General features: G+C 36.8%; 7 protein-coding genes across 12 annotated transcripts in view; 2 read left to right on the forward strand and 5 right to left on the reverse strand.

Annotated features, from left to right (window-relative positions):
* Positions 1-14,201: 14,201 nt before the first annotated feature.
* On the reverse strand, positions 14,202-14,877 carry LOC138892045 (uncharacterized mitochondrial protein AtMg00820-like). The gene is made up of 2 exons (XM_070175737.1): positions 14,809-14,877; positions 14,202-14,717 (listed from the first exon to the last, which is right to left on the reverse strand). Exons 1-2 carry the CDS (start codon positions 14,875-14,877, stop codon positions 14,202-14,204), a joined length of 585 nt encoding a protein of 194 aa, XP_070031838.1.
* An 18-nt stretch (positions 14,878-14,895) lies between these two features.
* LOC138892046 (uncharacterized mitochondrial protein AtMg00300-like) lies at positions 14,896-15,279 on the reverse strand. Its single transcript, XM_070175738.1, has one exon. It carries the CDS (start codon positions 15,277-15,279, stop codon positions 14,896-14,898), a length of 384 nt encoding a protein of 127 aa, XP_070031839.1.
* A 3,998-nt stretch (positions 15,280-19,277) lies between these two features.
* Positions 19,278-25,907, reverse strand: LOC104100689 (uncharacterized). 4 transcript variants are annotated; one of them, XM_070202090.1, is made up of 10 exons: positions 25,634-25,907; positions 23,765-23,841; positions 22,960-23,001; positions 22,571-22,642; positions 22,370-22,453; positions 21,068-21,155; positions 19,847-19,871; positions 19,681-19,816; positions 19,565-19,592; positions 19,278-19,468 (listed from the first exon to the last, which is right to left on the reverse strand). In XM_070202090.1, the coding sequence occupies exons 1-9, from the start codon at positions 25,809-25,811 to the stop codon at positions 19,572-19,574; spliced, it is 723 nt and encodes a 240-aa protein (XP_070058191.1). In that variant the 5' UTR covers positions 25,812-25,907; the 3' UTR covers positions 19,278-19,468; positions 19,565-19,571. The 4 variants fall into 4 exon arrangements, with proteins under 4 accessions (XP_070058191.1, XP_070058192.1, XP_070058193.1 ...); XM_070202091.1 differs by having other exon boundaries at positions 22,601-22,642; positions 25,634-25,902; XM_070202092.1 differs by lacking the exon at positions 19,847-19,871 and having other exon boundaries at positions 19,681-19,778; positions 25,634-25,900.
* A 3,772-nt stretch (positions 25,908-29,679) lies between these two features.
* Positions 29,680-32,930, forward strand: LOC104100676 (uncharacterized). Of its 2 annotated transcripts, XM_070202095.1 has the most exons (3): positions 29,680-29,819; positions 31,827-32,527; positions 32,594-32,820. In XM_070202095.1, the coding sequence occupies exon 2, from the start codon at positions 31,855-31,857 to the stop codon at positions 32,476-32,478; it is 624 nt and encodes a 207-aa protein (XP_070058196.1). In that variant the 5' UTR covers positions 29,680-29,819; positions 31,827-31,854; the 3' UTR covers positions 32,479-32,527; positions 32,594-32,820. The 2 variants fall into 2 exon arrangements, with proteins under 2 accessions (XP_070058196.1, XP_070058195.1); XM_070202094.1 differs by having other exon boundaries at positions 31,827-32,930.
* Positions 32,931-33,759: 829 nt separating this feature from the next.
* Positions 33,760-38,886, reverse strand: LOC104100669 (protein FLOWERING LOCUS D). The gene is made up of 5 exons (XM_009607949.4): positions 37,078-38,886; positions 35,461-36,222; positions 35,115-35,160; positions 34,528-34,986; positions 33,760-34,279 (listed from the first exon to the last, which is right to left on the reverse strand). The coding sequence occupies exons 1-4, from the start codon at positions 38,753-38,755 to the stop codon at positions 34,584-34,586; spliced, it is 2,889 nt and encodes a 962-aa protein (XP_009606244.1). The 5' UTR covers positions 38,756-38,886; the 3' UTR covers positions 33,760-34,279; positions 34,528-34,583.
* Positions 38,887-61,267: 22,381 nt separating this feature from the next.
* LOC138892047 (uncharacterized) lies at positions 61,268-61,777 on the reverse strand. Its single transcript, XM_070175739.1, has one exon. It carries the CDS (start codon positions 61,775-61,777, stop codon positions 61,268-61,270), a length of 510 nt encoding a protein of 169 aa, XP_070031840.1.
* Positions 61,778-67,277: 5,500 nt separating this feature from the next.
* The window catches only part of LOC104115977 (vacuolar protein-sorting-associated protein 33 homolog), an 8,786-nt gene continuing 4,914 nt past the window's right edge, over positions 67,278-71,149 (forward strand). Inside the window, exons 1-10 of one of the 2 annotated variants that reach the window (XM_009626723.4) lie at positions 67,278-67,423; positions 67,508-67,547; positions 67,659-67,739; positions 69,074-69,268; positions 69,362-69,472; positions 69,563-69,628; positions 69,748-69,855; positions 69,956-70,000; positions 70,799-70,855; positions 70,993-71,087. In XM_009626723.4, coding sequence (XP_009625018.1) covers positions 67,371-67,423; positions 67,508-67,547; positions 67,659-67,739; positions 69,074-69,268; positions 69,362-69,472; positions 69,563-69,628; positions 69,748-69,855; positions 69,956-70,000; positions 70,799-70,855; positions 70,993-71,087 — 851 coding nt within the window. In that variant the 5' untranslated portion in view covers positions 67,278-67,370. The remainder of the gene's footprint in view (positions 67,424-67,507; positions 67,548-67,658; positions 67,740-69,073; positions 69,269-69,361; positions 69,473-69,562; positions 69,629-69,747; positions 69,856-69,955; positions 70,001-70,798; positions 70,856-70,992; positions 71,088-71,149) is intronic. The other variant, XM_018777603.3, reaches the window with a different exon arrangement.

Here is a 71,149-nt window from a genome sequence, read left to right on the forward strand (position 1 = left end):
ATTGATCAGTGCCCGTAGTCCGGGAGTTCTCCGATGTTTTTCCTTCTAACCTTCCAAGCATGCCATCAGATCGTGATATTGGTTTCTGTAGTGATTTGGCTCCAGGTACCCAGCTTATATCTATCCTACCGTACTGTATGGCTCTAAAAGAGTTGAAGGAGTTGAAGGAACAGCTTGAGGAGTTGTTAGCAAAGGGGTTCGTCAGGCTGAGTGTGTCACCTTGGGGAGCACCAGTATTATTTGTGAAGAAGAAGGATTGGACTATGCGGATGTGTATTGATTATCGCAATTTGAACAAAGTTGCCATAAAGAACAAGTACACATTGCCAAGTATTGATGATTTGTTTGACCAGTTGCAGGGTGCTAGGGTGTTCTCTAAGATCGACTTGAGATCAGGGTACCATCAGTTGAAGATTCGGGATTCGGATGTTCCAAAAACTGCTTTCTGGACTAGGTATGGCTATTATGAGTTTCTGGTAATGTCCTTCGGTTTGACTAACGCCCGACGTTTATAGATTTCATGAACTGGGTGTTCAAGCCATATATTGATTCGCTTGTCATTGTCTTCATTGATGACATCTTGATCTACTCGCGTAGTATGGAGGAGCACAAGCAATATTTGAGAGTGGTGCTTCAGACCTTGCGGGAACAAAAATTATATGCTAAGTTCTCCAAGTGTGAATTTTGGCTAGACTCTGTAGAATTCTTGGGAAATATTGTATCGGGCGGGGGTATTAAAGTTGATTCCAAAAAGATCAAGGCAGTTTAGAATTGGCATCGTCCCACCTCGGCGACTGAGATCATGAGTTTTCTGGGGCTAGCGAGTTATTATCGTCGATTTGTGGAGGGTTTTTCATCTATTACAGCACCTTTGACCGAATTAACCTAGAAGGGTGCTCTATTGAGATGGTCCGATGATTGTGTTGTGAGCTTTCAGAAGCTCAAGACAACATTAACTTCAGCACCGATGTTAGTGTTGCCTTCCGATTCGGGGATGTATACAATGTATTGTGATGCTTCACGCATTGGCCTGGGTTGTGTATTGATGCAGGAGGAGCGATTTATTGCATATGCTTCGCTTCAGCTAAAGCCCCACGAGAAGAATTATTTGGTGCATGATTTGGAGTTGGCTGCAATTATTCACGCTCTAAATGTTTGGAGGCATTATCTTTATGGAGTGTCATGTGAGGTTTACACCGATCATCATAGCTTACAACATTTGTTCAAGCAAAGGGATCTAAATTTCAGGCAGCGCATATGGCTTGAGTTACTAAAAGATTATGATATTACTATCATTTATCATCCGGGAAAAGAAAATGTAGTTGCAGACGCCTTGAGCAGAAAGGCAGAGAGTATGGGTAGTTTGGCCTTCATTTCAGCAGAGGAGAAGCTATTAGCTTTGGACATTTAGTCCTTGGCTACCAGACTTGAAAGGCTGGATATTTCAGAGCTCAGGCGAGTTCTTGCATGTGTTGTTGCCCAGTCTTCACTATTTGAGCGGATCAAGGCTTGACAGTTTGATGATCCACACTTGTTGGTTCTTCGAGATACAGTACTACAGGGTGGTGCCAAGGAGGTTATTATCGGCGAAGATGGTGCTCTGCGACTCCAGGGTCGTCTATGTGTTCCTAATGTGGAAGGGCTGAGGGAAAATATCCTAGAAGAAGTACACGGTTTTTGGTATTCTATTCATCCAGGTGCTACGAAGATGTATCGCAACCTGAGACAACATTATTGGTGGCGGTGGATGAAAAAAGACATAGTTGAGTATGTAGCTAGGTGCCTAAACTGCCAGCAAGTTAAGTATGAGTACCAGAGGCCAGGTGACCTACTTTAGCAGATGACTATACCGGAGTGGAAATGGGAGCACATTAATATGGACTTCGTAGTTGGGCTGCCCCAGACTTTGCGAAAGTTTGATGCAGTTTGGGTCATTATCGATAGGTTGACCAAGTCGGCACACTTCATTCCGGTTGTGACTACCTATACTTCATAGAGGTTGGCCCAGATTTATATTAAGGAGATAGTTCGGTTGCATGGTGTGCTAATTTCTATCATATCAGATAGAGGCCCTCAGTTTACTTCACATTTTTGGAGAGCAGTACAGAGTGAGTTGGGGACCCGTGTAGAGATCAGCACAACTTTCCACCTGCAGACCGATGGGCAGTCCGAGCATATAGTTTAGATCTTGGAGGACATGCTCATAGCATGTGTGATTGACTTCGGAGGTCACTGGGATCGTTTCTTGCCTTTGGTCGAGTTTGCTTATAATAACAGTTACCAATCCAGCATCGAGATGTCGTTTCCCCATCGGATGGTTTGAGCTCGGCGCGGCTAAGTCGTATGGTACTGATTTGGTGAAGGATGCCTTGGACAAGGTAAAGTTGATTCAGGAACGACTTCGTACAGCACAGTCCAGACAAAAAGAGTTACGCGGATTAGAAAATGCGTGATTTATCATTTATGGTGGGTGAGAAAGTTCTCTTGAAGATTTCGCCGATGAAGGGAATCATAAGATTCGGGAAAAATAGCAAGTTGAGCCCAAGGTTTATAGGCCCATTTGAGGTGTTGAGACGAGTTGGGGAGGTTGCTTACGAGCTTGCCTTGACTTCCAGTCTATCGGGAGTTCATTCGATTTTCCATGTATCCATGCTCTGGAGGTATCATGCCGACCTGTCGCATGTGTTAGACTTCAGCACAATTCAGCTAGATGAGAGCCTAGGTTATGAAAAGGAACCAGTTGCCATTGTTGATAGGTAGGTTCGTCAGTTGAGGTCCAAAAAGATTTCTGCGGTAAAAGTTCAGTGGAGGGGCCAACCAGTCGAGAAAGTGACTTGGGAGACCGAGGAGGACATGCGAAGTAGATATTCACACTTATTCCGCACTCTATGTATGATTCTAAACTCATTCGAGGACGAACGTTTGTTTATGAGGTGGAGAATATAATGACCCAATCAGTTGTTTTGCGATCTAGAAACCCGTTCCCCTAAATAATACTCCCTGTATGTGCTTTTACTATTTTATGACTTGCGGGGATGGTTAGTTCAGGAATTGGAAGAGTTCGGGTTAAAATCGGAACACTTGGTTCCTTAGTTATCTTTAAAAGGGGTAAGTTTGACTTCGGTCGACATTTTGAGTAAACGACCTAGGATTCGGGATTTGACGGTTTCAATAGGTTCATATGATAATTTTAGTCTCGGACGTATATTCGGTTCGGATTTTGGATGACCCGGGTGGAGCATTTCGGCGCCTTATAGTGAAAGTTCGCTCTTTGAAGGTTTTAAAGTTCTTTAAATTTGGTTTGGAGTAGGTTTTGGAGTAATTGAGGTACGTTTGGAATTCGGAGCTTGTGAATAGTTCCGTATGGTAATTTAAGACTTGCACGCAAAATTTGGTGTCATTCCGAGTAGTCTAAGTATTATTCGGCGCATTCGGAGCAAATTGTTAACTTAAAGTTCATATTTTGATTCAATTCGGTTTTGGGGTGCGATTCTTGATTTTGTTGTTGATTTACGTATTTCGAGAGTTGGAGCACGTTCGTATTATGTTTACAGACTTGTTGGTGCATTTAGATGGGGTCCCGAGTGGCTCGGGTGAGTTTTGAACCACCCGGAGCTAAGTTGGAAAAACCAGAAATTCCAGTTCTGGTTTCCTTCTTCGCAAACGCGGAAGGTCTCTCGCATTCGTGATGAAGGAATTTGGGAGCTAGGCAATTACCCTCCGCATTTGCGTGAAGGGTGTCGCGTTCGCGAAGCTTGGGATCCTAGGCCTATGCGTTCGCGAAGGCCTTCTCGCATTCGCGTAGAAAGACGGGGACCAGTGTATTTCACCCTTCGCATTCGCGAAGGAGACCACGCGTTCACGAAGGCTAGGCCAGGCAAGACTTCGTGTTCGTGAGACCCCTGTCGTGCTCGCGAAGAGTATTTTTAGGGCTGGTGGAATTTTGCCTTCGCGAACGCGAGGCACGTACTGCATTCGCGAAGAAGGGGTCAGAATAGTTGGGCAGAATGTCTTTAAAATGGGGCTCAGCCATTTTCTAGCCCATGTTTCTTCATTCTTGGGCGATTTTGGAGCTTCTTGAGAGGGGTGTTCACCTAGAAACTTGGAAGTAAGTTAATTCGACCTATTGTGAGTTAAATACATAGATTATGGGTAGATTATTATATGTAAATTTTGGAAATCAAGGGTTTAGATGAAAAACCTAGGTTTTGATAAAAATGAGATTTTAACCACGAAAATGGTTATGGAATGGGATAAAAATTGTATATTTAAGTTCTTTAGGTTATGGGTAATAATTTCCTCCGAATATTTCTAGAATCCGGGCACGTGGGCCCGGGGTGAATTTTAGGGATTTTACCAATTTGGGTTGGGTAATTACTCTAATAGATAAATTATGAAATTTTGAGTATTTATTGATTAAATTATATAACATTTGGCTAGTTTCGGAGTTTTTGGCACCAATTGAGTCTTTAACGCGGAATTGTGATCGGGAAGTGAACTTTGAGATGAGGTAAGTCTCTTGTCTAACCTTGTAAGAGAAAATTTACCCCATAGGTGTTTTAAATAAATATTTGTTTCTAACTGTGGGGGCTACGTACGTACGAGGTGACGAGAGTCCATGTATAGCTACTATTATGCTATTGTCCGGGTAGTACTAGGACCCAATTCATGAACTATTTGGAATTTTTTACTATACTTGTTAAATTAAAATGCCTAAATTATATTAAAACTTGTTAGAGAAATTTTAAAAAGTAGTTATTAAAATTTGTATTACCTTGGATATAAATCATTAATATTGTTTAAGTCAAATGCTTATAAACTATCCTTCTCTTCTTGTGGAGCGGGTCGAATACCTCGGCAGTAGATAGATACATCTATGGATCGTGTCGCACATCCCTCGGCAGTGTACACGTCAATCTGGATCGGGTCGTACGACCTCGGCATAAATTGTGCTTAATAATAATAATTACACGATACTTTGACATTTTATTGCAGCTTGTGAAGATAAGCGATTTATTCGAAATTATTAAATTATGAAAGAATTATTTATTTTTGCTTGTTAAGGAAATTATTGGTATTCACATAAACCATGTTTATTTAAATATCTTTGTCTTTATATTATTGACCCATAGTAAGTATCGACGTCGACCTCTCGTCACTACTTCTTTTAGATTAGACTTGATACTTACTGGGTACACGTTGTTTACGTACTCATGCTATACTTGCTCTACTTTTTGTGCAAGATCTGAGACAGATGCTTCAGGTGGTCCTTCCGGCGCGTACTCCCGATATCCCGAGGCCTAGTGGTGATCTGCTTTCTGAGTCATTCTGCACCCCTAGAGTCTCTCTCTTTTTTGTATTTTTGTATTCTGTCAATTTCATATTCAGACAGTGGTTGAAAGTTTATATAATCTACTAGATGCTCATATAGTTGTGATACCAAGTCTTGGCACACACACTAGTAGAATTGTAGTTCGAAAGTATTACTTTGGTTTTAATTATTTAAACCTTTTATTTTCTTAAATCTTGCAAATAAGGGAAGTTTAAATTATTCGGAAACTTATTAAAAGAGGAATTTAATTTATTAGTTGATCGCCTAGCGGTGACGTTGGGTGCCATCACGGCCTATAGGTGAAATTAGATCGTGACAGGTCCTTCATTATGTTGTTCTTTATTCTTGAAGCCTCGAAATCACTTGCAATATGGAAATACACTTGAGAGAAGACTTGAGTAATTCTTGAATATGCAAGTGTGTATTTTCTTCATTGCTTCATGTTAATAATATCCAAGTGATGTCACTTGGATGATGCAAGCAATATCTGGTACAAGGTATGTCCCAGAAAGTGGCTGATGCACTGTTCACACTGTTACGTGTGTGCAAAGGAACAATTGCAACACCTTTATAGCTGTGAACAGTTGACAGGTAAAGTCATCAAGGGAACTGATGTCCATGTGTTCACTCTATCGTCTCTTTGACCCTGATTATTGGAACTTGTAGTCGACTTGAGACTTGTTGTTCTTGAGCTCTTTTGTAATGACCCGGCCAGTCGTTTTGGGAGAATTATCTCCAAGCCCCTATTTATTGCTTCCTCTATTTCATTTTGTGGTTATGTGTCTTGCAGGAGGATTTGTTCTTGGTTTCGGAGTGAAATAGGACACATAGTCCCTAAAATGGAAGTTTAAGTTCTAGGAATTGGTCGTAGTTTCAATTGTGTGAAGAAGACTCTGGAATTGAGTTTCGGGGGTTCCAATAGCTCCGTAGGATGATTTTGGTCATAGGAGCGTGTTCGGATTTTGAATTGGAGGTCTATATGTCATTTTAGCGTCAATTGCGAAAGTTGGAAAATTGGATGATTTTTGGTAAGTTTGACCGGAAGTGGACTTTCTGATATCGGGGTTGGATTCCGATTCTGGAAGTTGGAGTAGGTCCGTAATGTCAATTATGACTTGTGAGCAAAATTTGAGGTCAATCGGACTTGATTTAATAAGTTTCGGCATTGGATGTAGAAGTTTGAAGTTTTAAAGTTCTTTAGGCTTGAATCGATGTGCAATTCATGTTTTTAGCATTGTTTGATGTGATTTAAAGGCTCGACTAAGTCCGTATAATATTTTAGGACTTGTTGGTATATTTGGTTGAGGTCCCGGGAGCCTTAACCAAATATTCCGGATTGTTAACGGTTTAAATTTGGACTTGTGTGAATGGCTGAAGTGCACCAGTTCTGGTGCAATCGCACTTGCGCAAGATTTGACCGCAGGTGCGAGCTCGTAGAAGCGAGCATTTGGGCGCAGATGCAGGACTGGAGGAGATGGCCCATGGTCACAGGTGCGGCGTGAAGGCTGCATAAGCTAAGTCGCTTCTGCAGAAGAATGATCGCAGAAGCGGACGAGTGCTTGGGAGGCATGTCCGCATAAGCGGACGTGTTTGCGCATATATGCACCCGCAGAAGCGGCTTGGAGGTGAAATTTTGAGGGTTTTTCAGAGAAAACATTTAGGTAATGATTCTTGACTTGTTTTTAATTAATCTCCTCTAATATATAATTTATTCTTCATTCAATTAAGGATTTGGGTTGAGAAAATTGTGAAAAGGGTGAAAAAGTCCTTAGGCCAAATTTTGAGGTTTTGAAAGAGATTTTCGTATCGTATTTGAATAATTTTGGTATGGGTAAACTCGTTATCGAATGGGTATTCGTATTTTGTGACTTTTACCGGATTCTTAGGCGTGGGCTCGGGTTGACTTTTTGGGGGGATTTTTTGATTCTTTGCTAAAATCGTAGATTTATTATTTAAATTAGTTTCTTATGGTTGTATTTACTGTATGTAATTGTTTTGGCTAGATTCGAGCCGTTCGGAGTCATAAAATCGAGGAAAAGGTGTTCTTATCGGTTGATTGCGCGAGATTTGAGGTAAGTGATTTGTCTAACCTTGTGTGGGGGAAACTCCCCTTAGGTTTTGGTACTGTTTTGGTATTTGAAATACGTGAAGGCCATGTACGCGAGGTGACGAGTACGTACTCGGGTTAATCTTAAAAATATGGTTCTTGCTAAGTAGTTTTCTTTTCAATTCCTTAACTGAGTTACTCTAGCATGTGTAGTTATCATGTATAGCCTAATGTCGCATGTCTACGTGTCTTATCTCTTACTTGCAATTTGTACAACATGCTTAGTTGGATTACCTGCTTCCTTGATTTGTATTCAGTCTTTAACTGTAAGATTCTTTGCTGTAATTTAATTGTCCCCTTTGGTTATCTACTGCATATTTACTTTTGGGACTACGAGGCGGTGCCTCGGGACTTCCCTGTTGTGTATTTACTTTTGGGACTATGAGGCGGTACCTCGGGAGCTCCCTTGCTGTTGCATATTTACTTTTGGGACTACGAGGCGGTACCACGGGAACTCCTTTGTTGTTTACCTCTATTTGCTGTGTTGTTGTCTTTCTGTAAATTCTCATTGTTCACTTCTTAGTCATTTCATTATATTATTATATCTTCTGCCTTATTTCCTATTATTTCCAGTAGAGCCCTAACCTGACCTCGTCACTACTCTACCGAGGTTAGGCTTGGCACTTACTGGGTACTGTTGTGGTGTATTCATGCTACTCTTCTGCATATCATTTTGTGCAGATCCAGGTTCTTCCTATCAGGATAGATACCAGTGAGATAGCCTGTACGTGGAGACTTCAAGGTATATCTACCAGCGTTTGCAGACCTCGGAGTCCCTCTCTATCCTTATTATGTTGTTTTCCTTATTCTCTTTAGACTCTGATGTATAGAGACACTTAGTATTTCTCTTAGAAGCTTGTGACTTATTCCTACCGGGTTTTGAGAGTTGTAATTATTTGAATCGCGGTCTTTATTTATTTCAAATATTGATATTTGACTTTCAGCTTTATATTCTGTTGTTTCACAAATTGTTAGGCTTACCTAGTCTTTGAGACTAGGTGCATTACGACATCTTACGGAGGGAAATTGGGGTCATGACAACTTTGAGGATGTGTAATAGGTTCCGCATCTGGTTCTTATCATTAAGTTTGTTAGATCATCAAAACATACATAACATGGCACATAACCTATCAATTTTCCCCTTTTTGATGATGATAAACTTGTAATTGAAATTCCCCATGAGAACCAAAGTTCCATACAATATTCACAATATTCCCCCTGAACGTGTCCCCCCTCCCCCCCTGTTTTCTTCTTTTCCCCCTTTTGGCATCATAAAAAGAGTAGTCACAAACAATAAGCAAAAAGAAGTATAGCATAGTTAACTCATGTCACATGTGTGCATACAAACATGGCTAAGAACAGAGCAGAAGAGTAAAACATGCATAGTAAGAGGACAAGAAACTCATTAATGGTGAAATAAAAAAGGGAACAGAATTAGAAGTACCATTTGTTACACAACCATTCACAAAATAAAACATCTTAAAAGTACCAGCCACCAAAAACAACAAACAAAAAAGGACCAAGGCATAGGACAGACAACTTTGAACTGGACACTGGAAAGGGAAACTATTTTAAGGAGCACTAGAAGGGGGAGGCAGGGATGAAGAGGCAAGAGTTCTGAGGAGAATATCCATCCTGGCATTTGCAGATACTTTCTCATTGAGTAGCCGCTCCTTCAGGTCCTCAACCTGTTTCTTGAGATCTATATTGTTCTTAGACAAATGGGCAACCTCTATGCCTTGTGCACTGCTGGAACCAGGTGCCTTTTGAGCCTGACTAAGCTACCCTTCAAGAATGGAATTTCGTGCCTTCAGCCTCCTTATCTCTTCAGTTGCAACATTCTGAGCGTCAATTGATTGCGAGATAGTTGAATTGTTGCCAACCTCTCCTTTCTTATCAATGCACTTACACTCATGTAAGGTGATTTTGGAGAAGGTTTTCTTGAGAGTTCCCACTGTTGCTTTTCCCAAAGGGACTTTGAAAAAGTTAAACACCTTGGTGAATAAGAACCCGTAAGGTAACCCATGATTACCATCCTTAAAATCTGCCACTTTCTTCATGTGCTCTATCATGAGGCCAGGCAGATTGATAGTAGTGTAGGCATCCAATGCTTCCATGAGGAACAGGTCTGCTCTAGACGTAATGAAATGCCATTCTGCACGTGGAAGCAAGACCTTGTTCACCATCTCGAACATCAATTGATAAACTTGCAGGAGGGCCTTCTTGTGCACCCGTTCCCTTAGCTGCATAGCATTATCCTTCAGAATGGCACTTCTGAAATTGGAAAAACAAGTCCCCTCAATGGATGAAATCCCTTCAATAGGCACCTCCAGAATGTTCCCTAATGCAGCCTCGTCCATCACAAAGTCTACTCCATTCACCTTCAAACAGATATTATCATCTTCCACTTTGAACATGTCGACATAAGAGCTTCGCATTTCTTCCTCATACACCTTTGGGCTCTCATTGGTGAACAAGTGTGTTCACTTTTGAAACTCACAGATATCAACCAGTTAGCGCATCTCTGTCATGTCCAGAATGTTAGGGAAAATGTTCTACCCCACAGAACCCTCTGTTTTCTCAGGTTTGATTTGCTTTCATCCTTGGCCACACTTACTTTGGCCTTCTTGGAAGAACCAGGTCACTCGTTGTCACCACCCATCCTTTTCACAGACTTTCTCACACTTTTCTATTTCTTTTCAGACTTCTCAGACACTTTCTCACCAGACTTGTCTACCTCGACATTCTCAACTTCCACAGCTTTCACATATGGCTCTTTCCTGGGTTTTGGAACCACGGGTTGCGTAGAGGACTTACGAATTAAGGAAGCAGGTTCCGTATTCAACTCTTCATTGTCCACTAAAGGTGGGCATCGGTCGGTTCGGTCGGTTATTATGAAAGTACAGTTTGGTTTATCGATTTTTAGTTTTATAATTTTAATAACCAAATCAAACCAAAGTATTTACGGTTCGGTGCGATTTTTTTAAAGTTCGGTTCGGTTTTTTGCGGTTTAATTTTTCGGTTATTAATGGTTAAAGATTTTTATATCCAATGTAGACTACTTATGTAACTGAATATAATAGACGTTCCACTGATTCTAAGAATTGGTAGAGATTATAATAGACGTGCCATTGATTATAATAGATGTGCCACTGATTGATGTTTTTTAAAATCAAAAAATCAGAAATTTTCATTCCACTGGGGGCAATGTCCATTGATTCCATTCCAATTTTCATATGAAAATCAGAAAGCTATAACAGAGACTAATTATTCTAAGAATTGAAAGTTGTAACAGATGTCTCCTATTCCAGCCACCCCACCCAGCAACAAAGCAAAGCTATAAGCTATAAGCAGTCAATTTGACGTTTTAAATTTTGACTACTCCTAGTTGAAAAAAGTTAAGAGGTCAATAACTTTATTACTAGTGGTTCAAAATGGACTAATTTTTTTTTCCTTTTCAAAATCTAGAACTAGAAAGTGGTGTCGCAATAAATAAAAGCAGTAAAATAAACCAAAAAATAAGCTACAGTATACTTTGCTACCGCCATTAATAAATTTAAAAGGACACAAAAATGGAGAAGGAAAACTCATAAGAAGAATGTAACCACTAACCTGAGAAAGAAGGATGAGCGACCGGCGAAAACGACGAGCTGAGGAAAAAGGATGAGCGTCGGCACTCGGCAGCACAGCAGCAGTCGCATAGACTTAGAGTGACAGAGGAGGAAGTGACGAACCCTAATTTCTAATTTCTAATGAGTAAGGAAGGAAAAATGGGAAATGGAAAGTGAAAGTCTATAGTGTAGGCTAATTAGGCTTAGAGTTTGGGTAAATTGGGTGGGCTGCTATTGGGCCTTCAGAATTTCAGATGGGGTTGGCTTCAGAACATTAAGTTTAGTAGTTTACATTTTACAAAACTTTTGAGCATACCCAAAATTTCAATTTTTCGGTTTAACCGAAAACCAAAATACCAAAATCATAAACCGCACCGAAAAACCAAAATCTAATAATTTAAAAATCGCAAACCGATCGAATAACCAATTAAACCGAAACCGAAAAACTAAAATTCACAGTTCGGTCGGTATTATGCCCACCCCTATTGTCCACATTAACAAAAAGTACTGGAGGCACTTCTTCCTCATTCACTAGCTTTCCCCCTTTCACCAACCTCCTCATTTTCTTCTCTTCTTTGTTTTTATTCAAAACAGTTTCAAGAGCCTCCTTCTTTTCCAACCTAGTAGTAAGTCTTTTAAGAGTAGGCACATTGGGAACTCCTTTTCCACTTCTAGCAGCAACGAAGCTTGCTACACGCATATCATCATAGTCTTCATCACTATTTTCCTCTTTAGATAGAGATCAGGAATGACAAAGTTTAACGGCTCAGCATCGAAGTGAGGGGAGGGAGCAGGAGCAGTGCTAACCTGGGGCTCTTTTGTAGAGTAGGGAGTTTCATCCCAAGTAGGAACAGAGGGCTCCTTTTGGGCTGAGGGAACAGACCCCTCAATTGTTTCCCCATTAGTACTATCAAGTGCAAGATTTTCAAGAGGCACCAGTTCCCTACCCTCTTCCTGATGACCTTTACCTTCCCCCTAAGACCCAACCGTCTCATTAACATCCTCACAACCACCAACCAAAACTCCCTCAGCAACAATTAACAACATATTCTGAATGGCTTCTTGTTCATTTACCCCCAAAGTGGATTCAGAAGACACAGGAGGAATATTACATGTGGAGTTGGTAACGTTCAAATCGAAGCTTGGAATGGTCGTTGTTGAACCGTCACTGATACGGACCACAGTCTGTTGAGCTTCAGCACTCTCTTCAACTATCAGACTGGAAACTTCTTGACTTTCGTCACCATCTACTATCTCTCCCTCTTCCATTTTTTTCGGCAAGGTAGAAGGCGAGGTCTCAACAATGAACCTTTTGGGGTTTTAAGTCTTGCAACTCTGGTGAGAACTAGAACTAGAATGGGTTGGAGAGGAAGTAGTAGGTGGTTGGGGGTTTGGTGTAGTTTTTTGACTGGGTGACATAAACGGATACACAGTGGGGACTAGACTAGAAATATTTGAGGTCTTTAGATTTTCAGACATAGTGAGGATTTTTAGTTAGAACAAAGAAGAAAGGGTGATTGGTTTTGAGAGAAAAAAAGGATTTTTGGCTTTGATGTGAATAGTGATGAAAAAGACATTGTTTGGATTTATTTAAAGAGGGTGAGGGACCGGTTACAAACGGGTATAGATTTGCTGGGTAGATGGGTCATTTAGTAACGGGTACGACTTTTGGATTCTAAAGAGATGAAAGAGAGAAACTGATATTTTAATGACGTGGCACTCTTACAGTCATTAAAAAGATGTGCATGAGAGTACAAAGGAATGACTAACTTGAGTCAAGGGAACCACTTGACTTAGTTTTGTAAATGTGGGACTAATCCTTTTACCAAGATGCAAAGACTTCTTGTTTGCTCTATAATTGCCATGTGTGTCTACTTGTAACGGTATAGAAATGAGTTAGAACTTGCCAGAAAACACTTTTTAGCTATTTTACCTGTTCATTATTTCATAGCCAATCATTGAGGGACCAGGTGCTTAGTTTGATTTTATCAACCCCAGTGCCAATCGATTCTTTTCAAAGTTCTCTCTGCTCAGTACTTTAGTGAAGATATCTGCTACTTGGTCTTCTGTTTTGCAGAACTTCATGCAGATAAGACCTTTCTCAACATTGTCTCTGAGAAAATGATGTCACATATCAATGTGCTTTGTTCTCTTATGCTGAACTGGGTTCTTTGCCATGTTGAGAGCACTGGTGTTATCACACAGTAATGGCACACAATCAGAAAATACTCCAAAGTCCTCCAGCTGTTGCATGATCCACAGCAATTGAGCACAGCAAGAGGCAGCTGCCACATATTCAGCTTCTGCAGTTGAAACAGCCACAGAGTTTTGTTTCCTTGTACCCCATAATATCATACACGATCCCAGAAAATGTGCCATGCCAGGAGTACTTTTTTATCCATCAGATAACCAGCATAATCAGCGTCAGCATATCTAATCAAGTCAAAATTGTCTCCTGAATGGCAGTAGAGAACCACATCTTGTGTTCCTTTGAGATACCGTAGAATTCTCTTGGCAGCCTTCGGATGAGATTCCTTTGGACTAGATTGAAACCTAGCACATAATCCCACACTGAATACAATATCTGGTCTACTAGCTGTGAGGTACAAGAGCGAACCAATGATACCTCTGTACATGGTTTCGTTCACAGGAGAGCCAGATTCATCCATGTCCACATGAGTAGCAGTGGCAATAGGGGTATCAATGATTTTTGAAATTTCTATCTCAAATATCTTTAGGAGCTCTTTAATGTACTTATACTGACTTATCATCGTGCCCTTAGGAGTTTACTTAACTTGTAGTCCCAAGAAAAAATTTAATTCCCCCATCATGCTCATTTCGAACTCACTTACCATAAGTTTTGCAAATTCTTCATACAGGGAATCATTTGTTGCACCAAAGATAATGTCGTCAACATAGATTTGCACAATGAGAAGGTTCCTCCCCCATTTCTTCAGGAATAGGGTGTTGTCAATTTTTCCTCTTGTAAAGTCATTTTCAAGGAGGAATTTGGACAACCTTTCATACCATGCACAAGGGGCCTACTTCAGCCCATATAATGCCTTGTCAAGTTTGAATATATGCTCAGAATGCTCATGACATTCAAAGTCGGGTGGTTGTTTGACGAAGACTTCCTCCTTTAGATATCCATTTAGAAATGCACTTTTGACATCCATTTGGAACAATTTGAATTCCATATGAGATGTAAAGGCACGAGGATTCTGATGGCTTCCATTCGAGCAACTGGAGCAAATATTTCATCATAGTCGATTCCTTCTTCTTGATTATAGCCTTGAACTACTAACCTTGCCTTGTTCCTTATTGTGTTCCCAAACTTATCAAGTTTGTTTCTGAAGACCCACCTAGTTCCTATAACAGTTATGTCTGATGGTCGAGGAACTAGGTGCCATACGATGTTCCTCTCAAATTGATGGAGTTCATCTTGTATAGCATTAATCCAGTCAGCATCTTTCAATGCTTCCTTGATATTTTTAGGCTCAATTTGAGAGAGAAAGGCTGAGAAAGTAAGTGAATTTCTTGACTTTGATCTGGTTTCAATCCCTGAGTCAAGAGGAGTGATCACATTTTGAAGAGGATGTGAACTCTTGTGTTTCCAGTTAGACACCTGAATTTCATCCTTATGTCTCACATTGGGGTGTTCTTGGAGCTGAAAAATTATGACTTATACCATTTTCAGCATAGAACTCCTCAAATTTTGCATTGTCAAACTATGTACCGTGATCAGATCTTATACTCACAACATTATGGCTCATCTTCACTTGAATCTTCTTCACAAAGGCAGCAAATACTGGAAAAGTTCCATCCATGGTTCTGAGGAACAAAGTTCAGCTGAATCTGGAGTAGTCATCCACTATGACAAAAATGTACTTCTTTCCTCCTCTACTTGGTACCCTCCAAGGTCCACACAGATCCATATGAAGGAGATCAAGTGGCCTTGAGGTGCTTACTTCCATTTTGGTCTTGAAGGAGGACCTGACTTGCTTTCCTTTCACACATACATCACACACCTTGTGATCTTTAAAACTTGACTTAGGCAGCCCATGAACCAGGTCCTTCTTGACTAATTTGTTCAGCAACATAAAACTTACATGTCCCAATCTTCTGTGCCAAAGTTCAGCATCATCATCAACAACACTCAGACATTTGAGATCTCCATTATACAAGGACTCAAAATCAGCAACATAAATGTTTTTGTATCTTTTTGCCATCAGGACCACTTCACCGGTCACAAGATTTGTGACTGTGCAGATTTTTGACACAAATTCCACTTTGTTTCCGTTGTCGCAGATTTGAGAGATGCTCAGTAGGCTATATTTCAAGCCGTTCACATAATACACATTTTTAATTGAGTGGGTGAGTGTCTTCCCAATTCTTCCTACTCCCAAAATGTATCCTTTTTTGCCATTGCCAAAGGACACACTCCCTCCTTGCAGGGCTTTGAGTGAAATAAAATCATCGATGCTTCAAGTCACATGCTTGGAACAGCCACTATCCAAGTAACATTTTTGGCTGCTTCCTTTCACTGCTTCCTGCACAAGAGAATCAATGATTAGACTTAGGAACCTAAACAAGTTTGGGTCCCTTGTAGTGAGGAAAAGGGCGAATTAAGCTTCTTCTTGTCCAGGCAAGCAATACACATTTTTTTAATTAAGGGACCAGGTTCTTTAACAGCAGTTACCTTTACAACAAACCTTGTTTTTCTATTAGGACTGAATTCTAGCCTTACAGTTTTTCTTAAAGTGTCCAGTGTTGCCACAGTGAGTGCATGGCTAGTTGTCAGGGGCAGTAACATACTTGCTATGTGAATTGTATGGAGTCTTTTCCTTTTGGAACCCGACTTCCTGCATGTTCCCACCATTGCCTGCATACATGGCAGTAATTGTATCAGAGGACCAGGTCCACTTTACAGATTTTTTTAGGTCATTTTTAACTCTGCCTAGATCTTCTTGAAGTTGTCTGTTTCTTTCAAGTTCAGCACACAGACTAGATTTCACAGATTTGAGTTCATTTTCAAGCTTAATATGTGCCTCGCTTGCAACTTCCTTTCCCTTTTGGATAATCCTAGAATTATTTCTCCTTTTTAATTCCTCTATTATTTCTTTTAGATCCATGACAACTATCAACAGGTCATCTCTCTCATTTTCTACGTCTTCAATTTTTTAAGTCAGAACATCCTTTTCTTTCATTAGAACCTCGATGGTTTCTTTTAGGTCAGCTACTACGATTACCAGATCATCTCTCTCATTTTCTACCTCTCCTAGTTCCACAGTTAAAGCATTTTTATTATTTATAAGACTGTGATAAGAATCAATTAAAACATTTGCCAGAGATATAAGCTTTTTTTTAGAGTAAGAATTCAGATTTCTTTGAACGTCTAGAAAGTTTATATCATCATCATCATCATCATCATCATCTTCATCATCGTCAGATTTTTCCATCAGGGCAAAGATAGAGTCATATTCAGCTGCTTCACTTTCAACTGTCATCATGGAGGTATCACCTTGGGCATCATCTTCTCCAGATTCGCTGGAAGAATCTCCCCATGGAGCAAGAGTTTGTTTCACCACATTGTCAACGGCTTCTTTTCTCTTGAATCTTTTGTGAGGAATCGGGTTCCTCTTGGCAGTTTTGTATGTGTTGTGCTTGTGGAGAGGAAAGTACTTGATGAAGTGTCCTGGCTTTCCACATTTATGACATAAGTCATACCCTCTTGGCTTGCTAGAGCTGCCCTTTTTTGGAATACCTCCATTCCTGCGAACCATTTTCTGAAATCGCTTTGTCAGGTAAGCCATATCAGCATCCTCACCACTTGAGTCATTATTGTCAGCCTTAAGGATCAGGTTCTTCTCCTTCTTGGGTTCTCTTCTTTCATGGTCCTTCTTTTTCTTCATTTCATATGTCTTCAGATTTCCAATAAGTTCATCAATGGTTAGCTTTTGTAGATCATTTGCCTCTATGATAGCATTGACCTTGTGTAACGACCCGGCTGGTCGTTATGAGTATTTTAACCCCAATCCCCTAAATTATATTTCCTCTATGCTATATCGTGGTGTTGCAACTTACTGGGGTGTTTGTTTTTTGGATTCAGAGTGAAATGGGACACATAGTCCCTAAGTTAAAGGTTTAAGTTGTAAGAGTTGACTGTAGTTTGACTTTTGTGTAGACAACCTCGGAATATAAATTTTATGATTCCAATAGTTCCGTACGATGACTTTAGACTTAGGGGCTCGAGGTGCAATTTGTAATTTCAATGTTCTTTGATGAAATTTGAAAACTCGAGTAGGTCTGTGTTATGTTACGGGACTTGTTGGTATATTTGGACGGGGTCCCGAGTACCCCGAGTGTGATTCGGATCGAAATCGGATCAATTTTTGGACTTAGGCAAATTCTGAAATTTGCAGCTTCTGGTGTCACCGCACCTGCGGAGGGACTGATCGCAGATGCGAACTCGCACAAGCGAGTTGTGGCTCGCAGAAGTGGACAAAGGGCTGCCCAGATGGAGTCGCAACAAAGTGGTTGCTGCAATGTTCATACTGTTGCGTGTGTGCAGAGGAACAGTTGCAGCGACTTTACAACTGTGAGCAGTTGACTGGTACAGTCGGCAAGGGAACTGATGTCCATTTGTTCCCTCATTCGTCTCTTTGACCCTGATTGTTGGAACTTGTGGCCGACTTGAAACTTGTTGTTCTTGAACACTTTGAGGATGTGTAACAGGTTTCCCATCTCGCTCTTATCATTAAGTTTGTTAGATCATTAAAACATACATAACAGGACACATGACCTATCACTATGTCCTCCCCAGTAAGGTGAATTGTAAAAGTAGCTATCATATAATCCCCTGGAAGTCAAATGATAAAAATAAAAAAGTTTTATTTGTCATTCATGTATTCTTTGATCCCAAGAATATATAGAAATAAACATGCAAATTACATGTATTCATTTTCTCCATTCTCAAGATCAGAACAAAGTTTGTTTGGTTGTAGCTTCTCGGTAAACTAATATACAAAGCAACTGACATGAATAAAGTACAATAAAAAGAAAAGAAAAGAAACTCCAAAAGCTATGCAAAAGGATACCATTCCTACAAGAATTACATATTAAAAAAAGATTTAAATTTTTTTAAAAAAACACCAATATAGTGAGTAGAATCAATAAACTTTGCTAAAAAAATAGTACATCTATTTTATTTCTAGTAAACAAGAGAATTAGGTAAAATGAATTACCGAAAAGTAAAATAGACGGACCTAATTTGACTGCTGCAAGTGGCACCTCCATTGCAAGTGCTAAGAAAGAAAAGATGGTAAATATGCATTACAATGCATATATAGGCCGAATTTTCATCAATGATTAATTAAGGAGTAGCAGAAAAAATAATTTAGTAGTGGAAAAGTCACCAACGTGGCTGTTAGATTTCTCACTATTGTCAAAAAGAAAATGTGGCTGTTAGATTTCTCACTATCATTTACTAATCACACATACATTGCACAATAGTATTATTATAAGGAAAAGAAATTCACCCCCAAAAAGAGTTAGTCCAAGGATAAACGAACCAACAAAAATGAGGTATAACTGTTGTTCATTCAATGGACAACAAAAATGTGGAATTGAAAAATAGGCTCTTCTTCTACCCTAGAGTTCACATTATTAGGCGTGTAGAATATTTTTACTTAATCATTATTTATTTGAATGTATATTTACATTTTGATACAAAAAGTAGTGTTTAAATGAAGGGTAAGATGGTCGTTTGAAATTTTTATGGCATTTTGGTTCTTTAACTTTCACTTTGGACATCTCATTTATAATATAGTATAATAATATAGATAGATAGATATTTCTCAGAAGCTCAAGCAAATTTGAGTCCATGAATATTTTGCTTATGTATACTATTTAGATCATGAAATCTATGTCAAAGAGGAAGGGATATCTAGTATGTTTTCATAAAATAGTTTTTACATTTATAAGATTAAGGGGAAGACTCTAAAATTAAGAAACGATAGGAGTACTTTATTTGAAATGGATAAAATCTTATAGTTTATTTAAGAGAATTTAATTCTACCTCGATGTACAGCCACCATTTTGCATTTGATTGTACGCGATTATCTTGAATAAGTTATAGACCATGTCCATAGGTTATTGCTGATAAACTCAACGAATTATCTGAGACACTCCTTATGACCTAAGATAAATATGTGCCACAATACTAATGTATCTGAATCTCAATTCTTTATTGCATTAATATCACAACAATTACAACCGCTCAAAAATCAGCAGATGTAGAAAATAACTTTGGATCTCCCTCCTTACTTAATTCAATGCTAACCAGACGAGAACTGATTGTGTAAAAATGACTAGTCAAGATCTATCTGTTTGATAATTTAGTTCGGTAGCAATCTTTACCTGAAGAGAAAATCAGAACATTTAACATCACATATCACAAAGAACAAATCAAAATCTGTCAGACCAAATTTATAGAACTTTTTTTTCTACGCAGACCTGTCATCTAGCTTGAATTTCTTGCAGACTGCAAGGAAAAAAGATAATATCAGCCATGAGGGGAAAAAACTGTTGGAAATTGCTTCATATAACAAAGGGAAGTGTATTAAGCTTACAAGTAGTTCATGATCTCCCATAATCTCATCAATTAACTCTTGTAATGGCTTGTCCGCGCTGTTTTGAACTAGAGCAGCAAAGACGGGATCTTCAAGCCCTGTAAAGAAACAGGAGTATGACCAGAGGCCAATGGAGCTAGCTTTTCAACAATGTGTTCAACTGGACCTAGTATTTTCGACATGGCATAAAGCTATATATGTGAAAACCAATAATTTTTCAACAAATATTAATTTCTGAACCCATAATTTCAAAGTGCGATAAGTTTAGTGCCAAGAACTTAAAAAGTTAAATCCGTTAAGTTTAATTCCTAGATCTGCCTCTGAGTATGACCATGTAAAATGTTAGGATCGGGAACCCGGGTAGTGCGGAATTTAGCCAAACAACGGTATAATGACAATAACAAAGACAATGGAAGTTGATAACAACGACAATTAAAGTAGATAAAGAAAACACAAATTTAACGTGGTTCGGTCAAAGTGACCTACGTCCACAAGCGGAGAGGAGCAATTTACTATAACAATAAGAGTACAAAAGAGAGTACAAAATTAGAGTAAACACTCTAATTAATCCCAAATACCCTAAGAGAATAACCTCACAAGATCACTCCAAAGAAAGGGTTCACACAAGTGCTTCCCAACACTTAACTCTCATACAAAACACTCTTAATAAAGGAAGAAAGGAAGAAACAAGAAATGAAGACTGAAGTCTTGTTGGTGTGTCTAAAATGAACTAATGGCCTTCCCTTTTATAGGCAAAAAAGTCTTGACCTCTTAGGTGTAAAAGAAGAGATACAACTTGTGCAAATGATGTCCAATACACAATGCAATATTTTTGGGTCCCAAAGAATATTGCCAACAAAGTCTACACTTTGCAAAGATACTTATGCTTATATGAGATGGACTCCATTTAACAAAATAATGGCCATATTACATAAAAGATCATTTCAGACGCGACATTAAACTGAAAAAAGAAAGTTCATAAATGATGAAAAATCGATTGAATGCCTTAATTGTCATTACTCGGCAGGAAGATTACCATATATGTAAGATTAAACGATTTGCATTTGCAAGATGTAGCGTGAAATGTTATGCCTTTGCAGATTAGTATGTTGTGTATTGAAGTAGCAACCAAGAGAGATCCTTCGACTCATGTGTTTTCGTAATAAAATTTTTATGATAATCTGTTTCTCCACCTAAATTTAAGATAATGCTGTATTGAGACCGTACAGTGTTTAGAAATACTGGATTTTCCTTTTCACACATTTTTAAGAGAACTGGCAGTTCTTCCCTGCAGGCACTTTTTTTTTTTTTTTTTTCAAAAAGTGAGTTTTTCTGTTTAGACATAAGTGTTTCGTCAATTTAAATGCAGAAAAAAAGAACTATTTACCACTTTCTTCGAATGCGTCAATAAACATCATCATCTCCTCTCCCGTAAGGCCAGACAGGAAGCAAATTCGTGGAAGCTGTTTAGCGATCTGCATAAATGATACCTCCTCATTAGAGTAACGATGAGTCTGTTGCTTAGGCAAGCAATTTCCGTTTCTTATGACAGTTTATTAACTCAGGAGAAGGCACGGATAAGCATATACTAAAACAACAACAGCACGGCAATTACATGATAGTTGGGGCCGGCTTTATGAATACTCAATATCCTATGTCGCTCCATTTGGAACTGCTTCATTTTGATACTCAATAGTCTGTGGTTCTTTAACAGAGGGCTCTCGACATTTTCTACTGACATACAAATCCAATGGTAACCTATTGCAATGATCAGCATTAAGGTCAGTAATCTTTCAGTTTGAAACACTACTTGTTGGATTAACTGAATTGCTAGACTACAATATCTCGATATTATTTACAAAATCTCCAAAATTTTAAGCATCATAAAACTATTTTTTATATACTACACAAGTTAAATGTTTATTAAATAACATATAAACGGAAAACTTAAGGTGCTGTTGCTCCTAGACTGAGCACGTAAAACTAAGTTATTGTACTTTAATACATAGGGATTTTATTGTACTATTTGGGACGCTTACATGAGTTTTTGAAGAAAAACGAGTCAGAACATGCATACCTTCAAACCTGGGGTCAGGAAGAAAAATGCTGATATACACTCATAAGAGGCTCTAGCCTATTTCCACAGACCAAGGAGGCTGTAATATGCTTTTTTAACTTAAAAAGTTACAAAAATTAAGCAGTATATTCACATGTTCTGCAGAACAAACTTAGGGCTTAGGTTTCGAATCATAATGTTTGCAAGCTGTATCTTCTATTTACTATTTTATTTTTGGTAACCGAGAAATCCACTGTTTACAAGTTTCGAAACTCAGTGTAAATAGACCCGTCTTGTATTGTCTCCACTTAAATACTATGATTGGCTCACCAGCCAGGACTCGAACTCGTGACGTGTGCTTACCATACATCATGCCATGTGCTACCTTTGCCATTTAACCAAATCCCTGGGGGCTCTTCAGTTTACTATTTTTTTCTTCTTCTACTGAAAAATGTTTGTTTCTCGAAAAACTGAAGCTCAAAGCACGGCCAAACACTAGTTATATTCATCCATGATCATGTCAACAGTGGGTGTATGCAATGGTGTGTGCCATTATAGTACTAGATATAAGAAGATAATCTCACATCTCAATGCAGAAGCACAATGATCTATCAAAGAATTCAGTTGACTGACCTTTGAAGCATCCAAATTGGGCTGTTTCGTATTCATTGCTTCCCAAAGTGAGCGAGAAATCATGTCTTCAGTACAAAAAATGACCTGCAGCATATATGCTTATTAAATGTAACTTCGAATTGAAATTCAAGAAAATGACATTTAGAAATGCACAATACCATCAACTACATGAAATTTCTAGTTAAACAAAAAGAAGCATACAAGAGCAATGAGATGTCTAGTGAAATTTACTTGAAGGAATTCACCATCCATCTCCTTCAGAAGTTGCTGTATCTGCAACAAGGTAAGCGTATCAGGATCAGTTATGGATTCTAATGAATATCTAGGACGCAATTTTAGTTACTGTTCTAAGTTTTTTTCCAACAAGCATGCTGCACTGACCCCAAAATTACTAGCATTAAGAGGGAACCTAAACAAAAGAGGAAGATCTAGAAGGAAAAAGCAGTTGGGAAGAGTGACCTAATAAATTCCTCAGCATATGAAAAAGAAAATGCAGTTCATCCTTCTATGAATATCAAATGAAAAATAATACAGACACTCTATGAATATGTAATCATCCTTGTGTTATAGTTTATCAAAATTGAATTTACCTTTGCTGCCTCGTCCACTTCAAATCCCAGCAACAACAAAGCCTGTGTAATTGGTAATTCACGAGGTGTTGATTTAAGATTATAAATTGAGCAAAGTATACCAGAAAATCACCAAATATGTGCTAATCTTTCTAGAAAACTTTTAGCTTGAAAGGATAACATTTGAAGGCCATCCCAAAATCGCCATCATGTATTGGCTCTTATACACCATAGTATACAGTCATTAAAGCAAGATATCCTTCCCTTTGCAGTAACTTCTTCTCTAGAACAAAAATAAATTTTGATACGTCTTAGAAGATACAGAAAACTCAAAAATTTCAGCTCCTTCAGAAATGCCAAGAAGTTCGAATTCTGATAGCTGATTTCAACATTTAAAAATGAAAATATTACACACATTTATGTCCATGTTTGTGTCCATAACAAAATGATAAAATACAGATAGAAATGCTCTCACTCATTAAATTAGTACTCAAATGAGCTCCACATAGGAAAAAGAAGATAAAGAAGCTGTCCGCAACTTAGGCAAAGAAATACTCTATTGTACTGCATTCGATAACGAGTTGCACATCTTCTTCGCCAGATATTAAGCAGGACACTTGTTGAGCCCTAGATATGTAATTCTCTCCACTTATATTTCCTTGGTTGAGAATATAACTAAAAACATGCATTTTCTCACACAATTTCATAGCAGTTCCCACATATCTTGTTCCTATTGGAAGTTGCTTTTTTAGAGGATCAACCAAAACAAATGGAAAGATGAAAAGAAATGACTGATGCTACTGTAAAATAACTAACCAGAACTTACAGGTGGACCATATTTTGGATATTCAGGATTTACAGAAACAAACTTAGATTCTTCATCAGTAATCTCAGAGGGAAGGCCTGAAAAAGAGGGCATTGCGTTAGAACGAAATGGTGAACAGAAATTGAATGAACAACAAAAACAGATGCCAAATAGGCAAAAGTTATTCAAATAAACAGTGGCTTCAAAACCTCATCTACAAAGTTAATGATAGAAAATAACATGACGAAAGATAGAAACTCATTTGAAAACATGGATTGTTATAGCTAATTCTATTTAACCATAAATTCAGGGGATCATAATGTGTAGATCCCTCTAGCTTTTGTATATTTAATTATAAATTTTGCATCAAATCTCAACACTAACAGATATATGTTATTAGATATAAAATTCCTCTCATATTGATAAACCTATTCGCTGTATCGAGGTGCCAATTATCAGCTTTTGGAGTTAAATTAGAATTACATGAAACGTTCTTTTAAAAAAATTATACGTTTAGAAACTCTAAGAAAAGTACAAGTTGTTGTTCTTCCCTTTTTCCTAATGACAAGAAAGATTATGTGAAAAGGTAAGTAAAAATTGTTTGGTTGATTCTCAGGAAGCAAAATAAGAGAACAATTTGAAATAAAAAGATCTTTTTTTAAAACTAGAAACCTGGTTCTACCCCTACCTTTACTGTCACAATCCTATATCCTCGAGCATCAAGCCACCTATTGTAATGTACCAATCAAATGGAAATCAAGCAGAACTTCAGTTCCTGATATAATGTCAAAGTCGGCAAATCTATTACTACCATTGTAGCTATCTAGTATTTCACACTTGGCATTTGCTACACCTAAACTAGGATGTTTCAGATGTTGCATTAAACATGTGCACAAAATCTGCATTAAAAACAATTAGATCTAGTATGTCGTCATCAGTAGCAATTTGAAGCCATTCTTACTTCTAATAAAAGGAGTTGATCATGGACTATTGGTAAGCCAGGGACGGATCTAGAGTTTAGGTTACAGGTTAGGCCGAACCCAATAGTTTTGGTCCAAATCCTGTATTTGTCTTATGAAATTCATTGAATATGTACAAATTATTAATTTTAGAACCCAATAACTTAAAAAAACTAGAATCCTGAACCCGTAAGCTTCAAATCCTGCATCCGCCTCTGGCCGCATTAAACAAGAAGTTTGAGTACATTATTGAAGGTAGTTGGAGATAATTAAAAGTAAAAGTGGAAACTTTTACAGAGTGGAACAGATAGTTAAAGAAATCACTCATACATATAACATAAAAAGATTAGTTTAAATTGCTAGACTCTATTAGATCTCAAAACATTTTACTCCCCCATCATATTTTACATGACACTATATATCACTATTTAGCGAATCAAACTTTTCCTTTACCACAATTCTTTCAAATGTTTCCTAAATACTTTTAGATTATAATTTCTAGTACTGTTAGATTATAAATAATTTTTTGAGCCGAGAGTCTTTCGGAAATAGCCTCTCTACTCCCTCGTGATAGGGGTAAAGTCTTCGTATACACTACCTCCCCAGACCCCACTAGTGGGTTTTACTGGTCGTCGTTGCTGTTGTTGTTTATGTAGTTTCCAAATAAGAAAATTTATCTCCAATAGCTGTTGAAACCATGTCCAAAATTGACACCAAAAAGGAATTTTTTGACCCTCCTAATCCTAACCCCATCATTCTTTATCTTATGAAGCCACAATCTTGCACTCTTAAAAATATCAATTCTTTAACCAAAATACAAACTCAATCTCTCAAGTGGGAAAAGAAAAGCGGTATATTTCATATGAACAAAAGAACAAGAATTTAGATGCAAAAATAAAGAAGGAGAAAGACAACATAAAAGTAGACTTACCATCAGAAGCTGCTGCTATGGGAAAGTGTTGCTTAAGCCTCAAATGGTGGCCATTTTGGGTGGAGAAAAAAGCTGTGATATGGGAATTCTTGATATAATTTGATAAAATTGGTTGCTTATTACAGTGCAATCTACAGAAGAAGTTTCCATAGGTTAAGCTGATTGAAGAAGATGCCATCACTTATCTTTTCCACCCTTTATTTCTCTATCTATTTGCTTACAACTAAGTAGTAGTGCTATTTACCGTTAAGAGCGTTATCTGTTTGCTGTTCTTTTTCTAATTTTTTTCATGACTGTTCTTTTTAAGTTTTGTGTCACACACAATTGTAAATTCTTTTGTTCCCACCCCGGTGTCCACTATTTTAATTGGGTCCGACTAAATCCGAATTAGTACCGGAAAGATCTTCGTTGGCGGTTAAAACGCTCTCTAACAAAGGCGACTCCATAGTTAGAGTTCGAACCCGAAACTTTTAGTGAAGAATGAAATAGTACTTATCATTCCACCACAACCCTTGTTAGTCACAAATGTAAAATCACTATAACTATAAATTCTTGTCTATTTTCTTTTTTCTCTTTATAGTGAAAATTTCAATTTACAACTTCAAATAAAATGTTCATTGTTTGGCTCAACGTATTACAGTGGCTTTTTTTTTTCCCACAATGGCTTTTTTGACTAACCATTTTGTTTCTTCCTTTTTTTTTTCTTTTTTTGCTTACTCTTCTCATTTTTTAAGAATTTATTTCTAAAATAAAAGTTAAACATTATCAATTTGTATTTTCTACTTCTACCACAAATATATTTTGAGAAGTATTTTCTATATATTTATCAATATTTAAACATTTATATTTTAGGAAGTTTTGCCTATAAGTGGCATATAAGTCAGACAATTTATTTTTAGGAAGTATTGATGAGAAAATAATAAAAATGGTCCCTTATGATTTAAAGTATGTTTGAAATTGTCATTAAATATACTCCTAGACCAGTTATGGTCTATTAAGTTCGGCAAAAGTGAGTACTTTTGATCTTCTTCATATATTTAAAAAAACTTAATTGTTAGATTTAGCGATAATTATGGAAAAAGTAAGATTAACAAAAATTCAAATTTAGAGGTGTAAATTTTTTCATTTTCTGCTATTCTTCTTTTTATCTATTTCTGTTGTTTAGTTTATTTTTTAAGATGTAATTTCTGCTATTTTGTGAATTTCTTATGTTAGTTTTCCATGTTGCAGTTTCTCGGAATTCACTTGACTTTTCTGATTTTTACGGTTAATTTCTGCTACTTTTGACAAACTTATCGGGCCAAAATATTTGAGGAGTATATTCGAGGTACTATTGTAATATAGTTTGATTTATTATAAAATTTAAGAAAAATAATAAGACTTTTGAAACTTATGGTCATAAAAGCTTAAAGCATAAAAAAAAAATGGGCCATAATATTTATGTGGTCATGAAATTGGGTGAATGACACAGTTACCCAAAAAAATAAAATGATTTACCCTTATCTACCTATATATTTTTCTACCCATCAAACTAATTACATTTCCTACCCATGATAGTTTTTGTGGGAATTTTCTCTTTTTTCTCCAATTCTTTTTTATCTCAATGCTTCTTTCCTTTTTTCCTTTTTTCTTTCTTTTTTCTCGTTTTCTTCTTATTTTTTTCTTTTTCCACTTTTATTTATATATTTTTGCCCAAATCGTATTATTGTTATTTTTACCATAACTTATTTCACACTCAATTTTGACTCCTTCTTTATTTATTTTCTTTTTATTTATTTATTTATTTTATTTCTTGTTCTTTTTCTAATTCCACGTGATTGCCATGCAAACCGTGATCTCCTTCCCTACAAATATCAGTACACACTCTACCATTAGCAGTAACACAACCAGTTATGGAGCAAAACATAATCTACAGCAACCAAATCTCCATATATACTAGTTAGAATAGAAATGATAATAAAATATTAAAAAATGCAATAAAAGTATAAGTAGCAAAAAAGACTTCTAGTACCATATGATATCAATATGGTATACATGTATACCAATAGAGTATATGATTGCTCTAGAATATTGCTACAACTATCTGCGACTATACTACTGTACCAAAACATTAAAGGATGCAATAAGAGTATGAGAAATTACATGCTCGCATTGCAAGCTAAATATTCGCAAAGCAACTTGCTCATTCCGTATACTAACATGGTATATAGTTGTATGGGGTCGTTCCAATAATTGCCTATAACTATAAAAACTATTACATAATACACATAATCTATGTCCATCGGCACAAAAAAATTCCAGCACTCCAAATCATGTTCATATAAATAATTCAAGAATAGAATTCACTTAAAATGCAGCTAAAACAACCAAAAAAATGTTTAAACTACCATATGATACCAATATGGCATATAACTATACCAACATGGTATACGATTTTACTGGTTAATTTCTGGCAACTATATGACTATACTACTATTACATAGCACACATGCATAAAGAGAAAAATAAAAAAAATAGTGTACCGCCTATTAATATAATAAAGTATTTCAAGATATTGTAATATATTACTATTATTAAAAGAAAATCAAATAGTGTACCAATTAAATGCAGTTAATACAACCAAAAAAAGATTCAACTAACATATAATACCAATATAGTATATAGTTATACTAATAGGGTATATAGTTGTACGGGGTCGTTCCAACAACTGCATATAACTATAAAAACTATTACATAATACACAAAATCTATGTCCATAAGTACAAGAAAATCCAACACAGCAAAATATGATCATCTAAATTATTTCAGAATAGAATTTACTTAAAAATGTAGGTAAAACAACCAAAAAATATTTCAACTACCATGTGATACTAATATGACATATAATTATACCAAATAGGGTATACAGTTCTACTAATTAATTCCAGGCAACTATATATGATTACACTACTATTACATAATACACATGCATAAAGAGAAAAATCAAAAAAATAGTGTACCACATATTAATATAATAATATATTTCATGATATTGTACTATAATACTATTATATAAAACAAACGCATAAAGAAAAAATCAAAATGATTACATAATACATATGCATAAAGGAAAATAATAAAAAAATCAAGATATTGTACTATTCTACTATTACTAAAGAAAAATCATACAGTGTACCAATTAAATATAGCTAATACAACCCAAAAAGGTTCCAACTAACATATGATACCAGTATAGTATATGAATATACCAACAGGGTATACAGTTGTAAGCTAAGAGTTTAAAAAAAGTTTTTTAATTCAATTATTAAACTGAATTAATATGAGTTGTCACATAATCTAATTAACTCAATTTTGTGTGTCATCGATTATACTAAAATTTAGATATGTTATAATAATATACTATATACCATTTTGAAATGGAGAATAAATTAATAGAAAATATTTAATGGACAAGTAGATCCTATTATGAAATGAGAAAGATAGAAGAAAAACGTTTATTTATATTTGAGAAGACAATGAAAGAGAAAATAGATTGGGGCAATTAATGAGGTTTCACGTGATCCGGGATTAGAAAGGAAAGGATTTTGAAAATAGGTAGTTGAGTAAATATTTTAGATTGCATAGGTACACATTGTAAGACAGATTAGAATGTGCGGTAATGAGTAATTAAAATTAGATTTCATACTTATTCACAAAGAGAAAGCTATAGGTTTAATTAAAAGGAAATATGCATGGTTTGGTATGCTGAGGAAAATAAATTCAAGCAAAAAAGAGGAATGAGTAGCCGGCAAAAATAAATTTTGATGAATAGGTAGAAATTGTAATTCCTAAATGGGCAAAAATAGGTAATTAGTTTGTGCCTAGTAGGCAGATTGTGTAATTCCCTCCATGAAATTACCAGTTTTTATCATTTGTCCGAGTATTGCCTATATATAAAAATCAATTTTTATGAGCTTTGGACAGTCAAACCACGCCCAAAAAGGTAATTTGGCTTTAATAGCGTTTGGTAAGGACAAGGTTATCACTTGCCTGAAGGTATAGACAAAATACTGATTCTCTATAAACCTGAAAAGGAAAATAAAATAAAAACAAATAATGGGGAAATAGAGAAACAAGCAGGAGAAAGCTTCAATTCAGCTCACAATCTGAAGACAAATGTTGATACTTCTCTTTTCTAGTTTGATCTGTAAGTCAAATATGGCGTCCTTTTTCATAATATTGTACTACCTCTACCACTATGCAGATGTAAGGAAAAAGGGAAACTTTTAATTGTGTTATCTTTTTTAATAGCATATATTTTATAGACAAAATTAGCTAAAGATTTGATTTTGAGAACTGGGTTCTTGAATCTTGGTTGGTTATACATTTATTGCCTGAACTCTGTTTGAATATTTGGATTTTGGGGGAATTTGAGGTTTATTGACTTTGCATGTAATGTTTTTGCTCATTCATTTCTAATTTATAGTAATTTTTGCTAACTTAACATGTATTATAGAAAAGATTTTGCACACATATAGGAAATTTAAAGAAAAAAATTTAGTGGCATTGTATTAGGAGGTGCACTTCACTGTCTTTAAATCTTGTTTTTTTGTCCGGTTTGGGGCCGACTAATCTGGATTCGCATTGTGAAGTGCATTTTGGAGGTAAAGGGCTCCCTACCGAAGGTGATGAACGGCGGTTTCATTCGTAGGGCTTGAATCTTTAGGGGTACTTACCCACCCACCACAACCTGAAACCTCTGTATTTGGTTTCCCGCATGGACACTGTCTATCAACTTCAAATTGGCTATCAGTGGACATGATCTATGTTCGAGTAGGATTTTTAATGAAAAGGAGACAGTGGATTGTGTCTCATTTTTCTTAAGAAAATCATGTGTGACCAATTGACGTTTTTCTACCGTCGAAACAAATTTGAGTCCTGTTAGTAAAATGGAGCACAGTTCTTGTTTCCTAGACTGTTCGCAAAATAAGGAATCATGAGAAGCTGCAATTTCAAGTTGATGATTTTCTTAAGAGATGAATGATAATGGATTGAGTATAGATTATGTGGTTGCTTGGTAACATTAGCTACCAAGCATTACACCCCCTTGGGGTGCAGCCCTTCCTCGGACCCTGCATGAACGCGGGATACTTTGTGCACCGGGCTACCCTTTTTTGGTAACATTAGCTAAATTCTTAAACAGTCCATATTATCACTTTGGGCCATCTTGATTGATTTTTATTATTCAAATAAAAAGTGTGCAAAAGTGAACTTCTTTACTCTCTTTCTTCTATGGTCAAAGAACTTCTTTTATTGGAGATATTGTAGTTGAGCTCTAAATGAGTAAATGGTGCTCGGAACAAGACGGCGACATGAAGGGTCACTTTCTGAAACTTTTTCCCTGATAGGTATGATTAGAAAAACAATCGCATCCCAGTTGCAGATCCATTTGGTTGCCCATTTAACAAGAACTGTTCTCTAGTCCTTAGCATTACCCTGTGTAGCCTCTGAGTAAGTTAACTTAAGAAAAGGAAAGATATCCATAAGAATAAACGAAATCAGTTTTGTCTTTATTTTACATGTGATAATAAAGGCATTAGACTTGTTTCCCATATTCATTTGTTCGAAGTGAATCCGGTGGACCTTAGCTGCCGGTTGAGCAAGCAGTGGCAATGATTCTGAAATAAATACACTTTTTATTATCATTTAACTTGTCACAGAGTCCATAAAAGCAACTCAAAAAGAAATTCACAGAAATTTACTTGTCCTGCCTAGGAACATATTACTTGTAATGTGTTATATGTATTGCCTATTAAATATTTGATGCTGTTTTCTGGGTATTTTGAATTGTGAAATACCTATGGGGTAATGGGCTTCAGCATTCAAATTAATCTTTTAAACCACTGAACTGAAATTGCCGACTGGCTGTACTTCTTCTTAAGTTTCTGGTGATGTCAAAGTAGCGTGCATCACGAAGTATTTAATTTTGAGAAATCTGGTGAAATATTACACATAACACCAGTTTGTACATGATGTACTTAATTCAATTGTTCGGAAGGATGGTGATGAGGGTTGTTATATGTGTAACCTAAACTACGGTTGTTATGCTGTTGTTGGTGTCAATGTTTTCCTGAGAATGCTGTGTTTAAACTAATTAGCTTTGTTTATTTTAAGTTCAACTTATACCTGTCTAATTGTTTTCTCACACCATTAGTGATGATGAACATTTGGCCTTCAAGAAAATGCATGAATTTTCCGCAGTGGATGGCTTTGTAGAGATAACCGAATCCTTGGCCGAAATGATAAAGTTCATTGCAAACGAGCCCGCGGCCGGGCTTATCTACATTCAACAGCATACCCAGAATGCAGTGCCTAACCTTATTAATCTCAATAACAATGTTGAGGAGAAATCTCGTCAAGTGACTTTGCACACAGCAGATTCAAAAGATTCTATCATCATTGTCAGGTCAATGAAAGAGTCTGGCTTTCCAATTGCTAATGAAATGATTAAAGATCTCAGACATTCTCTAGCTGTCATGTCCGAGAAGCAGCCGAAAAGAGGATTTATGAGTAGACCAAGTTCAAGTTTCCGGATAGGGAGAAATATCTCTTGGAATCCTGCTACTTGGGGTCATAATACAGGTCCAGAACAAGACGGTGAGAGGAATGCTGGTTATATTTCAAACGTTTTCAGGTCGGCAAAAGAAAAGGCTAGTAGCTTCAAGTGGCCTCAGTTGGAGTCTATAGAATCTAAACCAGCCAAGAATGAAGCATCTTTATCTAACAAAGATGAGCAATCTGCGACCTGTTCTAATGATGCGCTGTCAAAGCCAGATGCCAGCTCTTGCTCGAGAGGACAAAGATGAAGAGTTTTCGTTGTCAAGTCAAAATGCCGACGAGCTACAAGAAGTGCAGGTAAATAAAAGCATGTCCCTTGATCAAATTCTGTCTGTATCAGAAAATTAACAATGAGGAGTTTAGGTTGAAAGAGAAGCAAAATTTGAAGAGTGGTTGGGAGGATGGGCAATCATAATGCTGGTCCTGGAGAAGAAGATAATTAACAGTAAAGGGCTTTAGCTTGATATAGCTTTGAACCTGAAACAATTCTTTTTCTCTGGAAGGGACTTCACTTGTACCATGTTTGACGGATCTTTGTACTAAAACCGGAAATGTGAAAATGAGAGATTATCACAGTGTTCAAAGGAGAAGGGAAAAAGAAGCTTGAATCTACAATTTATTCTAATTGTCTTTGTACCTTGAGGAATCTATCTTTGTAAATTGCGTTTAGTTTATTCTCCGGATCCTTGTTTGACTGTCAGCTTCATAGTTCAAAATGATAACAACCCTAAATCCATAAGCAGCTTATGCCATTAATCAAAACTCTTACCCGTGTATTTTGCCTATCAATCTCAAGGGATTGGCCTTGGTGCTACTGCTTTTCTTTTCGTCTCTTGTCTATTGGAAACAATCTCTCTATCTTCAAGGTAGGTGTAAGGTTTGCATACACATTACCTTCCCCAGACCCTACTTGTGCGATTACGCTGGGTTTGTTATTTTTGTAATCTCAAGGGATTGGCCCAGTAGTCAAAGGTCAGGTGTAAATTACCCTGATGTATAATCTGCTTATAGATCTTAGCATTTCCACCCAAGTAGCTGCAATGTGTACAATTTTACACTTCATATTTTCTTGAAGTATATGGGAGCAGTTCAATGAACAGGAATTCCTTTTGCATGTGACCTCACTTGAACTTGCATCTAAGGTAAACCGCTAGAATTCCAATTTATATTGCATATTTTCCACTGCAATGAACTGCAACTCCATCTAACTTATGTCACCAAAGGTAGATCTTTTAACTTGATTTATCAAGATTTATTATATATCGGCTTCAAATAATTGGTGTAACATGTGCAACGATATGGTTGTGGCGCGAATTACTCTAGTGCACCTACGTTATTCTGCTGTGCTAGCCTGCGCCTTATGTTGTGGAAGAATTGAGCTTATTGCCCAGCTTGTTATTGGAAGATAGCGATTGGTTGTAGCATTTAATCCCGCAACTAGAAAAGGATACCTTCGGCGTAACTATGGTCTGACCTAATGTCGAGCAGTCGTTGTTGCCAGTAAATTATTTAAAACCATGGAAGATGGGATAGTCATAACTGTAGTTTAATTTTACAATATCAAATCAAATTTCTCCGTTAGAACAAGTAATTTATCTTATTTCTAAGATTACAATTTACAAATCTCACTTTTTACGAGGGATGGCAGTAGATATCTCTGCGGTCATTTAGTAGTACAAAAAAGACCTAATATTGTAAAAATATGGAATATGTACATTTTCCGGATCGATATTGCTTTCAGTGCACTAATTTCGTTTCCCCCTCACTCGGACAAGAGAGAGAGCTCCACCAAGAAATTGGCACCTCACAATTCCAGAATTCCTATACTAACTTCCTAAAATTGATATATACAAGGGGATTACAAGGCCAAAGAATGCCTTTAAGATATAAATCAGTGGAGTTCTTGCTTCCACTGGTTTTAACCCACTGATTGAGATATGAAATATGTACAGCGCTTGAAGACGATGAGTAGAGAGCAAATAAGTTGAGCTGAAGATAGCATCCTTAGCTGCTGCTAAGCATTGTCACCTATAACTAGATCCCAATCGCCTGCAAGCCACAACATCAAGGTCGAAAATCAGATCTATGTTGCTGTAAGTTTTTTGCATTGGCATAAAATCTGGGTGCTTTTCAAGAGGAGCTATTACAACACAATCATACAAAAGATATTACAGTTCTTATTAACAATGCTAATTTGCTATTACAAGAACTAAGAAGAGTATAATACTAGAATATAAAGATGCCCAACTACTGTTATTTTAATGAGCAAAGAGAAAAGATGGGATAAAGATAATTACCATAGAAGAGCCAAGTAATGCAAAGTTTCTACTCCCACAACTTCTATGTTTTACTTTTACCAACAACCAGAATTTGCGCTTGGATCCGAAGCACATGTAGCTGTGGTATCTTGATAAGTATTTGATGCATGGATAGAGCCACTACCATTAGCCAATATTATTCCTCCAACACTAGGATTCGGAGGGGTAGAACCAGTGACACCAACCCCAGACTTATCACCAATGCTTGACTTTGGAAGCGCAGATCCATAACTGCTACCCAGTGGTTTAGACCCAATGTTGTTATTTACGAGAATATGCGAACTTGGAGGAAGTGCAGATCCCTTATCGCAAGCTGGGAGAGACGCCAAATTCTTATTTGCCAGAGGCATAGAGCTAAAGCTGCTGCCGACTACATTAGTTCTAATATCCCCAGCAGATAAAGTGGTTCCACTGCCTCTGCCAACTATTTTAGCCTTTCTGAGAAACAAGTTTAAAAGGGGATCCATGAAAAAACTGAAATTTCAGTCTGAAAAAGAAAAAGAAAGGACATACTAGAGGAAAGAAATAGGAAAGAGGAAGCTAAAGAGAGAGGAAACGACTCATACCTGATTAGTTTTTGCTTGAGAGTGGTTGCTCTTGACTTTGCAACACCTTATTAAGCACAAAATATAAGAAAATATTAGGCTCAAGAATGATATATGCCACATCTGCAAAAAGAGAAACAGACAAAGCTGCACACACTCCCCCCCCCCCCCTCCCCCCACACATACACACACACACACACACAGAGAGAGAGAGAGAGAGAGAGAGAGAGAGAGAGAGTAAGATGACATACACATACACACACACACACACACATACATTTATATGTATGTGTGTGTGTGTGTGTGTGTGTGAGAGAGAGAGAGAGAGAGAGAGAGAGAGAGAGAGAGTAAGAAAGATAACACCAACCAGATTTAAGGGTAAGATAACTGGATCCAGGTTTGCGCTTGCCCCTCTCAGCCTTAATTGAAGCAATTATCGAATCGGCGGATGACCCCAAACCTTTTCTACCAACCAGTTTTACCCCAAGCTTCTCAGAGAGGAAATTCAGCCTCACCTCATCACCCCCTCTGACCTCTCTGAATTCTAGGGCTTGCTTCTTGGATAACAGGGTATAAACATGAAGCTCTTGCTGGTTATTAAAATGGGACTGAAGCTGCTGAAAAAGTGACTTATTAGAATGATGTTGCTCAGTCCTCGTCGCATCATGATTTGTCTTTTGTGATCCATTAAAAGTCACCCTCAAAATTGCTGCTGACTTAACATCAGAATGCTTTCCAGCAAAAATTACAGAAAAGCTGCCAAATTCCAAGTCTGGCTCCCTAAATAAATCCTCAAGAAGAGAAGCATAAGAATAAGCATTCTTTGATGGTTTTTTCTCCACCTTCAAACGCGATGTTCTAACACTAGCATGGTGGGCCATGTTTGCAGCTTCTCTAAGCCCAGTAAGAAATGCTCCATGCATAGTGGCTGGATAGCGCCTAGTAGTGGCCTCACCAGCAAAGAAAAGTCTTCCTTCCCCCACAGTTTCTGCTAAAATGTCATAGTCATCACCTGATGCCCCCACTGCAACATTTGAGTAGGAACCGAAGCTGAACGGATCACTACCCCATCTTGTACAGACAGTTTGGATGGGCTCTGGGACTTCAATTCCTTGTGGTTCATATATACCTGATCATAATGCCCAAAATCTCATTACCACATTAGCTCCATGACTATAAGAAACATTGATACTACGCATCATGAACCAGAAACTTTGAAGAGGGCACTAAGTTTTGTCTTTTACTAAATTGATCCATATTCAAATATGTATGCCTACTCAGCAGCAAAATAAAATGGCAGGCGATGAAATCAACTCTCAAGTATAGAGTTGAGACGAGAAATGCAATACGAGTCTTTAAGAGGTAAAACTAAAAGATTTCTCTCTTCTTCCAATATGTTTCTCTAGTGTTCCCCTGTTTTAGGGACAGACTGGAAGTTGAACAAAGCAACATTACCATGTAGGGGTTATCAATTTTCTTTTCTACTTTAAATACTATAAGCTCTTTCTTTTTTGTTGATACGTAAACAAAGGCTAGTTCTTAAAGCAGTATACACATAAACACCCTTTGTCAAAATTCCATTATCTACTTCTCCTTGAAGTTGTCATCTCGAACCGAGATAATTTTTCCCAAAATTTTCATTACTCTATAATATCATATAACCAAATATTTAAAACAAGAAGACGTCTTTATTATACTACTGATACAAGTAGAGATTATGGCTATCTATGCAGGTGCTTATATTCCAGAGCTTCTCATTTCTCAAACAAGACGATAGATAAATGCTTCAAAATGAAACTCACTGAATATGAAATGGTCATGGCACTGAGACTATTTCAATAGCTTAACTCTAGACCAAGATAAGATGAATCCACTCCTAAAGAAATTCTTTCTTATATTTTCTGCTCACTACCTTGAGAAAAAGAGAAGAAGAATAAGACTTTGGTATATAGAAAGCAAAGTTACCATGGAACATGGCTTTTACCTCTTAAAATATGAAGAACTTTCGTCACTGCATCAGTAGGGGGCATGATCTCAAACTTGTGTGCAGCTTCTCCAGCGACTAAAGCTAACAATAAGGGCCCACCAGCAACTGTTGCATAGCTAAAGAACAGAAAGAATTCTCCCCGACTAGTAGAATCATCAACAACATGACCAAACATATCAACATTGGTGTCCCAAAACACATATGGGAAAAGCATTGCAACCTTATTTAACAATCCAAACCCCAATCTTTTTATTGCATCCAACTTCCGTTGAGGCAATTCTGGGATGAACTTGATAGAACCACTCTTCAAAACTCCAAGAGGAACGGTGCACAATGCCATATCTCCCTCGAATACTTGGCCCCCAGCAACTACTTGCACACCTTCACTACCATAACGAATGGAATGCACAATTTTTCCAAAAATAATAGGCACATTTTCAGCTAGTGCCTGAATTAATCTTCCATTTCCACCAGGCAAAAAGCAGTGATCCCCTCCCATATCATAGATGTCATCTTGGTCCCAAAATGCCAATGAAAGATTAGAAAGCAAACCTGCATTTGCATATTCCAGATTCGCCAGATGCCAGTTAAACAAGCTCATCTCCTCATCATTCACCGCATCACCCAAAACCTCTCGGAAAGTCTCCAATGCCGCTCCAAGAGAAACATCCTGAGAAACTTCTTGCCTGAACTTGCTTGCCTTATCCAAAAGCCTGTTATAAGCAGCCTCCACCTTTTGATCCAAATCCTTGTCTACTGGCTTTCCATCAGCACGATAGAGCGGACATTCACCTCTCACCTTATGAAGCGTATACGATAACTGCCGTGCCAAGATACCAAGCGGATTCCCTAGAGTACCTGTCAAAACACTCCCTCCTAAATCAGCAGCTGCCACCTTATTCCCTCCTTCCATCTTTTTCGTATACACCCTTCCGCCTGCACGCTTTCTTCCCTCCAAAACAATAACCTTAAAGCCAAAAGACATCAGCTGCCTCGCAGCTGCCAACCCAGCAAGTCCTGCCCCGATAATAATCACTCTACCCTTACTTGGCTCAGCTAAAATCCTCTCCTTAATGGCTGGCGCAACCCCAAAATTAACATACCCGCGTGATACCAAATAGTTATAAGCAGAATCCAATAACCCATAAAAATGTTTAGGTATAACATCAAGAAACATATCTTTTGTCACCCAACTTGACACATTTTCACGCCATTTTGTAATAATATGATTTCTGATTAAAATGTAATTAAGCTGTTCTATCCCACCAACTACAGAAACAACCCCAGCTTCAATTTCATCATCAGTTAACACGTCAGCTGGAAAACCAGCAGATAATGCAATTAAGGCCTCGGAAGTTGAATCTTTGTTTATACTAATAATCTCATCAGAAACAACTTGTGTTCTTGCACTTGAGCTACTACCAACATCAGAATTAAGGTTTTTATTCGAAAAATTGGAACTTTTTGTTCTTTTCTTCCTGGGGGTAGAGAGGGGAAGAGAATGATTTGGGATTGAATCGGAATTGGGATTAGGGTTGGGGTTAGGGTTTGGAATTGAATTGAAATTGGGAGTAGAATTGGGGTTAGAGGTTGAGTTAGGGAAATAAATTGGGAATTGGAGGGAATTGTTATTAGTGATATGAGGGGAAGTTTGATGAGAATTTTGCTGATCCATTACTGTTGTGTTTTCTGCAACGGTTTCAGAGTAGCGAGAGGAAGAAGAAGGAAGAAAGGGTGATCCGATTTGTAATATATTCGGGTCAGGAGAGCTGGGTTCGGGTTTGTGGATTCTTGGTCCTAACCAAATGAAGAATAAAGAAAAGAAGAATTAATATAGCCGCCCCCAGTCAATCTTAAACTAAAAATAGGTATAATATATATAATTTATACTTAATATGTGTATAATCAATATATAATTTATATATCTATATATATATATATCCCCCAGTCAATCTTAAACTAAAAATAGGTATAATATATATAATTTATACTTAATATGTGTATAATCAATATATAATTTATATCTCTCTCTCTCTCTCTCTCTCTCTCTCTCTCTCTCTCTCTCTATATATATATATATATATATATATATATATATATATATATATATATATATATATATATATATATATATAAAAGTACGAATGTTCCACGCTAAATGTTAAGAGATAAAATTGTAAGATGTTGTGTAAGTTGCTTGTAAGCTGCTACTCTAAGTTGTTGTGCCAGATATAGATAATCCTCTACCATGGGTAATATTTATCCATAACGGAGTACCGAAAGGATAAGTTTCTTCAGGAGGTTTATTTTCAATGGAGTACTAAATAGATAAACATATTTACGGCGGAGTCTAATATGGATAAGTTTCTTCAGGAAGCTTATTTACAACGGAGTACTAAATGAACATCCATAATATAATATATTTATAACACTCCCCCTTGGATATTCATTAAAAGATAATGTGCCTCATTAAAACCTTACTAGAAAAAACCCTGTGGGAAAAAATCCTAGTGAAGGAAAAAGAGTACACATATTTAGTAATACGCATTGCTAGCTGCCTCATTAAAAACCTTATAAGAAAAACCCTGTGGAAAAAAACCTTAGTAAGGAAAAAAGAGTACATCGCGTATTTTACTCCCCCTGATGAAAACCTTGTTTCAAATATTTAAGTCTCTGCATTTCAATCTTGTATACCATCTTCTCAAAAGTTGAAGTTGGTAAAGATTTAGTGAATAAATCTGTCGGATTGTCACTTGAACGGATTTGTTGCACATCAATGTCATCATTTTTCTGAAGACCGTGTATAGAATAATTTTGGTGAAATGTGTTTCATTCTATCTCATTTTATAAATCCTCCATTCAATTGGGCTATGCATGCAGCATTGTCTTCGTATAAAATTGTGGTTCTTTTCTCACATTCTAGACCACATTTTTCTCGAATAAAATGAATTATTGATCTCAGCCATACGCATTCCCTACTTGCTTCATGAATAGCTATTATTTCAGCATGATTTGAAGAAGTAGCAACAATAGATTGTTTTGTGGAGCGCCATGATATGATAGTACCTCTACATGTAAAAACGTACCCGGTTTGAGATCTAGCTTTATGGAGATCAGATAAATAACCTGCATCTGCATAACCAACAAGATCTGCACTATCTTTGTTAGCATAAAACAAACTCATATCAAGAGTTCCCTTTAAATATCGCAATATATGTTTAATCCCGTTCCAATATCTCCGTGTAGGAGAAGAACTATATCTTGCTACTAAATTAACAGAAAATGCTATGTCAGGCCTTGTAGCATTAGCAAGATACATTAGTGCACCAATTGCACTAAGATAGGGTACTTCGGGACCAAGAAGTTCTTCATCCTCTTCTGGAGGCCGGAACAAATCTTTATTCACTTCAAGTGATCGAACAACCATTGGTGTACTCAATGGGTGTGCTTTGTCCATGTAAAAGCGTTTTAAGACCCTTTTTGTATAGGCAGATTGATGGATAAAGATCCCGTCTGCTAAATGTTCAATTTGCAGACCAAGACAAAGTTTTGTCTTTCCAAGATCTTTCATCTCAAATTCTTTCTTAAAATATTCAATTGCCTTTTGGAGCTCTTCTGAAGTTCCAACAAGATTTATGTCATCAACATAAACAGCAATTATAACAAATTCTGAAGCCATTTTCTTTATAAAAATACATGGACAAATAATATCATTTATGTAACCCTCTTTCAGCAAATATTCACTGAGGCGATTATACCACATGCGCCCAGATTGCTTTAAACCGTACAAAGATCTTTGTAATCTGATTGAGTACATTTTCCGAGATTTTGAATATGCTTCAGGCATTTTAAATCCTTCAGGGATTTTCATGTAAATTTCATTATCAAGTGACCCGTACAGATAAGCTGTAACCACATCCATTAGATGTATTTCAAGCCTTTCACGTAAGGCTAAACTGATGAGATATCGAAATGTTATGGCATCCATAACTGGTGAATATGTTTCTTCATAATCGACTCCAGGTCGTTGTGAGAATCCTTGTGCAACAAGGCGAGCCTTGTATCTTTCAACTTCATTTTTATCATTCCTTTTTCGCACAAAAAACTATTTATGACCAACTGGCTTTATATCAGCATGTGTTTGGACTACTGGTCCAAAGACCTCTCTTTTAGCAAGTGATTCCAATTCTGATTGAATTGACTCTTGCCATTTTGGCCAATCAGATCTTTGTCGATATTCTTCGACAGATTGGGGTTCAAGATTCTCACTATCTTGCATAATGTTAAGTGCAACATTATATGCAAAAATATTATCCACCACTATTTCAGATCGATTTAAATTAATCTCATCACCAGTAGAACTTATTAAAAGTTCCTCACTCACTTGAGTCTCGGGTTCATTGATTTCTTCAGGAATCCCAGAACTAATCAGATCTTGGGTCTCTTCAGGAGATCCCTTCATAATATCATTTTGATCATTTGTCGATTTTCTTTTTCTAGGATTTTGATCCTTAGAACCCAAAGATCTACCACGCTTCAGGCGTGCTTTAGGTTCACTAGCTCTCATGCTAGTAGATGGTCTTGCTGGGACATCAATTCGGATAGGCACATTCTCTGCAGGGATATGCGACTTAGTTATCCTTTTCAAATCAGTAAATGCGTCTGGCATTTGATTTGCTATATTCTGTAAATGGATGATCTTCTGGACCTCCTGATTACATATAGGAGTACGTGGATCAAAGTGAGATAATGATGAAACTTTTCACACAATTTCTCTTTTGATTTCCTTTTTCTCTCCCCCTAATTGTGGGAAATTTATTTCATCAAATCGACAATCTGCAAATCGAGCATTAAATAAATCTCCCGTCAACGGTTCAAGATAGCGAATAATAAAGGGTGATTCAAACCCAATATATATTCCTAACCTTCTTGGGGGGACCATCTTACTGCGCTGTGGTGGTGCTACTGCCCATATACAGCACATCCAAAAATTCGTAGATAGGCAATATTTGGTTCATGACCAAAAACTAATTATGACGGAGAATATTTATTATAATGTGTTGGTCTGAGACGGATAAGTGATGTTGCGTGCAAGATAGCATGGCCCCAAACAGTAGTAGGCAATTTTGTTTTCATAAGTAGTGGTCTTGCTATCAATTGCAGTCATTTAATAAATGACTCTGCAAGGCCATTTTGAGTATGAACATAAGTTATAGGATGTTCAACTTTTATTCCAACTGATAGACAGTAATTATCAAAAGCTTGAGATGAGAATTCTCCAGCATTATCAAGGCGAATAGCCTTTATAGGATAATCTTGGAATTGTGCCCTTAATCGAATTATTTGGGCTAATAACTTTGCAAACGTCAGGTTGCGAGATGATAGTAGGTACACATGAGACCATCTTGAAGATTCATCTATTAGGACCATAAAATATCTAAACAGCCCACTTGGTGGGTGAATAGGTCCACATATATCCCCATGTATACGTTCTAAAAAGGCAGGGGACTCAATGCCAACCTTCATTGGTGATGGTCTAATGATCATTTTGCCTTGATAACAAGCATTACAAGAAAATTCATCATTTGTAAGAATCTTCAGGTTCTTTAATGGATGCCCAGTCGAATTTTCAGTAATTCGTCTCATCATTATTGATCCAGGATGGCCCAAACGGCCATGCTAAAACACAAAAGTATTTAAATCAATAAACTTCTGGTTTACGATAGAGTGTGCTTCAACTGTACTAATCTTTGAATAGTATAAGCCAGAAGATAAAGTTGGTAACTTTTCTACAATGCATTTCTGGCCAGAAATATTCTTTGTAATACAAAGATATTCCGCGTTCATTTCATCTATTGTCTCAACATGATACCCATTTCGGCGGATATCTATAAAACTCAACAAGTTTCTTTGGGACTTTGAGGAGAACAATGCATTGTCGATAATAAGTTTTGTTCCCTTAGACAGAAATACAGTAGCTCTTCCGGAGCCTTCAATCAAACTTATATTACCAGAAATTGTTGAAACATTTGCTTTTTCCTTATGCAAATAAGAAAAGTATTTCTGATCTTTGAATATGGTATGAGTTGCTCCACTATCAATTACACAAATATCTTCATGATTGGTCTTTGATCCAAACACAATTTGAGGATTATCCATATCCTTCAAAATGACATAAACAAAATAAATATGATAGTAAACATCATTTTCAAAGAATAACTTTTATTTATGTACAACAATTACATAACCATATTATCTACTACAAACAACAAAAATTAAAATATTTACATTTCTACAGATTCACTACCGATCATATGACTTGTTTCGCCTTCTGGGAGTGCAAAATAATCAGCTACATCCAAATGCATGAAGTCTAAATTATCTTCAAAAATACAATTTGCTTCAGTATTTTTCTCTGTCTTCTTCAGGGAGGCTTGATACAGCTCAACCAGGTGCTTTGGCGTACAACATGTACGTGACCAGTGCCCTTTTCCTCCACATCTATAGCATGCATTTTCTGGCTTTGCTGCTTGCACCGCTTCATACTTTTGTTCCTTCCTTTTCCACTGCTGGTGGTGAGGAGGGTTCTTTGGTGCATTGTTATCACCGCGATTAGAGTTTCCTCCCCGACCACGGCCATGACCACGACTGGGGCCACGTCCTCTTCCACGCTTAGCTTGGTGGAAGTTCGTCTCATTCACTTCAGAGAATGGACAAGAACCAGTAGGTCGACTTTCATGGTTTTTCATTAATAGCCCATTATGTTGCTCGGCTACAAGAAGATGTGAGATAAGTTCAGAATACTTTTTGAATCCCATCTCTCGATATTGCTGCTGCAGGAGCATATTCGAGGCATGAAAAGTAGTGAAAGTTTTCTCCAACATATCATGATCAGTAATATTATCACCACATCGTTTCAATTGGGAAATAATTCTGAACATAGCCGAATTATACTCACTGATAGATTTAAAATCTTGTAGCCTTAGATGAGTCCAATCATAACGTACCTGTGGAAGAACGACCATCTTCAGATGGTCATATCTATCTTTTAAATTATTTCACAGTATGACTGGATCTTTAATAGTAAGATATTTCATTTTCAGGCCCTCATCAAGGTGATGGCGTAGGAATATCATTGATTTGGCACGGTCTTGGTTTGATGCCTGATTTTTATCTTTGATGGTGTCTGTCAGACCTATCGCATCAAGATGAATTTTGGCATCAAGCACCCAAGACATATAGCTTTTGACCGATATATCCAGGACTACAAACTCAAGTTTAGAAAGATTTGACATTATTTAGAAAAAGAAAGTTCATACCTCTGATACTTTCAAAGTATTTTCTCGAGATGGTAAAGTCTCGTGCTGATAACGTGTTATAAAATAAAGACAGTAAAGTAAAGACAAGTATAGAGAGAAACTGATATATTATTCAAACTTCAAACTTATGTACATAATGAAGTGAATTCTCCTCTATTTATAGAAGAAAGGAAGATGTTGTGTAAGTTGCTACTGCAAGCTGATGTGTAAGTTGTTGTGCCAGATATAGATAATCTTCTACCATGGGTAATATTTATTCATAACGGAGTACCGAAAGGATAAGCTTCTTCAGGAGGCTTATTTCCAATGGAGTACTAAATAGATAAACATATTTATGGCGGAGTCTCATATGAATAAGTTTCTTCAAGAAGCTTATTTACAAGGAGTACTAAATGAACATCCGTAATATAATATATTTATAACAATAGTTCAATTACTTTGAATTCAACTAAAATTGTGCCGACTTAAAAATTCACAAATAATCCACTCATGTTTGTAATCCACGGAGTACTTGATAGACACGGCAATTGGTTATTATTCGAATTGGTAATATGCACTGGAGTTGAGATGGTAATACACCTAGAAGATGAAAATCAAGGTTACATGGTTCGAAGTACTGGAGTATTTTCATTGAAATTACCTTCACATTCGTGATTCCTTCACATAATTTTTGGAGGAAAAATCACAATACTTTTGCTTCTCAACCAAGGACACACAGATAAATTGCACGTATTTTTCACTTTCTTCATCCTTCTGGTTTGGAAATTTTCCCTTTCCTTTCTCTTGTTACTTGTAGTTAAAAGTTAAAACTTTGGTAAAAGAAAAGATTAAAATTTTATTTCGTTGGCTACAAATTACGTAATGATCACCATCGGAGTTGGGATATACGTGCAAAGCACGTACATAAAGACTAGTTATTATAAAAGTATGAATACAATGTTGGTTTACAAAAATAACTTTATAATATTAAGCATAATAACTCATAATAAAATGACATAACTGAAATTCTAGATATTAGCCTTATAATTTTATTAGTTTTAGGACATAATACTACATGTTATGAATCCTAAGATGATTACCTTTAGGAAATCCTATTAGTATAATTATTTTCGAGCTGTCTAATTCATATAAAATTGAACAAGTAAATATGTTTAGTCATGTAATCCTATTTCTTTTAGGATATACTTCTTAAAAATTCCTATTACTAATTTTATCTTTACAAAATAATAAAATGAGTATTATACATCTTGATACTGTCGTGATTTTGGTGCTTCAATTCTTGCCAATGTATTCTCTCTTTTGAATAAAATGAGTATTATACATCTTGATACTGTCGTGATTTTGGTGCTTCAATTCTTGCCAATGTATTCTCTCTTTTTTATTTATTTTACGTTATTTTCTAAGTGAGAAATCAAATGCCAAAGCTTATAAATTTTCTGATAATGTCTCAAGTTTTGAACAACTAAAGAGATCAAAAATCATAAAATATCTCAAATCGCTAATAAGTAGGACGGATCACGGATAAATTTTGTAATTCAGTTGCATGTGGGTTTGTGCACGTAAGTTTTGTACCTTAAGAAATAAAAGAAAGTGGAGGATTTTCTTTGTCGGGAAAAAAAGAAAAATTAATTGTGCAAACCTTAGGGAATAATTTCCAAATATTAGGAATTCTTAGATAGTTCAAACAAGAAAAATTTTAAATTTTAATTGATTTATAATCTTAAATGTTAGAAAAATAATTAAATGACTATTTTGTCCAGTATAAACTCTATTTTAAAAGTGCAAAAAGGGCGAACGAGATTTCGCTAAGAGCCTTTGTGCTTTTAATCTATCTATATTATTATAAAAGCATGAATACAATGTTAGTTTACAAAAATAACCTTATAATATTAAGCATAATAACTCATAATAAAAGGACATAACTGGAATTCTAGATATTAGCCTTATAATTCTATTAGTTTTAGGACATAATACTACACGTTAGGAATCCTACATGATTACCTTTAGGAATCCTATTAGTATAATTACTTTCGGGTTGTTTAATTCATATAAAATTGAACAAGTAAATATCTTTAGTCATGTAATCCTATTACTTTTAGGATATACTTCTTAAAAATTCCTATTACTAATTTAATTCGAAAATATATTATAATGTCCTCTTACTAATTTAATTTGAAAATGTATTATATTGTCAAAATTTATTTAGAAAAATGAGAGCCTATATTATTATAAAAGCATAGATATAATATTAATATACCAAAATAGCCCTAAAATATTAAATAGAAGAACTCATAGATAAAGGGCATAACTGTAATAACTTATTTTTTGGACTACAATACCTTCTATGATAATTTTTAATATTTAATATTTTAAATTTAAAAAAAATTATCTATTAAATTCTTATTAAAAATATATAGGAAAGTTTAATAAAATTAATTTTATCGAAATCCTCTATATTGGCAATACATTACCACTCCATAATGTCCAATACCAAAAAAATTAAAAGTAATATTAAATGAACTGCATAAAGAGTTAAAATTGAGAAAAAATACCCCAACGATAATATATTTTTATATTATATTTGAACTATTTTTTTACTCAAATAATATTTTTTTATTAATTTTTCGCGTAATATTAAAAAATATCCAATTATTAAACAACAACTAAAAGATATTTAAGAATATAAATGTGTGAGAAAGAGAAAACAAATGGCTGGTAAGAGTCAATACCACTAATAATTCTACAGACATAAGGATCTAAAAGTGAAATGTCATATCAATCTTTTACTCTTTGAAAATAAAATTTATGGTGGATAAAATTAATTTTAAGATTAAATATTCAAAATAAGAGATGAACTAATAATAAGATCTGAATCAACATAGAGTAAATTATCTTTATGTTAAAATCAAATAATTAAATCTTTTAATTAATTATTTAGCAAGAGAATCCAATTAAATTATTTTTTAAATTTATTATATGAGTAAAATTCTTATTCAAGTTAAAACAAAAACCTTAGGGTACATAAACTTATTCCATAAAAAGAGCGTTAGAATAAAAGTAAAAAAGTTAATATATTATTAAAAATCAAAATGCTATACAAGTGTCTGAGAAAGCACAATCAAAACTAAATCCAAAACAAGAACAAGCTTTCAAAACTGTATTATAAAGAGTTGACTCTGCTATAACAGAATTATTCTTTGTAGATGCCTCCTACAGAATCGAAATAATATTTCTATGTCATGCATTACTTGCAAATATCATATCAAGAGGCATGGCACTGTTATCAATAATAGCAAGTGGTGTACCAATAACTATTTTATTGTGAGGTCACTCACTTTAAATTTGATATACCTTTTCAAACAACTTAAATAACCATCACAAATATATCAAAGCAGAGCAATGATGCTAAATTTATAAGGAAAAACAATTGATAATATGGAATAAAGCACTTATGGCTAAGTGTCAAACGGAGTTATAGAGATATATTGGATATTAATAAACCGTTTGGTAAAAAATTAATGATTTTGGAGGTGACTTCTGTCAAGTACTACCAGTAGTTCCAAAATTGACAAAAATACAGACTGTAAAAGCTAGCTCACCAAAGTTATACTTCTAGCCTCAAATGAAAAAGATTTAACTGACAAGAAATATAAAGTAAGAACAGATCCAGCATTCAGCGTCTTCTTGCTTCGTGTAGGAAACAAATAAGAGTATCCAATAAAAGATGATTTATTTTTTCCTCAACACTTGGTTATCAATCCCAATGGTAATAGTAGTGCATTTAATAAGAGAAATATTTCTATCATTAAATTAAAACGCAATTTGTGCAAATCGCATGATAGAATTAAAAAGATATTCTTAGCTAACAGAAATAAATATGTTGATCAACTAAATAAAAGGTTGATTGCAAAGTTTTATAGTAAAAAAAATATTTTCAGTTTTTGACTTAGCAGAAAATGATACCAATAATTACTACTAAGAAGAATACTTAAATACTTTAATATCAAATGGCCTTCTACCATACATATTTATTGTCAAGTTTATTATTTCTTACGTATGCTAGTGTCACCGTATATATAATAGACTAGGTTAAAATTGATCTTCCATTGTATATAAGTTAATTTTGAAAAAATAAATGTACGTCATGCTACTAAAAAACTTAGATACGCCGAATAACTTATGTAATAGCACACATATGGTATAGAACTTTTGACAATAACGTCATATATGCAAAAATTATGATACTTGTCAATGTGCTTCTAAATATATTATTATCCCTAAATTCAACTTTCGTCTTCCGAAACTAAGGTATATCCTTTTAAATTTATGTGAAAATAATTTTTAGTATGTTTATGTTTTGCAAATATAACAAATAAATCACAAAGACAAATATCCTAAATATTGGACTATATTTACCGCAATATGATTTCTTGCACGAACAACTGTATGTTGCACTTTCAAGAGGTATATCAAGATCGATAACAAGAGTTTTGGTTAAGGTAGAGCAACCAAAACATTAGGAGGAAACAAACACAAAAAAATATTGTCCACAAAGAAGTGTTCGTTAAGATACCATCACATTAAATACTTTTAAACCATAATACATAATTATCTAACTAATATGACAAAATTGATCATTTGTGTAAGTTTTGATGATGTCCTTTTATTTTAAATTCATGTATTATGCTAATGTAATAATATTTTTTGACATTTAGATGATTGTTGTATTATTATACATAAAATTTCTCTCATTAATTAAATTTTATTGTTCCTTCATATAAATAAATGTTTAAATCATCACGTATCATTATTAACGTGCAACGCACATTCATAAATACTAGTTATTATAAAAGGACGAATAATTTACGCTAATTGTTGAATAACGAAAATATCCCTGAAATATTGATGAACTATTATATCCTTCCAAAATTAAATTTTATCTTCGAAAGAATAATTCCATACAGGATAAAATAGTAATCTTAAGCACTATATCTAATAATTAGGACTCTAAATCAACTCAAACTCTGTTAAAGCAACAATCATATGTCAAATTTGTAAAGGACTCTAACTTAAAGATTCATGTTATGTATCCGACTTACGTCTCATACATGGAAACAAGCACTTCGAAAAACATATTTCACAAGAACAAGGAGACTTTGTACAACCTATATATGTTACTTTAAATAAATCATACCTAATGCTAGATTTAATTTTTCTTCGATGTATGAGTTTTCTCTCAATCTTTATTCTACGTATCTATTTCAATAGCATTCAAGGTTTGGAAATTTCAAATCATCAACTATGTTTGAGCTCGTTGGACAAATCAAATTCTCCCACATAATCATAGAACTAAACAGTTCGTACAAAAAGGATATACAAATTTGATGATCAGTAGATGTTAATATATTGTGCAGTTATTTCGTATTATGTATCCATTAAATTCTTCTTTGATTATGCTGAACTTTATGTATACTTACCGTAACAATTCGACCGGTCGTTTTGAATATTGTAATCCCGTTCTCCCATTTACTGCTCAATTTATATCTTACAATTAATTTATGACTTATCAGATTAGTTGGTTCGGGTCCGGAAGGAGCTCGGAGTGAAATGAGACACTTAGTCTCAAAATTGAAAATTTAAGTTAGAAAAGTGGACCGGATATGGACTTATGTGTAAACGACCTCGAATTTGAATTTTGATGATTTCAATAGCTCCGTATGGTGATTTTGGACTTAGGAGTGTGTCCGGAATATTATTTGAAGGTCCGTAGAGGAATTAGGCTTGAAATGCCGAAAGTTTAATTTTTGAGAAGTTTGACCGGAGGTTGGTTTTTGATATCGGGGTCGGAATCCAATTCTGAAAATTAAAATATCTCTGTTATGTTATTTTTGACTTGTGTGCAAAATTTGAGGTCAATCGGACGTGATTTGATAGGTTCCGGAGTCGTTTGTAGAAATTAAAAATTTTAAAGTTTATTAGGCTTGAATTGGGGTGTAATTCATGGTTTTAGCGTTGTTTGAGGTGATTTGAAGATTCGATTAAGTCCGTATGATATTTTAGGACTTGTTGGTATATTTGGTCGAGGTCCCGAGGGGTTCGGGTGAGTTTCGGATGGTCAACGGGTTGGATTTTTGACTTGGAACTCTGCTGGAATTTTTCTGATGCACCATCTGGTTTCATTCATCGCGTTCGCGAAGAGAAGCACGCGTTCGCGAAGGGTGGACTGGGTGTGCATCGCGAACGCGAGAGGTGTTACGCGTTCGCGAAGGAGAGAGGAAGCAGCTGAGGACCCCATGCAATTGGTCTACGCGTTCGCGTAGGGGGTGTCGCGTTCGCGTAGTGCGGGGGAACAAATCATCGCGTTCGCGAGGGGTTAAACGCGTTCGCGTAGAAGACATTGAGGCAGAGGCATTTTTGTGCTTCGCTAACGCGAGGGTAATGTCGCGTTCGCGAAGGAGGAATTTGGACATGAGCTATTTTGTACTTCGCGAACGCGAGGCACTGACCGCGTTCGCGAAGAAGAAAAGCCTGGGCAGTGAGTTTAAGTTCTGAAAATGAGACTTCAGTTTTTGACGATTTGGAGCTCAGATTTGAGGCGATTTTGGGTGATTTTCAGAGAAAACAACGGGGTAAGTGTTCCTAACTCAATATTAGTTAAATTACCCGAACTCATGGTTATTTTTATCATTTAATTGGTGAATTGAGTTGGGAAAAATTGAAAACCCTCTTGGACTAAATTGAAGATTTAAGGGTCGAGTTTGGATCGGATTTTGGTAAAATTGGTATGGTTAGACTCGTGGTTGAATGGGCTTCCGGATTTTGTAACTTTTGTCGAGTTCCGAGAGCGATTTTGAGCTAATTTTTGAATTTTTATGGAAAATTATTATTTTCTTATGGAATTAATTCCAATAAATTTTATTGACTGAAATGAATTATTTATGGCCGTGCGGATCCTTATATTATACTATAGCACGTGAGTTAGCCGTGCGAATCCTTATATTATACTATGGATCGTGAGTTGGCCGTGCAGCACGTGAGTTGGCCGTGCGGATCCAGATATTTATATTATGGCACGTGAGTTGTCCGTGCAGCACGTGAGTTGTTCGTGCAGATTATAGCGCTTGGGCTGTAGGAGCCTCTCCGGAGTCTGTACACCTCCAGTGAGCGCGGGTACTCATTGAGTGAGTGATGAAGGCTGGGAGCCCAGGGAGTGATGAGGGCTGGGATCCCAGTGAGTGATTGTTGTTCTAAGAGGTTGTACTTGAATTCCATTTGTTGTTGCATTTAGTTGCTATCTGTTATTGTTGTGAAATTTTTAAAAATTTGTTGATATACGGATTTCATGAACAGGAACTGTATAAAAATTGATTTGACATTAAACTGCCTGATTTGATAGCATGTCTATTCTTTGTTGGGATTACTGGAAATGAACCATAACTGTGTAGCTCGTTACTATCTTCAGTTCCTTATTTATTATTGTTACTTGCTGAGTTGGTTGTACTCATACTACACCCTGTACTTCATGTGCAGATCCAGGTGTTTTCGGACATAGCGGGTGTTGATTCTTCGGTACAGCTGATTTTTCAGAGATTCAGAGGTAGCTGCCGTGTTTCGCAGACCTTGTCTCTCCTTCTCTATCTCTGTATTACTGTACTTTTGGTCTTAGACTATTGTAGACCGTACTTTTCCAGATTTGTATTCATATTAGATGCTCATGTACTCAGTGATACCAGGTTTTGGGGAGTGTTCGTATTTGTATTTGGGAGATTTTGTATTGTATTTAAATATTATATTTTCAGACATAAAAGAAATTGTGGTTTAGTGACATTAACGGCTTGCCTAGTATCGAGATAGGCGCCATCACGACGGGTGAGATTTTGGGTCGTGATAAGTTGGTATCAGAGCCTAGGTTACATAAGTCTCACGAGTTATGAGCAGGTTTAGTAGAGTCTTGCGGATCCGTACGGAGACGTCTGTACTTATCTTCGAGAGGCTGCAGAAACCTTAGGAAAATTTCACTTTCTTGTATTCTGTTGTGCGAATTTGTTGATTCTGGAAACTAAATTTCTGCTTTTCTATTCTCATAGATGGTGAGGACACGTACTACCGGATCGGATGATCAGCCACCAGTGCCATCAGTTAGGGCCGCGAGAGGCCGGAGCCGTGGTAGAGGCCGGGGCCGAGGTAGAGGTCGAGGTGTAGCTCGTACCACAGTTGGAACAACACCTGTAGTACCACCAATTGTTCCAGCTCAGGAGCAGATTCCAGATATAGTTGAGCTGACATGATCAACTCAGGCACCAGCTGTGCCCATTGAGATTGCAGGCATTCAGGAAACTTTGGCCCAGATATTGGCAGCCTACACTGGTCTTGCTTAGGTGTTTTCGGCTCAGGCCGCACCTGCCACTTCTCAGGCTGGGGGAGGTACTCATACCCCCGTTGCCCATACTCCAGACCAGGTAGTACAGGGACTTCAGATGCCGGGGGCACTACCAGCCCAACCGGTTGCAGCTGGTCAGGCCCCAGTAGTTCCTGTTATGGCAGATGATGAGCAGAGGAGACTTAAAAGATTTGAGAGGCTTCGACCTCCACCATTTAGAGGTACTGAGTCGGAGGATGCTCAGGATTTTCTGGATAGGTTCCAACGAATGCTTCGGACAACAGGTATTCTGGAGATCAGTGGGGTCTCATTCACTACTTTTCAGTTTTCTGGGTCTGGACTCAGATGGTGGGAGACTTACGAGAGACGTAGACCTGTTGGCGCAGCCTCCCTTACTTAGCATCAGTTCTCCGTGGTCTTTTTGGAGAAGTTCGTACCTCAGTCCCGCAGAGAAGAGCTGCACAGACAGTTTGAGCAGCTTTGCTAGGGTGATATGTCCGTGACGCGGTATGAGATGAGATTTTCTGAGTTGGATTGTCACGCAATCTGGTTGGTTCCCATTGATAGGGAGAGGATTAGGAGGTTCATTGATGGCCTTACATATCAGCTGCGGTTACTTATGACTAGGGAGAGAGTATCTGGTGCTATTTTTTGATGAGGTAGTGGACATTGCTCGGCAGATAGAGATGGTTCATAGCTAGGAACGTGGAGAGAGAGAGAAAGAGTCTAAGAGGCCTCGTGGTCCGGGTGATTACAGCGGTGTTCCTTCAGGGGGTCAGGTAGCTAGGGGTCGCCCTAGAGGGGGAGGCCGATCAGGAGGCGGGCAGGCTCGATTCTATGCTTTTCCTGCCAGGCCAGATGCTGTTGCTTCAGATGCAGTAATCACAAGTATTGTTTCAGTGTGCCACAGGGAGGATTCTATATTATTTGACCTTGGTTCCACTTATTCATATGTATCATCGTATTTTTCTCATTATCTGGATATGCCCTGTGAGTCCTTTATTTCACCTGTTTGTATATATACACCGGTGAGCGATATTATTACTGTGGATCGTGTGTATCGGTCGTGTGTAGTAACTATTGGGGAACTGGAGACTAGGGTTGATCTCTTATTACTCGATATGGTTGATTTCGATGTAATTCTGGGTATGGATTGGTTGTCTCCATGTCATGCTTTTCTGGACTGTCACGCAAAAATCGTGATATTGACGATGCCGGGGTTGCCAAAGGTTGAATGGAGGGGTTCTCTAGATCTTTTTCCTAGCAGGGTAATTTCTTATTTGAAGGCCCAACGTATGGTTGGAAAGGATGCTTGTCATATTTGGCCTTTGTGAGAGATGTTGATACATATGCTCCTATTATTGATTCAGTACCGGTCGTGCGAGACTTTTTGGATGTATTTCCTGCAGACTTGCCGGGTATGCCACCCGACAGGGATATTGATTTCGGTATTGACTTGGTGCAGGTCACTCGTTCCATTTTTATTCCTCCGTATCGTATGGCACCAGCTGAGTTAAAAGAATTGAAAGAGCAACTTCAGGAACTCCTTGAAAAGGGGTTTATTAGGCCTAGTGTGTCACCTTGGGGTGCACCGGTTCTGTTTGTGAAAAAGAAAGATGGTACTATGTGGATGTGCATTGATTATAGGCAGTTGAACAAAGTTACAATCAAGAATAAATATCCATTGCCGCGTATTGATGATTTATTTGACCAGCTTCAGGGAGCGAGGGTATTCTCCAAAATTTATTTGAGGTCAGGTATCACCAATTAAAAATTCGGGATTCGGATATTCTAAAGACGGCATTCAGGACTCGTTATGGCCACTATGAATTTCTTGTGATGTCTTTTGGGCTAACCAATGCCTAGTAGCATTTATGCATTTGATGAATAGTATATTTCAGCCATATCTTGATTTATTTGTCGTGGTATTCATTGATGATATTCTGGTGTACTCACGTGGCTAGGAGGAGCATGCACAATACTTGGGTATTGTATTACAGAGGCTGAGAGAGGAGAAACTTTATGCTAAATTCTCTAAGTGTGAGTTCTGGCTTAGTTCGGTGGCATTCTTGGGACATATAGTGTCCAGTGAAGGTATTAAGGTGGATCCAAAGAAAATAGAGACAGTTCAGAATTGGCCCAAACCATCCTCAGTTACTGAGATTCGGAGTTTCCTCGGCTTGGCCGGTTATTATTGTTGTTTTGTGGAGGGTTTCTCGTCTATTGCATCACCTATGACTAAATTGACCCAGAAAGGTGCTCTATTCAGGTAGTCAGATGAATGTGAAGAGAGCTTTCAGAAGCTCAAGACAGCTTTGACTACAGCTCCAGTATTGGAGTTGCTTAAGGATTATGATATCACCATTCTCTATCATCCCGGAAAGGCCAATGTAGTGGCCGATGCCTTGAGTCGTAAGGCGGAGAGTTTGGGCAGCTTAGCATACTTACGGGTAACAGAGAGGCCTTTAGCCTTGGATGTTCAGGCCTTGGCTAATCAGTTTGTTAGATTGGATATTTTCGAGCCGAATCGAGTTTTGGCCTATGTGGTTTCTCGGTCTTCTTTATATGATCGCATCAGAGAGCGCCAATATGATGATCCACATCTTCTTGTCCTTAAGGACACGGTTCAGCACGGTGATGCCAATGAAGTCACTATTGGAGATGACGGCGTATTACAGATGCAGGGCAGGCTATATGTACCTAATGTAGATGGTTTGCGTGAGCTGATTCTCCAGGAAGCTCACAGTTCGCGGTAATCTATTCATCCAGGCGCCACAAAAATATATAAGGATTTGAGACAGCACTATTGGTGGAGGCGGATGAAGAAAGATATAGTTGGGTTTGTATCTCGGTGTTTAAATTGTCAACAGGTAAAGTACGAGCACCAGAGACCGGGCGGATTGCTACAGAGACTTGAAATTCCGGAGTGGAAGTGGGAGCGAATTACCATGGACTTCGTAGTTAGACTCCCACGAACTTTGAGAAAGTTTGATGTTGTTTGGGTGATAGTAGATCGGTTGACCAAATCTGTGCATTTTATTCTAGTCGGTACTAATTATTCTTCGGAGCGGTTGGCTGGGATTTATATTCGCAAGATTATTTGCCTACACGGTGTGCCGGTGTCCATTATTTCAGATCGGGGTACACAGTTTACCTCTTAGTTTTGGAGGGCAGTGCAGCGAGAATTGGGCACACAGGTTCAGTTGAGTAGAGCATTTCACCCTCAGACTGACGGACAGTCCGAGCGCACTATTCAGATATTGGAGGATATGCTACGCGCTTGTGTCATTGATTTTGGGGGTTCTTGGGATCAATTTCTGCCACTCGCAGAGTTTGCTTACAATAATAGCTACCAGTCAAGCATTCAGATGGCTCCGTATGAAGCTTTATATGGGAGACGGTGTCGGTCTCCAGTGGGTTGGTTTGAGCCTGGTGAGGTTAGACTATTGGGTACTGACTTGGTTCAGGATGCTTTAGAGAAGGTCAAAGTAATTCAGGAACGGCTTCGCACGACACAGTCTAGACAGAAGAGTTATGCCGACAGAAAGGTTCGTGATGTTGTTCACATGGTTGGGGAGAAGGTTCTGCTCAAGATCCCACCCATGAAGGGTGTGTTGAGGTTCGGGAAAAAGGGCAAGTTGAGCCCTCGGTATATTGGGCCTTTTGAGATACTTAAGAAAATTGGGGAGGTGGCTTATAAACTTGCTTTGCCACCTAGTCTATCAGGTGTTCATCCAGTGTTCCATGTATCCATGCTCCTAAAGTATGTCGGGGATCCATCTCATATTCTGGATTTCGGTACAGTACAGCTGGACGGTAATTTGACTTATGATGTGGAGCCGGTGGCTATTTAGACCGGCAGGTTCAAAAGCTGAGGTCAAAGAACATAGCATCAGTGAAGGTGCAGTGGAGAGGCCAGCCAGTCGGAAAAGCTACTTGGGAGACTGAGCAGGAGATGCGGAACAAATATCCACACTTATTTGAGACTCCAAGTATTATTCTGAACCCGTTCGAGGACGAACATTTGTTTAAGAGGGGGAGAATGTAATGACCCGGCCGGTCGTTTTGAATATTGTAACCCCGTTCCCCCATTTACTGCTCAATTTATGTCTTGCAATTGATTTATGACTTATCGGGTTAGTTGGTTCGGGTCCGGAAGGAACTCAGAGTGAAATGAGACACTTAGTCTCATAATTGAAAATTTAAGTTAGAAAAGTGGACCGGATATGGACTTATGTGTAAACGACCTCGGATTTGAATTTTGATGATTCCAATAGCTCCGTATGGTGATTTTGGGTTTAGAAATGTGTCCGGAATATTATTTGGAGGTCCGTAGAGGAATTAGGCTTGAGATGCCGAAAGTTTAATTTTTGAGAAGTTTGACCCGGGGATTGACTTTTTGATATCGGGGTCGGAATCCGATTCTGAAAATTAGAATACCTCTGTTATGTCATTTATGACTTGTGTGCAAAATTTGAGGTCAATCGGACGTGATTTGATAGGTTCCGGAATCGTTTGTAGAAATTAAAAATTTCAAAGTTAATTAGGCTTGAATTGGGGTGTAATTCATGGTTTTAGCGTTGTTTGAGGTGATTTGAAGATTCGACTAAGTCCATATGATGTTTTAGGACTTGTTGGTATATTTGGTTGAGGTCCCGATGGGCTCGTGTGAGTTTCGGATGGTCAACGGGTTGGATTTTTGACTTGGAACTCTACTGGAATTTTTCTGATGCACCATCTGGTTTCCTTCATCGCGTTCGCGAAGAGAAGCATGCGTTCGCGAAGGGTGGACTGGGTGTGCATCGCGAACGCGAGAGGTGTTACGTGTTCGCGAAGAAGAGAGGAAGCAGCTGAGGACCCCAGGCAATTGGTCTACACGTTCGCGTAGGGGGTGTCGCATTCACGTAGTGAGGGGGAACGAATCATCGCGTTTGCGAGGGGTTGAATGTGTTCGCGAGGGGTTGAACGCATTCGCGTAGAAGACATTGAGGCAGAGGAATTTTTATGCTTCGCGAATGCGAGGGTGATGTCGTGTTCGCGAAGGAGGAATTTGGACATGAGCTATTTTGTGCTTCGCGAACGCGAGGCACTGACCGCGTTCGCGAAGAAGAAAAGCCTGGGCAGTGAGTTTAAGTTCTGAAAATGGGACGAGTCCCATTTTTAGTTTTTGACGATTTGGAGCTCGGATTTGATGCGATTTTGGATGATTTTCAGGGGAAACAACGGGGTAAGTATTCTTAACTCAATATTGGTTAAATTACCCGAATTCATGGTTGTTTTTATCATTTAATTGGTGAATTGAGTTGGAAAAAATTAAAAACCCTCTTGGTCTAAATTGAAGATTTGAGGGTCGAGTTGGGGTTGAATTTTGGTAAAATTGGTATGGTTAGACTCGTGGTTGAATGGGCTTTCGGATTTTGTAACTTTTGTCGAGTTCCGAGATGTGGGCCCCACGGGCGATTTTTGAGCTAATTTTTGGATTTTTATGGAAAATTATTATTTTCTTATGGAATTAATTCCAATAAATTTTATTGACTGAAATGAATTATTTATGGTCGTGCGGATCCTTATATTATACTATAGCACGTGAGTTGGCCGTGCGGATCCTTATATTATACTATGACACGTGAGTTGGCCGTGCGGATCCAGATATTTATATTATGGCACGTGAGTTGTCCATGCAGATTATAGCGTTTGGGATGTAGAAGCCCCTCCGGAGTCTGTACACCCCCAGTGAGCGCGGGTACCCATTGAGTGAGTGATGAGGGCTGGGAGCCCAGGGAGTGATGAGGGTTGGGAGCCCAGTGAGTGATTGTTGTTCTGAGAGTTTGTACTTGAATTTCATTTATTGTTGTATTTAGTTGCTATCTGTCATTGTTGTGAAATTTCTGAAAAATTGTTGATATACGGATTTCATGAACAGGGACTGTATAAAAATTGATTTGGCATTAAACTGCCAGATTTGATAGCATGTCTATTCTTTGTTGGGATTACTGGAAATGAACCATAACTGTGTAACTCGTTACTATCTTCAGTTCCTTATTTATTATTGTTACTTGCTGAGTTGGTTGTACTCATACTACACCCTGTACTTCGTGTGCAGATCTAGGTATTTTCGGACATAGCGGGTGTTGATTCTTCTGTACAGCTGATTTTTCGGAGATTCAGAGGTAGATGTCGTGTTTCGCAGACCTTGTCTCTCCTTCCCTATCTCTGTATTATTGTACTTTTGGTCTTAGACTATTGTAGACCATACTTTTCCAGATTTGTATTTATATTAGATGCTCATGTATTCAGTGACACCAGGTTTTGGAGAGTGTTCGTATTTGTATTTGGGAGATTTTATATTGTATTTAAATATTATATTTTCATACATAAAAGAAATTGTGGTTTAATGACATTAACGGCTTGCCTAGTATCGAGATAGGCGCCATCACGATGGGTGAGATTTTGGATTGTGACACTTACGAAAGCTTTTATATGACTTTTGTTATGGCTCTTGACTATTACTCTAACAAGTGTTACTAAGGCTTAACTATTTTTTGCACAAATTATGTGATACTTGACGTAAAATATTCGTGCAACGCACGAGTATAGAGTATAGTTATTATAAAAGCACGAATGTTCAACACTAAATGTTGAATGACAAAATATCCTTGACATGTTGATAGGCTTTTATGCCCTAAATTATTTCTTTAAAGAAGGAATATGATATTGGATAAAATTGTAATATTGAATACATTCTTTTTGGACTCTACATCATCACTCCCAACATGCATGCTATTGTTTATTAAATAACTGGAAATGAGGTTCATATATAAGCTCTCTTTCTTGAGAAACTATGAACATATTAACTAACGAAGAAATTAGAATTTTCATACTTCGTCCTTATATTAGGAAGCTGTCATTTATCTAAGAGGAAAGGTCCTTTAACACTATTGGGCAGTTGTTGGAATAAATGGAACACTCTTCTCTGACTTGTGGTGGTAGCCAATTTTGCAAGACAAGCTGCTACCTGATTATCTTCTCTGAAGCAATGCTTAACATTAACTTTCTCATGTTTATCAATGTTAGAGGCTCTATCAATCACCAACTTAATCTTCAAATTGTTGGTGTCTCTTTCTGTAAGCATATCAGCAATAACCATTAGTCAAGTTTAAGAGAAAAATTAGTGTATCCATTTTGGCTACACCATTTCCATCCAAACTCAGCTGTTTTTGCCTCCGCCATATTGTTACTATCACAATTGATAGGTATAGAAAAGGCCATAATGAGATCACCATGACAGTCCCTAACCACCCCCACCGATGCCCGCTTTTCCACTTTCCTTGCTAAAGCTACCATCAGTATTAACCTTGATAGTTCCCTGCAAAGGGGGTTCCCATATAATTTGCATCCATTTTTGCGATGGCCCGAGTCTCTCAGTTTTTTCGCATAATAAGGGATATTCCAGATGAGTATAGTCGCCAAGAACATGTTTGGAAATGGCTGCTTTTAAGGTCCAAATGCTTTGATGTCTCATGGTGTTTAGTTGAAACTTCTTTTGCTTTCCATATCTACACACATTTCTCTGCTTCCAAAGTTCCCAACATATGACCATGGGAGCTATCTGTAGGATTTGATTATGCACTCTATTATTGGCGCTTGTCTCCCACCATCTCTTGAATGTAGCAATTACATGTTCTTGTTGGTGCTTGATTCCAAGTGCATTCCCAATGGAATTCCAAATGAAATTGGCTGCATCACTACTTTTGAAAACATGTTGCACTGTCTCCACCTGCGCAGAATAACAACAGGAACATCTAGAAATGATATTAGTGCCAAATCTGCCTATAACATCATCAAACGATAATCTATTTTTAAAAAGTCTCCAAGTGATAAAAGAAATTTTAAAGGGGATAAAGTTATGCCATATTTTGTTTATAAAATTATTCTTTTAATTTTTAAATTTAATAGATTGCCATGCTGAATTAGAAGAGAAATGCCCATTATTAAAAATAATCCAAACAGGAAAGTCATCTTCATTCGGATCACCAATGTCCAATTGAAAAATGCAGCCAGTAAGATGAACAGGGAGAACTTCATTAAGTTTGTCAATATTCCATCCTCCATTATTCAATAACTGCTTCATCTGTACTTTAGCAGACCTATTACCACCTTGTGAGAGATTGCATAATGCACATTTTCCGGTCCAGTTGTCCCACCAGAAACTGCAATTACCTTTTTGAACTCCCCATCTAATGTTATGCTCCGCTTTGTCTCTGATCTTTAACATATTTCTCCATATATGAGAATCAACTGGACTTAGTCCTTTGTTCACCGGATGAGCTTTTTTGCATTATTTATTCTTGAAAAAGGTGGCCCAAAGGGAAGGTTGCATTTTGAATCTCCACTACCTTTTGATGCTAAGTGTGTCAATGATGTCCTCTATTTTCCTGACACCAGCTCCTCCCTCGTCTTTAGGGAGACAAAGATTGTTCCATGAAGATCAATGATATTTATTTCTACTTTTATTGGAGCCCAAAAAGAAATTAGCAAAGTGTTTCTCCATGAGCTTAGTAATTCCTTTAGGAGGATTCATAGCAGACAATATATAGGTGGGAAGAAACTGTAGAACATATTTGATCAAGATCATTCTCCCTCCAAGAGACATCATATTGGCCTGCCATCCATTGAGCTTTTTGATAATTTTGGAGAGCATACCATCGAAGAGACTGCTTGTCTTTCTCCCATAATATATAGGGCATCCCAAATAAGTAAATGGGAAAGACTTATCCATAAAACCAGTCGCATTTCCAATTCTATTGATTCTGTTGGCACAAGTGTGATGAGCTATGATAAAGAAACTCTTGTCATTGTTAATTTTCTGCCCAAATGTCTTTTCATATCTGTCAATAACCTTTTTAATGAGCTTCATAGTCATGTTGTTACCTCCACAAAAAATAACAATATCATCTGCATAAGCTAAATGGTTAATAATTGGCCCTCTGTGATCCATGCTAAAAGGACTAAAGCTAATAAAATCATTCAGCTCATTGAGGGATCTGGAAAGAACCTCGGCTCCAATAATAAACAAAGAAGGGTATAGAGGGTCCCCTTGTTTGAGGCCCTAAGTAGTTGTGAAGAAACCAGTTCTTGCCCCATTGATAATGATGGAGTAACAGACTCCCTGTAGAGGTCCCCAAATAAGGTCAATCCAATTTTCAGAGAAGCCAAATTTCCTCATTACTACTATTAGGAAGGTCCATGAAATTCTGTCGTAGGCTTTTGCCATGTCAAGCTTTATAATAACATTGCCTCCTCTGTTCTTCTTGTTCACACCTTGAACAATCTCCTGGGCTAGAAGAATGTTTTCATTGATCAATCTACCTTTAACAAAGCTACTCCGATTCTCGGATATGAACTTCCCTAGTATAGGATTCAGTCTTCTAGATAGGATTTTGGAGATAATCTTAGCCATAAAGTTACTCAAACTAATAGGTCTCAAATACGAAAAACTACTAGGAGAGTTCACTTTAGGAATAAGAGCAAGGCATGTATGAGAAAAGAACTTAGAAAGTCTTCTACCATTGAAGACATCTTGAACAAAATCAGTAATGTCATCCTTAATGATGTCCCAGCATGTTTGAAAGAATTTTCCATTATAGTTATCCGGCCCAGCTGCACTAGTAGGACTCATGTTGAATACAACATCTCTAATCTCTTCAATATCAGGAATGGCAGTAAGGGTTTCATTGTCATCATCATTAATACATTGAGGTATATAATTGATGATATCTTGATCCCTGAAGTGGTGTTTGATATTAAAGAACTGTTGAAAGTGGTGAACAACTGCTTTGCCAATGTTAGAATCTCCTTCAATCCATTGACCTCTGTGGTCTTTAATTCTGTGAATTTGTAATCTTCTCCTTATATCTCTGATGGTGCTATAAAAATATTTAGTATTAGCGTCATCTTCTTCAAACCAATTCACCTTAGCCTTCTACTTGAGAATGGCATCCTGCATCCCCATCCATCTAATGTATTCTGCTTGGCCTTTATTCAATTCAGCCCTAGAGTGATCATTACTATTATTTAGATCACTTTGCTCAAGGTCTTGCATTTTGTTTTCCCAATACTGGACTTGATCAAAGACATTGCCAATGTCTTCTTTAGACCATTGAGTCAGCCTTCTACTAAGAATTTTGAGCTTTTGTTGAAGTCTCCACAAAGGGTTACCTTGAACTTGATTACTCCAAACTTCTTCTAATACATGCAAAAAAGATAGTTGATTAGTCTAGAAATCTAGAAACTTAAAATATTTAGTCCCTTGTTGGTCATGATCATGACATTGAATTAGAATAGGCCTATGATCAAACCCAATTCTAGCCAAGTGATTGACTGTGTTGTTTTTAAAAACATGAGACCATTGATCATTGATAAACACTCTGTCAAGCCTCTTCCAGATTCTTCTTCTAGGTTTTCAATTGTTACACCATGTATACTTTGGCCCAACAAATCCCAAATCCATCACTCCACAGTTATCCATACACGTATTGAAATCGAGAGTTTTATTCATTCTATGTGGTCTGCTACCTTTTTTCTCATAGGGGTCTAGGATGACATTGAAATCACCCCCAATGCACCATGAACCATTCACCTGGAGATGAGTACACCCTAAGCTACTCCATAGATCTCTCCTTTCTTTAGGAGTGCGCTTAGCATAAACTGTTGTGATATAAAGTTCACTATTAGCAGCCTCATAGTGCAATTTGATAGTAAGTTGCTGCTCATGATTGTTCAAAACAGTGGTCATGTTGTTACCTGACCACATGATCCAAATCTGACCATTAGTATTGGAGATATAATGATGATAGCCAAGGAATCTCCTGCACCTTTCAATTTTATTGGTACTGGCAAAAGGTTCCAAAATGGCAACAAGTTCCACCTTATAGATAGTAATCAGTTTTTTTAACCTTGGCATGGCTTTTTTGGTATTGACTCCTCTAATGTTCCAGAATATTGCACTTATCAAGGAAAAACCAGAGAGTTAGCATGAGTTTCCTCCTTTAGAAGATGTAGTATCTCTATTTTTGTTCTTTTTTCCTTTTTTTCTTTCTCTTTTCTTTGCCTTCTATAACCTGTAAAGATCCTTCCTTCGATTCTGTTTGAAGTTGATCATCCAGAATCATGACTGTTACCCTATTAAGGGAAGTCACTTCAATTTGTTGGCTTGTAACATGTTTGTCCTGTTTTAGATTGGATTCAAGATTGAGATCGACTACCACATCAATCCCAGGAAGGTTTCTGATCTCAGAAGGTATACTAGTTGATTCATTGACGTAGTCTTTCATTGTAAGAGCTTTCTTTCCTGCTTGTCTTTCCTCTTGATCTCCATTTTCATTTTGATCACTATTTTCTTGTATTGATTCTTGATAGTCTTCTCTGGCTTCACTGTGATTTGGAGTTCCAGCGTTTTCATTATTGCTTCGATTTCTAATTAATGTATCCTGACTATGAGCTTCTCCCTCTCTATTGTTGCTCAGATGCCTCTGTTTATCCTTGGTCTGAACATGTTCACTCCCCTGATCTATATCTTGTAAAGCCATTGTTATCTCTTTGTTGTTCTTCTTGCCCTTGTTTGTAACTTCTGACGGATTGATAATGGGCTTGAAAATTACTTTAGCCTTCTTCTTGGGAAGTTTCTTCTGTTTTCACTTCTTAATCTTTATGCTGATTCTGTCTTTGATATTGCTTGATGACCTTTGTACGACATTCTCCAGTTCAATACCATTATTTTGGTACAATTGATTCTTTATAATATTGGCACTAGTTTGAGCATTATCTATAGCAATACCAATTTCTGATTCATCCAGTTTGTTGTCTTTTTCATTTCCTTTTGCTTCTTCATTCTGATTTGCCATAGCTTTTTGAGCTTCCAATTCTCTAGCTTCAACAACTTTCTTCCTTTCTAGATCTCTACAATTGATCATATTGTGACCCAACTTTCTACAAAACTTACAGTATTTTGGAACACCTTCAAACTCCAATTTTTGAACAAAACCTTTATGAGGAGCATTCTCTTATATTTGTCCCACATAAATAGAGTCTGGTTGGTCTTTAAGTAGGTCGATTTCGACTCTAACTTTTGCCATGCTTGGCCTCGTCCTTCCTCTAGTAGCCAAATCCATTTCGGGGGGGGGGGTTACCAATTGCACTCACCACTTGTTTAACATAGTTCCATGTGTGCATATGAAAAGGTAAACAAGGAAGAAGGACCCATAGCGGAGCAATAGGCAGATCCTCTTCAGGTCTGAAATCATGGGACCATTTTTGCAGCCACATCTGTTGGCCTTCAATATCAATAACCCTTCTAAACCAAACTGAGTTAAAGTCTTCTTCGTTGGTGAAGTCTAGAAAAACATTATAATTGTCATAACCCCCAAATTTGGCGGAACCCTTAATCGAGATTAGTTCCTTGAATTTTGACCTAATTTTGTCAATTTGTGGCCGTGATTTGAGAAATCGCCCAACAATTGTAAGCTTGCATTCTTCTGCCATAATACCGTAGTAATCCGATGCTTTGAAGAGCACCGCCGAAATCCCATTGTGAGTGGTGTGAGTAGCAACAATTGAATCTTTTCCATGGCTATTTGGGGGAATCGGCACATTCGAGGAAGTGATGACTTTTGTAGCATAAAATAACTTTTCATCTGTAAACTCAGTAGACTGGTTCGCCGATAGATTTGGGATTGATTGACCTTCCAGACGCGCCGGAGCAGCGCCGTCCGGCGGGCCCATTGACTGGAGCGTGTGGTGTAATCGCGGTTAAAAAATAGCCGTTATGGGTCTCTTTAGAGAGAGAAGAGAGAATAGCCGTTATGGGTCTCTTTAGAGAGAGAAGAGAGAATAGCCGTTTAAATGCAGATAGCCGTTATGGGTCTCTTTAGACTAACTTTCCATCTGTAAACTCAGTAGACTACATGCATGCTATAGATGATAGATTTTCTAATTCTTCTTGGACATCAACAACTCAACGCCAACATTCCTTGTAGAAGATAGAATCCTAATTCTTTTAATCTAAAGATTTCAAGTTTAGGATACAAGTTAAGTTGCGTCTCTACCATATTATTAGTCCTATTCGCTAAAGACTCCAATAATTCGTCCTTTCTGAAAACAAATATAAACGTTTTAATATTTTTCAAGTCTTTCTCAGGTTTGATGAGCAAGAATCTAACTGGAAGTAGATGGATACATGCAATCTGAATGTTCTATGGAAGTTGGGTGAAAATTGTATTTTTACTGGAAAAGCCATGTCATATCTATTTATTTAGTAAGTACTAAATACTCTTACCCTTTTCTTGACTACTGTTTTATGTTATTCCACTAATCTTGCTCGACAGCTACCATTGATTCCGGGAACTTGGAAAAAATTTAAATAGCCCGAAATTAAATATATCTTTTAGTTCCTATCACATTAATTTATTTAATTAAAATATTTTTATTATTTATACAAAATATTTTTAACAGATTTTAAATCCAAAAGGGTGACTTTTAATTTCTAAAAAAGTGGTTGTTGCAAAGTGCCTCTTCCTAAAGATTGTATTAGTTATAAAAATCATTCATTTTTGAACTGACTCCTAAAGGCATTATAAATATTTGGTACTGTTCCAAACCAAACACAATAATCTTTTTGAATTCTCTTCTTCTCATTACTGTTTTTTACAACTCATAAAAAAATTTGGGAGAAAATTTGAGTTAATTGTTGAAATTCGACTTCCATTGGCTTTGTAAAATCCTGGAGAAATTTTGCAACCATTCTTGTATATTTCATACCATATTTTGCAATGTATTTTGAATATCTATATTTATGTGTTATTATTATCGTGCAACAAACGTTCATAGAGATTATTATACTAAAAAAAGTAAACAATGAATATGACCGGCTACTTGTGTAAAGACGAGGCTATTGATTTGAAATATTGATGTATTTTGGAGGTAAAGAAGGTGGAAAAAACACAAAGGAGAAAAGCCACAATTTAACCTTTGACAATTTTAAATTAAATAGTGAGATTATTTTAAGATTAAATTGACAACACACAAGAATAATACACGTGAAGTATACCTCTGAAATTTGTATGTGTGGAGTCTTTTTTACGACTTCTTATAATACTCTCATTTATTTCCTTTCAACATTCCCCAAATTTTTATATGTATATAACTATTTACCTTAACCACTTAACTTGACAAGTAAAATTTTATTTTTGTCCTCTAACCAATACATTATACATATACGAATAATACTATACGAAAGTTCATTATTCAAACTTAAGGTTACTTAGACTGTCGCAAAATTTTAAACACTGTAAATTATGAAAAAAGGCATTTTAAAAAGCAGTCAGAAAAGTGGCTATTTGTGCGATTCATCCCTAAAAGCCCAACATAGCCCATTTTGAAAAGCCCATATTCAACGTGGACTATATTTCCATAAGTCCACTGGATGAGAAGTAGAGAGCTAAACATGTCTCAATAATCGTCGTGCTCCTAACATCTCTCTGCTCACACTTTCGACCAACAGGAAAAAAAGCTCGAGAGATCGATCGAAGTCGAATATGGCGCAAGTCCCCAATTTGGATAACGCTCCCATAAATCTGAAATCTCTGAGGTACAAATACTTATACATAATGTACTTCAATGCTTATGCATATCTATATCCCCAATTGATCATTCTCTCTCAATTGTCTTACAGAGATCAATCACTGAAAGAACTGATTACGATTTTGAAGAACGTGAGATTTATTTATATAATTTGGATTTGTAAAATGTCCTTTTTACTAATATTTCAAAAATTTAACCGAAAAGTTGAAACTTCAATGGAATTTTTTTGTTTGGAGTTGCAGATTAGGGGGAAAAAGTGTTTGGTAATTGATCCTAAGCTTGGCGGTTCACTCTCTCTTATTGTACAGAGCTCACTTCTCAAGGCAACTCTCTCTCTCTCTCTCTCTCTCTCTCTCTCTCTCTCTCTCTGTTTTTGTGGTATAGAACAAATCATTTTATTGAGGGTAAAGTGAGAAGTTTATAGTTAAATTATTTCTAAATTTAGAAATGTATCATTGTTTTGGGAAAGACTAAAAAAAGTGTATCACATAAAGTAGAATGGAGGGAGTAATAATTTTGTGTGGGTGTAAAACTTTTGAAACTCATGGCATTATATGTTATAATATTTTTATGATTCATGGTTCGGTTTCGGTTGGTTTTCTCCTAAAAGAAAACCAAACCATTTATGTCGGTTTTTCAAATATTGGAACCAAATCAATTTAATTGAGTCGTTTTTTGTTGATTTTTTCGTTTTTTTGTCGGTTTTCTTGAAGTGTATGTGAAATACATTGTCAGGCACATGTTCCACCAATTATATTCTAGCATAACACTACCAAGCCGATTATTCTTTAAGAAAAATTGTCATTTACCAAGACATCTTGATGATAATTGAACTGAATAGTGATGAATAATTGAAGGACTCAATTAATGATAAGTTATTCTTAACATGAAATAGATTCTTGGACTTATCTAAATATAGATAACAAATCAAACTAGAAAGTAAAGGCAAAGAACTAAATTACTATATAAAGGCAAAGAACTTAGTTACAAACCAAGAGTGTGAAAGATTAATATGTATTGTGACATTTTAATTTTTTTATATAAAAATATACATATATGTGTATAATTATAATTTTCACATTGGTATTTACATAGTTGATTTGGTTTGGTTTTTTCCGTTTAGTTTTTTCTTTAAACCAAAACCAAACCAAAATTTGTTGGTTTTTAAAATTAAAACCAAAACCAAAACCAAAAATATATTGAATTTTTTCTTTGGTTTGAGTCGGCTTTCAGTTTGGTTCAGTTTTTCGGTTTCCCGTGAAAAAACCTATTATGGTTACAAAAGCTTCTCATTAAAGGTAAAATAGGAAATATAAATTTAATTGTCTTTTTCATTCTTTTTTATGGAACGGGTAAAAAAAAAAGTATACTTATCACATAAACTAGGATAGAGGGAGTGTTCAGTTTACTAATTTTTTAACTGAATTTTTGAACTTCTGCAATTTTTTTGAGTTTTTGCAAAGAGTATTTGTTAGCTGTCTTAGCAAAAGAAAGTTTCTGTGGTGAAAATTTCCGTAGTTTTTTGAGTTTCTAAAAGAAATGAAATATTGAGTTAAAGAGAACAGTTATTTTGCAGTGGCATTGGGTAACAAACATGTTGATTCTGTGTTCTTTTTCACACTAACTTTTTTTTGTGAGTTTTCACTCCTGTAAACAGGAGCATGGGGCTGAATTGAGGCATCTTAATGCGGAACCAGTTCAAACTGATTGCACGAAAGTAGTTTATCTTGTCCGAGCTCAGCTTGACTTGATGAAGTTCATTTGCTCACACATCCATAATGATATTTCTAAAGGGATTCAAAGGGAGTATTTTGTTTATTTTGTCCCTCGTCGTGCAGTTGTATGTGAGAAGGTTAGCCTTTTTGTGAAAAAATCTTAATAAACTTCTTTAAGAATTTAGTTTGGCATGTATTTCTCATTAACAATTGTATAGAATCTTTGACAGATACTTGAGGAAGAAAAAGTTCATCACCTGTTGACTATAGGGGAGTATCCCCTTTATCTTATTCCACTGGATGAGGATGTATTATCATTTGAAATTGATGTTGCTCACAAAGTACGTTTGTTCGTCGCATTGATTCAAGGAAAAGGTTATGTACTTTTCTAAAGATTGGCATATGTAAAAATAGTTACATTTATATGACAGGAGTACCTAGTTGACGGGGACACTACCTCCCTGTGGCACATAGCAAAAGCTCTCCATAAACTCGAGGTGCTTTTTATGTTTACTTGATAGAACTAACTACTATTGGAATCGGTTTCATTGTTTTTGGGCAAAGTAGGTTCAGCATAAACATTAGCTAACAGTCTTTTGTTTTCTGAGAAATGTAGTTTTCCTTTGGAGTGATTCCAAATGTGAGGGCCAAAGGGAAAGCATCAGTTCGCGTTGCTGACATTTTGAATCGGATGCAATTGGAAGAACCTGTGAACACATCTGAGGTAACTCAAAATCTTAAATCTACTAGATCAATATCATACATAAAAAAATATTGGGCGCCATGCATTCACAAAATAATACCAATTCGTTCTTTCACTGCAGATGGGTGTGCCTGAAATAAATACTATCATCCTCTTGGACAGAGAGGTACCACGTATTTTTTGTCTTCCCCTCGGCACTACCCCTTCTCCTCTCTCAGTATATGCATTTAATGCAGTTATAAAAAGTATTACCGTGTGGCTTCATCAGTTATTTGGTAAAGAGGAGGCTTCATTATAGAATTTTTCTGAAGGTTCAGGCTAGTTTAGAGTAGGTGGTTATTGCCATTCTATTGAGTAGGATAATGAGAGAGTGAGACTGAGCTTTCTCATAAAACGAAGGTGAGAGGAAAGGGGATTGGCTTTTCTGAATGGTATCATGTCCAAAAGTGGTTGGTCTGCTCTAATGACACAGTTCAAAGCATGAGGTGATGAAGGAAACCTTTAAAATTGAGTACCTTTTCTTGCACTGATCCGTTGATTCATGAACTCAATTTTCTCCTTTGAAGATAAAAAATGCTGGGAAGGGGAACATCTTATCATACTCTTTCAGCTTGCTTGAGTGGAAAATTGTGGAATTTTTTTATTTCTGAATTCTTACTCTGGCTAAAGCCTGAAACTTCAGGATTTAAGAATTGGAAAAAAATATGCTCTTTTATTTGTCTAGTGTACAAATAGTTGAGCATTCTTCAGGTCTAATCTTGCTAGTTCATAAAGTTTTACTCCTTTTGTCTCTGATACTCACGGTCAGTTAAGTGCTCTGCTGCTTGAGTTTTATTTATTTTTTGAACCTTCATAGTTGTGGAAATACTATGGTTACTGTATCTTGAGTTGTTTGAGGCGATATTCTTTTGGCCCTTATGTCCATTTGTCACTGTGGTTGTAAGACTTTCCTGGAATTGTGCAGGTGGATATGATCACTCCAATGTGTTCGCAGTTAACATATGAAGGGCTGCTGGATGAGGTAAAAGTGATGTTCTTAGGATTGCTATGGATCTGTATATTTAGGAAACCGTTTAGGCAGCAGTTCATGGTTGTATACAATAAACAGACTATATGCTGTGAGAATTTTAAAAGCTATCTCTAATAGGCTTCATGCAGTTTCTTGGTATCAATAATGGTGCTGTGGAACTAGATGCATCTATTATGGGTGTCCAGCAAGAAGGCAAGAAGATAAAGGTTCCCCTTAATTCAAGGTAAGCTAGTTTCATTGGTATTAAACTAGTTTCATTTCATTAAAAAAAAAAGGAATGTTATA

The sequence above is a fragment of the Nicotiana tomentosiformis genome, chromosome 5, assembly GCF_000390325.3.
Source record: "Nicotiana tomentosiformis chromosome 5, ASM39032v3, whole genome shotgun sequence".
NCBI classification, from domain to species: Eukaryota; Viridiplantae; Streptophyta; class Magnoliopsida; order Solanales; family Solanaceae; genus Nicotiana; species Nicotiana tomentosiformis.

Bases quoted from the DNA above. Each gene is read 5' to 3' on its own strand.
- LOC104100676 (XM_070202094.1), top strand. From the start codon at position 31,855: ATGCATGAATTTTCCGCAGTGGATGGCTTTGTAGAGATAACCGAATCC.
- LOC104100669 (XM_009607949.4), bottom strand. From the start codon at position 38,755: ATGGATCAGCAAAATTCTCATCAAACTTCCCCTCATATCACTAATAAC. The intron at 36,223-37,077 runs GTAAAAGCCATG...CATTATGATCAG, and splicing joins AGTTCTTCATATTTTAAGAG to GTATATATGAACCACAAGGA. The intron at 34,987-35,114 runs GTATGAGTCGTT...CTTGTTTCTCAG, and splicing joins CTCAAGCAAAAACTAATCAG to AAAGGCTAAAATAGTTGGCA.
- LOC104100689 (XM_070202090.1), bottom strand. From the start codon at position 25,811: ATGGCATCTTCTTCAATCAGCTTAACCTATGGAAACTTCTTCTGTAGA. The intron at 19,817-19,846 runs GTCCAGTTGAAC...TTGAAAAGCTAG, and splicing joins TGCCATGTCGAAAATACTAG to CTCCATTGGCCTCTGGTCAT. The intron at 19,593-19,680 runs GTAAGCTTAATA...TTTTCCTTGCAG, and splicing joins TGGGAGATCATGAACTACTT to TCTGCAAGAAATTCAAGCTA.
- LOC138892046 (XM_070175738.1), bottom strand. From the start codon at position 15,279: ATGGCAAAAAGATACAAAAACATTTATGTTGCTGATTTTGAGTCCTTG.
- LOC138892045 (XM_070175737.1), bottom strand. From the start codon at position 14,877: ATGGATGGAACTTTTCCAGTATTTGCTGCCTTTGTGAAGAAGATTCAA. The intron at 14,718-14,808 runs GTGAGTATAAGA...ATAATTTTTCAG, and splicing joins TGAAGATGAGCCATAATGTT to CTCCAAGAACACCCCAATGT.
- LOC138892047 (XM_070175739.1), bottom strand. From the start codon at position 61,777: ATGGATCACAGAGGGCCAATTATTAACCATTTAGCTTATGCAGATGAT.